The 71,547-nt window shown below is 32.0% G+C and overlaps 8 protein-coding genes and 1 long non-coding RNA gene across 10 annotated transcripts; 5 read left to right on the top strand and 4 right to left on the bottom strand.

Moving 5' to 3' along the window:
• Nucleotides 1-505: 505 nt before the first annotated feature.
• LOC106762227 (zinc transporter 1) lies at nt 506-2,500 on the top strand. The gene is made up of 3 exons (XM_014646004.2): nt 506-1,216; nt 1,353-1,502; nt 2,010-2,500. Exons 1-3 carry the CDS (start codon nt 608-610, stop codon nt 2,313-2,315), a joined length of 1,065 nt encoding a protein of 354 aa, XP_014501490.1. The 5' UTR covers nt 506-607; the 3' UTR covers nt 2,316-2,500.
• Nucleotides 2,501-10,707: 8,207 nt separating this feature from the next.
• Nucleotides 10,708-11,590, bottom strand: LOC106761309. The gene is made up of 2 exons (XR_001375676.2): nt 11,476-11,590; nt 10,708-11,066 (listed from the first exon to the last, which is right to left on the bottom strand). It is a non-coding gene; the product is annotated as an uncharacterized LOC106761309 (long non-coding RNA).
• LOC106761308 (extensin) lies at nt 11,036-12,823 on the top strand. Its single transcript, XM_014644849.2, has 3 exons — nt 11,036-11,169; nt 11,364-12,296; nt 12,546-12,823. Exons 1-3 carry the CDS (start codon nt 11,082-11,084, stop codon nt 12,575-12,577), a joined length of 1,053 nt encoding a protein of 350 aa, XP_014500335.1. The 5' UTR covers nt 11,036-11,081; the 3' UTR covers nt 12,578-12,823.
• Nucleotides 12,824-24,379: 11,556 nt separating this feature from the next.
• LOC106762451 (inosine-5'-monophosphate dehydrogenase) lies at nt 24,380-28,151 on the top strand. Its single transcript, XM_014646374.2, has 5 exons — nt 24,380-24,434; nt 24,540-25,543; nt 26,364-26,543; nt 26,861-27,118; nt 27,722-28,151. The coding sequence occupies exons 2-5, from the start codon at nt 24,545-24,547 to the stop codon at nt 27,791-27,793; spliced, it is 1,509 nt and encodes a 502-aa protein (XP_014501860.1). The 5' UTR covers nt 24,380-24,434; nt 24,540-24,544; the 3' UTR covers nt 27,794-28,151.
• Nucleotides 28,152-34,046: 5,895 nt separating this feature from the next.
• Nucleotides 34,047-39,314, bottom strand: LOC106760976 (ent-kaur-16-ene synthase, chloroplastic). 2 transcript variants are annotated; one of them, XM_014644437.2, is made up of 14 exons: nt 39,176-39,313; nt 38,651-38,703; nt 37,949-38,234; nt 37,697-37,877; nt 37,311-37,528; nt 37,104-37,224; nt 36,790-36,887; nt 36,477-36,700; nt 36,258-36,370; nt 36,065-36,163; nt 35,267-35,482; nt 35,022-35,163; nt 34,548-34,793; nt 34,047-34,427 (listed from the first exon to the last, which is right to left on the bottom strand). In XM_014644437.2, exons 1-14 carry the CDS (start codon nt 39,225-39,227, stop codon nt 34,116-34,118), a joined length of 2,361 nt encoding a protein of 786 aa, XP_014499923.1. In that variant the 5' UTR covers nt 39,228-39,313; the 3' UTR covers nt 34,047-34,115. The 2 variants fall into 2 exon arrangements, with proteins under 2 accessions (XP_014499923.1, XP_022637038.1); XM_022781317.1 differs by lacking the exon at nt 38,651-38,703 and having other exon boundaries at nt 39,176-39,314.
• A 4,623-nt stretch (nt 39,315-43,937) lies between these two features.
• On the top strand, nt 43,938-46,304 carry LOC106761156 (ATP synthase mitochondrial F1 complex assembly factor 2). The gene is made up of 4 exons (XM_014644673.2): nt 43,938-44,449; nt 44,771-44,945; nt 45,471-45,748; nt 45,881-46,304. Exons 1-4 carry the CDS (start codon nt 44,033-44,035, stop codon nt 45,986-45,988), a joined length of 978 nt encoding a protein of 325 aa, XP_014500159.1. The 5' UTR covers nt 43,938-44,032; the 3' UTR covers nt 45,989-46,304.
• Nucleotides 46,305-48,015: 1,711 nt separating this feature from the next.
• Nucleotides 48,016-51,382, bottom strand: LOC106762873 (succinate dehydrogenase [ubiquinone] iron-sulfur subunit 2, mitochondrial-like). The gene is made up of 2 exons (XM_014646978.2): nt 50,604-51,382; nt 48,016-48,437 (listed from the first exon to the last, which is right to left on the bottom strand). The coding sequence occupies exons 1-2, from the start codon at nt 51,269-51,271 to the stop codon at nt 48,266-48,268; spliced, it is 840 nt and encodes a 279-aa protein (XP_014502464.1). The 5' UTR covers nt 51,272-51,382; the 3' UTR covers nt 48,016-48,265.
• A 5,497-nt stretch (nt 51,383-56,879) lies between these two features.
• Nucleotides 56,880-59,647, top strand: LOC106762637 (pentatricopeptide repeat-containing protein At3g46610-like). Its single transcript, XM_014646640.2, has one exon. The coding sequence runs from the start codon at nt 57,132-57,134 to the stop codon at nt 59,403-59,405; it is 2,274 nt and encodes a 757-aa protein (XP_014502126.1). The 5' UTR covers nt 56,880-57,131; the 3' UTR covers nt 59,406-59,647.
• Nucleotides 59,648-61,498: 1,851 nt separating this feature from the next.
• On the bottom strand, nt 61,499-63,857 carry LOC106760928 (60S ribosomal protein L2, mitochondrial-like). The gene is made up of 3 exons (XM_014644376.2): nt 63,607-63,857; nt 62,790-62,884; nt 61,499-62,293 (listed from the first exon to the last, which is right to left on the bottom strand). The coding sequence occupies exons 2-3, from the start codon at nt 62,866-62,868 to the stop codon at nt 61,776-61,778; spliced, it is 597 nt and encodes a 198-aa protein (XP_014499862.1). The 5' UTR covers nt 62,869-62,884; nt 63,607-63,857; the 3' UTR covers nt 61,499-61,775.
• Between the last annotated feature and the right edge of the window lie 7,690 nt (nt 63,858-71,547).

Below are 71,547 nucleotides of genomic sequence, written 5' to 3'. Positions count from 1 at the left end.
TACTATAACTACGTTGATAATAATGATAGTAATAATAATACTCAAAATAATAATAATTATTTACTATTATAAGAATAATAAAAGTAACTTTCAATTTTGTATTAATTTTAATTATAAGAATAATAATAATAGTAAAATTTGTAAAAGTTAATTAATAATTTGGTGGAAGATGGATAAAAAAATGTTTTAAAAAAGAAAATAATTAAATTACTTTTTTTTGGTTAAAATTAATATATATAAAAGCACAAGTATAATCTGTATTGTTTTAAAATCTCTTTATGAATGTTGTGTTTAAATTTATGGAGCTAAATGAGTTTAAATCCCTTAAAAGAAAATAAAAAAGAAAAAGAAAAAAAGAAAGAAAGAAGAAGAAGTAGGGGTTTGACATATTAATTGTATTATTGGGTGTTGAAGATGCTCACGTTTTTTAGCCTCTGAGAGTGGCTTTTATTTTCTCTCCTTTTGTCTTTTATATAAACAAGCTCAATCTTAGATCCCATCATAATATAACTTTTTCTTGTTTTAAATAAGAATCATAAAAACATCTCAAAGACTACTCTTATACCCATTGCTTCTTCTCTCTTACATCAATCTCAATTTCTTTCAAATGATAACTTTTCAAGCAAACTTCTTCTTACTTTCATGTGCTTTTCTCTTGCCAACTTTGGTATTAGGAGATTGCACATGTGAGAGAGATGACGCTAAAAGGAGTGAATCAACTCAAGTTCTTCACTACAAACTTGGCTCAATTGCTTCTGTGCTTGTTGCTGGAGCTCTTGGGGTGAGTCTTCCATTGCTGAGCAAGAGAATCCCTGCTCTTAATCCCAAGAATGATATATTCTTCATGGTTAAGGCCTTTGCTGCAGGGGTCATTCTTGCAACTGGGTTTGTCCACATACTTCCTGATGCATATGAAAGTTTGACTTCACCTTGCTTAAAGGAAAATCCATGGGGAAAGTTTCCCTTCACTGGCTTTGTTGCCATGATATCTTCAATTGGGACCTTAATGCTCGACTCATTTGCCACAGGGTTCTTCCACAGGCAACATTTTAACCCCTCAAAGCAGGTTCCTGCTGCTGATGAAGAAATTGCAGATGAACATGCTGGTCACATACATGTTCACACTCATGCCACACATGGCCATGCTCATGGAGCAGCTCTTTCCTCTCATGATTCAGAAACATCTGAAATAATTAGGCAGCGCATCATATCACAAGTAAGATCAACAACAATTTGGATTCCAAAGTTTTTCATTTTGTATAAGGTTGGAAACAACCGACTGTTTTTGTTTGTACATGTTGGACTTTGAGTGTTGTTTTGTTGAAAATATTGATTATCGGATTGTGTCTCAGGTGTTGGAAATAGGAATTGTGGTCCATTCGGTGATAATTGGATTATCATTGGGAACTGCAGGGAGCATTGATACCATAAAACCTCTTCTGGTGGCCTTGTCTTTCCATCAATTTTTTGAGGGGATGGGTCTCGGTGGTTGCATATCTCAGGTATTCCAATTTGCTTCATCAATCTTACATCCTCCGTTCAAAATGATTAAGACCCTCTTGTCATTTTTTTCTCCCTCTGTTTTGTCTAAAGATTAATCACAAAAATACTGACAAATAAGTATTCTGTAGAATGAATTATTTCATGATGTTTAAGCTGAATTGATGAACTGATATGGGAAAATTTTGAGAAAGGTTCTTTTGAGTTTGGAAGTTGTAAAATGTTGCCATGATGACAACATCCTCATATTTTCATCTAACCTTTTTAGTTAAAAAGAAAAGGAGAAGGACAAAACAGTCACAAGTGAATTAAAGACATGCTTTAAGTTTAACATAACATTAAATTATTCTTCAACTTAGCTTTAAAGTTGGTTCCTAGGTTCATAAAATAAAATACCACTTCAGATTTTCTGTAGCTCTTTTAAATCTCCTAATAATAATAATAATATTATTATTGATAGAGAAAAAAAGAAAAAAAGAAACTGATGGTAATTAAATGAACTGTGACAGGCAAAGTTTGAATCAAAGTCTACAGCAATAATGGCAACTTTTTTTTCCCTAACAACCCCTATTGGTATAGCAATTGGAATGGGAGTGTCAAGTGCTTATAAAGAGAATAGCCCAACTGCTTTAAGTGTTGAAGGAGTCTTCAATTCTGCTTCTGCTGGGATTTTGATTTACATGGCACTGGTTGATCTTTTAGCAGCAGATTTTATGAACCCAAGATTGCAGAAAAATTTGAAGCTTCAATTAGGGGCAAATATATCCCTTCTTTTAGGCTCAGGCTGCATGTCTCTATTGGCCAAATGGGCTTAAGCCTTTTCTTTTCCTTTCCATTAATTACTTTCAATTTCTCTTCTAATTTATAGAGTTATTTTCTTTCTTTCTATTTCTTCTTTTAATCTTTAGCAATGTGGCACATCACTAAACAAGTGAAGTTACAAGTGTTGTTTAATAAACATTAAGGAACTTTTATATTAGAAATATAAAGTAATAATGAATGCTTTTCGTATCCCTTCAATCATTGATGAAGAAGAACCAAAAGCATACATTGTCTACTCTATTATTCAAACGTACAATGATTCTTTAAAAAATATAAAAAAGAAAGTGAAAATGGCCTTTCTGGCTTAGTTATATATATATATATATATATATATATATATATATATATATATATATATATATATATATATATATATATNAAAAAGCAAAAAAAAAAAACATTATATATATATATATATATATATATATATATATATATATATATATATATATATATAACTTTAACTATATATGAGAGGACCGATTAGTTAAATATTAAAGATTTAGAGACTAGATAAAAAAAAAAAAATTGACATTCATACTATACCAATTTATAAACAATAAGACACTATTGTTCTTAAAATATAGTTAATCGTATATACTTCGGTAAGTTTGTTTAAAATAGTAGTTTTGAAACAAAAGTCATTTTTAAAAAATCATGAAAAAAAAATTAAAGAACTTTTCATTTTAAAAATGAACATATTACACAACCAAGAAAACAGATAACTTGTGTTTTTATTAAAGAGGGTTTAGAATTAATATGTGATATTTAAAAATAGATAATACTTTAAATACTATAATTAATCAGAATAATATTCTTTTAACACACTTTATGTGGGTACAATAATTGAATGTGGTGTAAATGATATTGAAGTGGAAGAAAAGCACTTAGAATGGTCAACCAGGCTCATTCAAAATTGTTTGAAAAAAGATGACGATACGGCACAAGTGAAAGATACCTAAGCCAAATTGCCCATAGATTACTGGGGCAGTAACCAAAAATGTGCATTTTACATGCTTGTGAAAATGCTTGATGTCCCTGTTGAGTCACTTTCCTGCAAAATTGATCACAGGCTTAATCCATGATTTGACCATGGAATTTCCCTTGTGCTTATTCTTCCCCATCTTCTTTGGTGTGGAAGACTATTTAATGCAAATTGTTCCATTTCACAGGCTTTGAGGGTCAAAAACTTGTTATGCTTATGTTTTTAGAGCCCTTTATAAAAGTACTTCTTGACTCAAGTTTTGTCCCTGCAATTGGAATATCTTAGGGAAGCATCTTTCTAAGAGAATAGCATTCTGTCTCTCAACTTTGATCTGGCAACCATGCAATCCCATCCATTCAAAACTCCATATGCACCACTTTTGGTACACCTACATTTCTGTTCATGGCAACTCAAATAATTACAGTTATATTTTTTAGAGTTTTATTAACTAATCATACTATGTTTGGTTTAAAAAGTGGATTCTAAATAATTGACTAGGAAGTTTGTTTACTTTTAACTATGATTCTATTTTCTAATTATTTTTAGACAACTATTTATGAAAGTGTATAAATTTATATATTTAAACACATAAGTATGAAACTTATATTTATATGAACAAATTTGTTGAAAATAAATAAGATGCACAATAAATACATTTTATCATATTTTATTTTATGGTGAAATCATTGGTGTGTTGAGATGAGAATAAAAAATTCAGTAACAAATTAAAGAGAAAAAGAAAACTTAAATAAAATAAAAGAATAAAAGGAAAATATATTATCACATTAATTTCATTAAGTGAAAGTAAGTGTGTTAGTGAAAATTCATCAATTTCATTAATTGACATTATTATGTGAATTCTTTATTATTTTTATGATAATATCATAATATATTAATATTTTGCGAGTATTGTTTATTATGTGTTTTAGAAGTGCATTAACTTTTTTAAATCGTGATTATGTTATATGTTTTGTGATGATTTACATTTATTTTGACTAAATTATAGAAAGTTTTTAATGTGATTTGTTATATCTATTCACTATATTTTCATTACTTTTTTATGTTACAAATTAATATATTGAAATATGTTATTTTGAAAAAATTTCACTGCAAAATTACAAATATATATTAATTATATAAAATATATATTAATTATATATATTTCTCTATGTAACAAAGAAAAACAAATAAAATTTAATCTCTTAATACATAGAAACAGTGCAAACTCCCAATTTGATTTATTCTGAAACTCATTGGTCCTATTTAGCTTTAGACCAAAACATTTGTCTACAAGTATCCAAAATAGGTCTTGCTAAGCTTCAAACAAAAACATCATACTATGTCAGAATGCTTATAAAAACATAAAACTAACATAAAAAAGCATAGGTATAACTAAACATAGATTCTCTAACATAATACATATATAAACTAATAAGCCATATGTAAAGCACCTTAATGTAATATACACCCAAGGAACTTCAAGTATTAGCAAACAAACACTACCATATTCTTTCACAATATAAAGGGAGACAAACCATGATATGATTTTTGTAAAATACAATAATAGTAATAATAGTAGTAAGAAAGTTTCCTTGTTATAGAAGAATCCTACCTGTCTTTTATCAAGAGTTATTACATTAAGAGAATTTAGGAACATAAAATTGCTATAATTAACACTAGATTAGTTTTTTTTTTTTTTTTTTTTTTTACGTTATCAAATTCTTTAAAATTGTATCCACAATTTGTTATTTTTTTTTTACATTTGAACTTTCTATTTATATTTTTTATAAAGCTGTTAAAACGGGTCTTCTGGCTCGATCCGACCCAGTCCATCACGGGTTGATCACTTAGTGACCTAACCCAACCTAACTTATTTATTAGTGAGCTAGGAAAATTTGAATCGGCCCAACTCATCACGGGTTGGTAGGCCAACCTAGCCCACCACGAGTTCAACCCGCATGAGCTGGATTTAAATGAGCCGAGTTGAAATCTGACCTGCATAAAAAAAATACAATTTTTTCAAATCCAACCCAGCCTGAACCCATGGTGGGCCAGGTTCGTCATCGGGTTGTGACCCATTTTAACAACTCTAATTTTTTCCTTTTTTATGATAGTTACTTAACAAACAAAATAAAAGGAAAGTACATAAAATGAGTAACTCACATGATACATACCATCTCCTTCAAGGCACGCACATCAAACAAAAGAGACATGCACTCACATAATTTCTCAAACATAGACATTAAAAGTCCGCTCCCATTACTTCTACTCCAAGCAAACCTCTATCCGTACTTAAACTCCAACCATCTCAACTTCTAGACCTTAGCGTGACAAACTTAAAAGCCCTTTCTCTTTCTTTGAAAATTCTCTCGAAGTGGTTAGGTTTTTAGTGCTGTCAAAATGGGTTAGAATTCATGAGTCAACTCGGTCCACCACGAGTTCGAATCAAGTTGGGTTAAAAAAAATTGATATGGGTCAATTTTGAACCCGACTCATTAAGAACCCCGCTCACCCAGGTTTAACCCATGGTGAGCCGAATTGGCTCACCAACCCACCTAATTTTTCTAATAAATATTTTTTGTTTGGGTTAGTCAACATTGAAATGGAAGCTCGCGTGAAATTAATGTTGTATGGAATAATTACGGAACACGAAAAATCCACAAATTTATACTTAATAATATCTTTGTGTGAATGAAATCTTATGTTTGATGGATCATAAATCTAATTTAAGACTCTTTCCCTTTATTTAGATTTGAGTTAGAAAAATTATTATTTTTTATTAATTGAAAAAAAAAAGTTGTAATTAAGTGAGCTAATCAGTCAATCCTTTTAACCCATCAACATGTGGTGGGTTGGGTCAGGTTCAAATTTTTTCGACTCACTAATAAGTGAGTTGGGTTGGGTTGACTCACGAAGTGACCAACCGTGATGGCTCGAGTCGGATCGGACAGGATAGCCTGTTTTGACAACACTAGTTTTAATTATGAGGCTAACCCTCATTAATTTAGTATTTATACATCTAAACTAGGCCTAAATCTGTCACCCTTTGACCCACTGGCCCTTGAGCCTAAAAAAATACACATACTTCAGGGTGTTCACCGTTTTGGACCTTTTAAGAAAATAGAGAACAACAAAATAAATAATAAAAACTTATTTTTATTTTTAATATTCTGAACACATTACCACCCTTTTTAAACGAATTGGGTCAAACCCAACTATCCTAGCCCAAGCCATGGACCAAACTGACCTAGTAGGGCAGAAAATGAGAAATAAATTCTCAAGTGTTGCAGGTAGGGTTCAAATAGAGGGTCTTTAGGCTTGGAGTCCTAGATCAACGCTCCTACCACTAAGCCAGTGTGCCCTAATTGAATGTAGTGCAAAAATTAATACATAATCCATTTTTAATTCTTTTAGTAACTATTCCATATCATAAAAATTAACAATCACTTATATAATTATCACATGTATTCACTTGACCCATTTTAATATTCCTAAATTTTCTCGAATCTTGCAAATAATGTCATTTTGTTAAAGGTTTAATTGCTTCTTTTGTTCCCAGTTTGGTTGAAGTGTGTCAAATTCGTCCCCCTTTTAGAAAAATATCAATTTTGTCCTCATATAGAAAAAATTTGTGTCAATCAAGTCATCTCGGTTAAATACAAACTAATGGTGTTAAAAACTTAAAGTGAGTTTTGAATAATAACCACTTCATGGGTCCGATCTCTGATATTGCAGTGGATAAAGTGAGTTTTGAAAGCAATGATTTTTAACGGATATGACTTGATTGACACAAATTTTTTCTATATGGGGACAAAATTGACATTTTTCTAAAAAGGGAACGAATTTGACACACTTCAACCAAACTGAGGACAAAAGAAGCAATTAAACCTTTGTTAAAAGACTTTCAGTCACAATAAGGCTAACAATAACCAAGAAACCCCTAATGTAGTATAGGGAAACCATGGTATTGAATCCGTGAAAATGATTCTTATTAAGCTTTAATTGTATAGTTAACCTTACTAAAAACAAAATGCAATGGAGAAAATAAAATATAGAATGAATGAAACTGTTTAAATAAACTCAAATGTAGTGAAAAATATAAGAAGATGCAAAGGATGATGCTTCAATGCATATAACATTGTACTCTATGATGTAATGCATGTATGGAATTTAAGTGAGAAAATTTTCACAACACTTGAAAATATAACTCAATGGAATACCTTTAATGGAATGCTAGATGCAGTCAACAAAAGAAAAAAAGAAGATGCAATGGTGTGGACAATATTTAGAATGATGCAAACGTATGAGGAATGCAATCTAACCAAGGAATCGAATGCAGAATTGATGAATTAACATGATTCAGTTAGGATGCTGATGATGCATATAAAATGAACCCTATAACACCTAACTGGTACAAATAATGCAGTATGCAGAGAAATAAAAGTTCCAGAATGGGTGTCAAACAAGATGCATAAAACCTGAAAATTCAAGATGTTATGCATTGCATAACTTAAATTCATGAATGTAAATCAGAAGCGGAACTGATAAATGAACAAACTTGAAATAAAGATGTGTTTGGAGAGGTTTGACACATACATAGATCTTCACATTTGTTAAGTTATTGTCCGCTTTAGACTAAGACCTCATATATTTAGGCCACAGACAAATGAAAGTATTATATTATCTACAAGTATTCACAATTCGTAGAAAGTAAAAATAAAAATTTAATTTATATTTTATTAAATTAAATTTAACTAAAATTAAAATTAATTTATATTTTATTACACTAAATTTAATTAAATTTAAATTTATATCATATTATATTTTTTATTATTTTATTTAAATATTTATAAGTATTCACGTATACTTGTAGATTTTAAAATATTTGTAGTTATTTTTTAAATAAATATTCGCAAATGTAGTAAATAGATAGTGGATGAATTTATTTTGTCCTAAATCACGACAGGTAAACATATATTGGACCTGACCATTGTTATTGAGGTATTTCACCCTCCAATTTCAATGGTTCATCATGCACCTTCAATTTCAAGAAAAATTTGAAAGAGATTGTTTATTAAGAATGTGATGAAGGTGTTGTCGTGTTCGATGTTGCCATTGGAGCTAGGAGTGATTTTTTTTAAGCTTCTCACTTCAAATAAGTGTATAAATCTATTACAAAGTTCTCAAATCTTAATCGAATTTTAAAATTCGATGAAAACTCAATTAAATATTAAAGTTTGATCGAATATCAAAATTCAAAAAATCCTTTATTAAATTTTAAAATTTAACTAATTTCGAAATCTGATAAAAAATCAGATTTCTAAATCTGATGTAAAGCTGAATATTTATATCTTATATGAAAAGTGATTTTTTAACACACTTAAATTTTTTACACTCATTTAATACTATCCTTTTTTATATTTAACTTTCTTTTTTTAAAAAAAATACAAAAATTTATATTTTTATGATTATTTTATTAATATTTTGAGTCTAATAAACGTAAAAGTGTATATAGTTTCATTATTCATCCTATATCCTATGTATGTTTGAACTTGATATCCAATGTTCGCTATATCTTATTGTTTTTCTCTGTTTGATATCCCATATGTATTTCTCTGTTTTACTTCAATTTTCATTATTTTAACTTTTCGAAGTATTTATTATATTATCATTCCAATGTCGTTAATTATTAGTATTGTTATTATTATCAAATAAATATTATTAAAATTTTAAATAAATATTAAATAATTATAAACAGATAATTTTAATTAATTAAAATATTTATATAATTATAAAATCCTAATTTCATTAAAAAAGTAATAAAATATCTTAAAATCATAACAAATTAAAAAACAAATAAAACATTAAATAATTCAAAACAAAAAAAAATTAATCAAATTAATTAATTCATTAATATATTATTACAAATAAAAAACTTTTAATTCTACAATAAAAAAAATTAAATAAATATTAAATAATTATAAACAAAAATATTTAATTCAAAATAATATTAATTAATTCAAATATTTATGTAATTATAAAATTGTAATATTTCATAAAAAAATAACTAAATATCTTAAAATTATAAAAAAATAAAAAAGCTTTAAATAATTAAAAACAATAAAATATAATAAAAATATAATTAATTAATTAATTAATTAAATGAATATATATGTATGTAATAGTTTTATTAACAATAAACATAAAATTTAAATGAGAAAGTGAGATGTGAAAGAGAAAGAGAAATGCTAAAAACGAGTTGGAAGAAGGATAAAGTTGTTAAGAATATGATCAAAGATTCTTTTTTATTATTTTTTTATTATTCAAAAATTAATAACATTTTAATCGAGGATGTAATGAGAATTTTGAAAAAAAAAAAATAAATTGGAGGTACAGAGTGAAGTTGGAGGTGCAGATAAAAGCCCTTGTCATTGCTAATCATGTCTCAATAAGACATCTTGAGATCTTGAGAAGAAAAAGCCCATTAGGATCAATACAGGTTCGATAATTTATTGGAGAATAAAAAAAAAAAAAAAAAGAGTAAACAAGATAAATGAAAACATTCTCCATTCACGTCAAATAGAAAGAACGCAGGTAATGTCAGGCATCTAAATGCTAAGTTATGTCTCTAACCACTATGAACAAGCTTGATTGCTCAAGCAAAGAAAGATGCCAAATTATTTTGTTTAAGAATCATTCTGTATTTTTATTTTCTATTGACAACTGAAGATGAAAGTTTCACAGACCAAAATCCAGAAAATCCAGAATGAAGAAGAATCACAGATGACATTCAGATTCCAAGAAGAAGCTTTTAATTAAACAGAACCTTTTCCTCCAAGTCACTCTTAGAAGAACATAATTCACCTAATGTTAGATTAAGTTTTCAAAGATATCATCATAAAGGTGATCAAATGATATTAGTCATACATAGGTCACATCACCAATCTTTCTTCTTCCTACTAGAGACAATTTCTCTCTTTCCCTTTCCTTGAAAAGATCACCCTCAATTTTAGGCTCTTAACTTGAGACATTGACACTAATGCAATCCCAAATACATGGTAGTCTAAAGCACCCTTTCCCAAAAGCATCTTAACTACCAAAAGAACCATCACTTCCATTTCAGGTTTGACAAATTTGAATGCACTTTACAAAGAAAAGATTACAATTTCTGTCACAACATTAACAGAGTAATTGGTTTAGAACTTTCAAATATGTAAAAAGTAAAAATTATTTAAAGTAATTTTGTGATGTAGCCAATGGCTTATTATTGGTTAATGTTAGTGAGTGGCGAACCTCTTCCTCACGCCACAGCAAGGGAAGAGGTAGAGGTAGTGTTTGCATGAGGGCTTTGAGTAGAAAGCAAGCAAAAGAAAAAGGGTTTATAAAACCAAACATTCATCTTTTCCAATGAGGAAGTAAGCATATATACCAACATGAAATGCAGTTATAAAAACTCCCTGAAAAGGACATTGTTGAGCCGGTGAGCCAATTCCCATAAAATACTCGCATTTGTGACAACTTTTCTGCACTTTTGGCATGCCTTCATGCTCACATCTCCAACCAAAGAATCAATCTTTATCCCAAACAGAACCCTCTTGTCTACTCTTCCTTTACTCTGGCCAAGCCTATGTATTCTTTATATAAAAACCTCACATTGTTCCACCTTTGAGTCTTTCACTGCACTGAAGTTGGAGTGCAACACTGGACCCATAATCAGAAGCCTCTTTCGTCACATCTTGTGGCATTGCAGTAACAAAATCTGCAAGTGGGAGTCATGGCCATGGAAACAACAAGAGTGAGAAAAAGTGTTATGATACTTCTACTCTACCTGACTTTGTCTGCCATTTCTCTCACTCAATGTGGTAAGCCTCATTAACCTCAACAGATTTTTCTGTCATTTCAATTACCATATATATCATTCCAATTATTCCAAATTTTTAAATATAATTAACCAATATGAGATTATGTGAAGCCAATTTGCTTGTTAGAATCCATGTAATGAGTCACAATCATAATATAATACCATTGACATGAAGCAAATATTGAATGACAACAGATGCAGAAAGATCAATGAAGGTATTAAGAGGTCTCAAAGATAAAAGAAATTCAAGCAAGAACAAAAACCCAAAGAAGTTGAAAACAGTTAAAAAATTAGTTGAGAATCCAACCGTTTTCTCATCAAATGTAGAACCATATAGTCTTAGCTCGCCATTCTCTTTGCCCCCTTATGAATCACTGGCTCCAGAAAACAGCCCTCCATTTTGTGTGTTCCCACCACCAGGCACTCCTCCTTCCACCACCATGCCGTCCCCCACAGGCTTTCAACCCACAACGCCGTCACCACCTGACTTTTACACTTCACCAGTTATCCCAACCCAAAACCCCCCTCCAAATCCCCTAATCATAACACCAGGCCCACCCACTATCACGCCGGGCTCGCCTGAGCCCGTGCTCAATCCTCCCATCATTATCCCAAGTCCACCAGACACCTCAATGGGCCCACCTTACTTCGAGCCCAGCCCACCCTACTTTGAGCCCACCCCACCTTTCATAATCCCTTCCCCCACAGGTGGCATTACCCCAGGCCCACCAACGATAATCCCTTCCCCAACAGAAGGCACTCTCCCAAGCCCACCGAGCACTGTGCCATCCCCAACTGAAGGCAGTGTCCCTGGCCCAGGTGTGTTTCAGCCACCTGTGGTGTACCCTCCACCAAGTGTGCCACCACCTCCGAACTATGCCCCAAGGATCACCTTGTGGTGTGTGGCTAAGCCCTCGGTCCCAGACCCAATCATCCAAGAGGCCATGAACTATGCCTGCTGGTCTGGAGCAGATTGCACCTCAATTCAGCCCAATGGGCCCTGCTATGAGCCCAATACTGTGTACGCACATGCTTCATATGCTTTTAATAGTTATTGGCAACGGACTAAAGGTGCTGGAGGCAATTGCGAGTTTGGAGGGACAGCCATGCTAGTTGCTGTTGACCCCAGTGAGTACAAAAATCATAAGACATTTTTATGCAACTTCTTTTTCCTAATTTTAATCTCTATTCTATATTTTTTTTATTTCAAATTATTATATAAATTGTATAATCTCAAATATATTAATTTTTTATGTTTTGTAATATATAATTTAAAATATAAAAGGTTATATTTCAGAATATAAAAATTTATAGAAGTATGAATTGAAGAGGCTTAGTTTAGTCATTTAATGCTACTTTTGTTTTTGTTGTGAACAGGCTTCGATGGGTGTCACTTCATCTACAACTGATAGATGTGTTTTTGCCCTAACAATGTTTGAAGAGTGAAGACTCTCTTTTCATAATCTCCTTTTTTGCTGTGCTAATAAGTTACATATGTATGAATGTTACAGTGAATTAAACGCAGAGATTTTGCATTTTGTAAGTAATGTACATCACATTGTAATTTCTCGTCACCGTTTGATTAAATTAATTCCTTCACTACCACCAAAATGATAACCTTGTACAACAAATACGTATATTATGTTATATTCGGTATTTACTTTTTCTTTTCTACCTATCATTTATCTCAGTAGTTTTATATCAATTTAAGAGTAGTAATATATATATATATATATATATATATATATATATATATATATATATATATATATAATATAATATAATATAATATATCAGGTATCTTCTAATGACGAAACATATTAAACAAAAGTTAGAGTTTTTTAAAAAAGAGGGTTCAAACTCTTATCACTATGAGTCATATGTGAATTTATAAGAAAATAAATTTATTTGGACTTTTTATTATAGAGTTAACAGTATAGGATTTTCTTTTGAATTTTATATAATGAGTTAGTAATTTAGTGTTTATTTTGGATTTTGTATTTTGGTTTGGGATTGTAGTGTAGGGTTTTGCGTTTAGAGGAGATGGGCCTAAGGAGCTCATGGATATAGGATAACAACCTAGTTTTGGGAGAAAACCTTTTAGAAGCTTGTGAGTCCTTGGCTAGAGTGATCTCCAAGTTGTTATCTTTTTGTGAGACATAGAAATGATTTTTCTTTAGTAGTGACAATATGTCATGCTCATAATGTAGAAGATTTCTCTTTAGAAGGGATCATGTGTCATCCTCCTAATGGGGAGGATTTTACCTTAGTCTCCAAGTCACTGTATTAGGATTTTGCTTCTATAATTTGAAGACACCTTTAAAGTTACCAAAAGTTATAAATAAAGTTGTCTCCATGTAAAATCACCTTTGAATTGAGTATTGTTATACTTCCAAATTTGTGTCATACTATTCAACTTAGGTCACCAAGGTTAGAGCACCCCATTTACATTTCCTTTAGCCACCATTCCTTAAGAATTGGTTCAACCTCTCTTGAAAGAACCCAAACACCATCATAGTCTCTTCCCTTGCTTGAGTCATATAGCTTAGAGGAGAAGTCACCATCTTATCATATAAAACCCACCATATATGCACAATATTCCAACAACCATCAAACTTCTGTAATCATTTGGAATTTTCCACCTTGACTTGAGTCATAAAACTTAAAAGAACTTATTCGATCAACACACACACACATTTTTCTTAAAACATGAAAAAATTACTAACTTTTTTAAATATATTATTGGACCTTCAACCTAAACCGATTCATCTCGACCTTTCGTCCGAATTGACTTGTCTTGACTTTTTTCCCATGCCAATAAATATTGACCTTTGGTATGAGCCAGCCAATCTCGATCTTTGGTCTGGATCGACCCATCTCAACTTCAACTTGGACTAGCCTATCTCAACATTCAACCTGGTGTGACCCATCTTGAACTTCAACTTAAGTTGGCTCATCTTAACCTTTATCTTAAACCAATCAATCTCAATCTTTGCCTTGGGGTAAGTTGTCTTGACTCTCAGTTCAAGTTGGCCCATTTCAACCTTCCAATCGGGCAAGACCATCTCAACCTTCAACCTAGGTTAGCCATTCTCGACTTTTGGCATGGACAGGCCTAACTCACTCATCGGCCTAACATGACCTATCTTGACCTTCAGCATAGGTCAATCCATCTCGACCTTCGATATTAGCTACCATTACAAGAATTTCCTTATTTATAAGTAAGATACTAGTAATAACAACAAATCCAATGGCAAACTTAAATTTATTGACAATTTTTTTTTACGGGTTTCACATTTTAATTCATTGATGAATACTTTTTTTTTTTTTACGAAATACATCTATAAAATCTATAGGAAAGATCGGTTTGTAAACTACAATTATTATTCATCAATAACTTACAATTCTCATTACCAATGGATATTTTTGTTAGTACCTTATCATCACAATTATTGACAAAATGATTTTATCAATAAATCCATCAATAATTTGAGCAACGAATTTCTTGCAAAATCTGATAGAATTTTTTGTATAATAAGGGAAGATACACGAGAAGAAGAATAAGAGAATAAGAGAAGAATAAGAGAAGAGGAAGAGGAAGAGGAGAAGGAGAAGGAGGAGGAGCTAGAGGGGGGAGGAAATGAAGTTATAGTGCCTCGGTGGTGAAGTGACAGCGACGTTGATCGTCAATGATGCATGGGTGAAGAACGTCAGTGATGATGGTTGTCAGAGTTAGAAAAAGAGGTGGAGGAGGAGGAAAAAGAAAAGGAAATGATGACAAATAGAAAGGAGGATGATGTGGATGACTTGGAGGTGGCGGGGTGACACAGCGACCCGATAGTAGTGAGGAGGATAAGTGGAAGAAGATGAAGAAACAAAGGAAAAAGAAGTGGAAGCCAATTTATACTCTAATTTATAAACTAATTATAATTTGTTATTCATAATAAAGATTATTTTAGATACTAATAATTTTTAATTTATAAATTGATATTTAAATTAGTCAATATAGTGTCTAATTTCTGTAAAATTGATTGTTACTTAATGATTTTCTTGTAGTGATGTCTTAAGGCACTAGATTATCTCATTGAAAAATTTTGGTGTTAACAAATTTAACTAGGTAAATGAATTAATGTCTATTTAAGTGTTTTTTTTTTCCAGAATGATTCATTAGATAGTTTGATTAGATAATGTTGACTATAGTATAATAGTCGTGTTGTATTGTTTTATATTTAGAAGAAAAATATTTAGTAAGATCTAGGTTGCTCAAATTAAACTTAAACTTAACAATTAGCATCATTATAAAGAAAAAAAAAATGATTCCAATTAGAGAAACCAGGTTTTCAAGCCTTTCTGCATTATGGATTTTTTTTTACCCACACCAAACTCAAGATTTCTTTTTCCTGCATTTGTAGGCTTTCGTGGTCATCCTAAGGTTAGAACCATTTTTCTTTTTATATTTTTGTGCTGAATTGTTCTTTTAATTTCAAGTATGAACCACAATTATTTTTCATGTTTTTGGGTTCTAAAGGAAACAAAATAACTAATTTTTTCTTCTTTAATTTCGATTTTTCTTTCTATAATTACAGATTGTGTTTCTAATTTATGAAATGAAATTAGGAATTGATTTTGATTTGATGTTTAAGTACAAATTGGATTAAATGATAATTTGATTTGGTTTATGTAATTAATTCATCAATTAAATTGATTAATTGTTTAAACTTCATATTTAGATAATTGTGATAAGATTAATTGTTTGATTCTAAATATGTGAACTAATTTGGTTTTATCTTCTTTATTTCAGTTTTAATATTTGCTTCTTCTTTGTAATGTGTTTTATGTTTTTAACTTTCTATGTTAAGAGAATATCGTTTAAAGATTAAACCGTTTAAGCAAATTCAGGTTTTGAAGTTTAACAAAAGCATCAAACAAAATATTGATATGCATAAAAAGATGTAGTAAAGAGATAGTGTCTAAGAGAAAAATATTGTGGAACACTTTTTATAGACAAAATCAAGTTTACAATAATGTTTTTCTAAGATTAGACTATCTCATGAACAAAATTTATAAACGTCTAAGGAAAGAAAGTGTTCTCCAAATGAATCATCTAATATATTATATGAGTAAAAAGGATATTGTTCTATAATACTAAAGCTAAAAGAAATTTTTATTCAATATAGTATTAACTCAAGCAAAATATATTAAGATTACACTGTTTAATGTATGACGATTAAACGCTACACTCAAATGGTCTTTGATAAAGCGTTTAACGAATTACACCATCTGGACCATCTGATGAGTATACCTCTTGTATGCTTTACCAAACGATGCATTTATTGATGAAATGACAAGTAATAAATGTTTTAAACATACAATATAATTTAACACTTATCAACATTCAAAATATTTAATACATGTAAAAAAAAGTACATCAATACTTTTATACTTTTTTCTTGATATTTGTGCATAGTAAAACAAAAGGATATAATTAGAACCACTATACTAAAAAGAAAAAGACATTATAAAAAATAAGAACATTCTGAAAATGTTTTTAATATGTCACACGCCTGCTCTGTTTAAGATGAAAAACCATAATATAACGAAAGGCTTTATAAACTAAGCTTTTTATTATATTATGAAAAGGAAAGGAGAATTTTCCGAACTAAGTTATTTCCTTCGTCTATGTTCATTACATTTTATTATATTATGCTTACAAAAGGAGAGTTTTGTTTTGAAAGACAGTATATTACCCCTACAAAATTTCAAAATGTTAACAGCCATAATTCATTCTTTTTATGTTTTTAACTTATTTTTACTATTTCAAACTTATATAAATGATAATAATAACAACAACTTTATTTTTAAAATATATAAATAATAATAACAAAGATAATAGTAATAATTTTATTTCAAATTTATATAAATAATAATAATGATAATGACAATTTTATTGTTTTCTTCTTTCATTGAATTTTTATACAATCAATTACAATCATAATTTTTATTTTAAATTAAATTAAAAAATTCAAATTGAAATTATAGTCCATATTTTCTATAATTTATTTAGATTTAAATTAGTTTTTACTTTTTCCTTCGCCCATCTCATAATAAAATCAATTTAATTATTTTTAATTATCTGTTTTAATTTTATTTGTTCATTTTACATTTTTTTCTCTTCCCTTTCTTTTTCCCAAATTTAAGAAAAAAAAAGAAAAGAAAAACCTTATCAAAATTTGGGTGATACTAAATTCTAAATAATGTGAAAACCGCTTCATTTTCATTTTGTTTTTTTTTTTGTGAAAATTATATATTGTGGAGAAAAAAAAAACCTTATTTGTTTTGTTCTTTTGATTCATGCAGTGGCCGGTTATTAATATGATATGACAAAACCACCTTGTAGATAGTGATTAACTATATTAAGTAAATTGTCTCTTTATTACATTTATAGTATTTAAGTTTTTGTTTGTGTGTGATTTTAGTTTTTCTAAAATTATTATTTACTTAGTTTTTATAATTTTTTAATTGATTCGTAGATTAATAATGTTAATAATTAACATTAATTAAACTTGATCAAGTAATTATTGAAAATATAGCGTAACTATGATTAATATAAATTGATAAAAGAAACACATGTAAAATATTTAAATAAATAATAATAATAAAAAAAAAACTGAGTTCACTCTCTCCCCATGAAGTCCATTATTTTGGTTTTCATGCTTGATCACACATTTTATGTAGATTTTCTAATTTCTATAAACTAATTCTCTTTGCTATATTTTATCTATTAGTCCTATGATTTTAACAAGATTTGTCGAATGATATATTTATCAGAAAATCTCGTTTAATTCTTGTGATTATAGAAGTATGTTATAATAACCATAATTACAATATTAAAAACAAAGTTAATTTTAAAAACGTAGCGAGACAAAAAAAAATTAATTATTAAATAAAGTTAGAGTAAGTAACTTAATTTAATAACGAATATATAAATTAATTATAAAATAGAAAATTAAGAGACGAGAAAATATAAATTATTAAATAAAGTTACGGTAAGAAACTTAATTTTAATAATGAATATATAAATTAATTATAAAGTACAATATTAAGAGATGAGATTATACAGAAACTCAAATATTAAACAAAGTAGAATTAATTGATAAAAATATTACACCAATATCCCATTTTAGCAAAATGGCTAAAGTAGATTTGTAACTTTATTGTTGGCATGAAAGCAAAAGTATTTTTGGTTGATAACTCCAAACACAAACTACGTGTTAGACTTAAACGAACCCTAACGTTGATAACCTTTTTGTCCGAACAAAGTTTTAATATTACTTTATTGTGTTTGGATTTAAAAATATATAAAGTCGAATCACTTCACTGTTGGATGAGGTGGATAGCATTACTTTACCTCACATCTTAATTCGATTGATTCTTATAACATTGTATGGACAAATTTTTTATTTAAATGTGTAAACTTAAATTAAAGAGAAAATTATGACAAAAGATGATCATGATACGAAATGGACGTTTTGTTACTTTTAAAAACTGCAATTGCTTTTTCTACAATAAAATTTTGTCATTGTTGATAAACTTGATCTTGTTACAAAATAAAATTCCAAAAATGGTAAATAAAAATTTGTGATGATTAATTATAAATATAGATTAGACTCATAAGATGAAAGTATGTGTATATTGAATTAAGTTATTTATTTCAAGGTTAACGATGCGAAAATTTATATTTTGAAATTTCGTTTTTATTTTTAGATATGATGATAATGTTATAGTCTTAAGTTTGTTAGCACGGGAGTGAGTTTGAGAGAATGTGGCAGAGAATTGAGAGAGGGTGAGGCAGAGAACGTAATACAGAAAAGAGAGAAAATAAGCGTATTCTCGTTAATGTGAAAATGGGTATATATGTATACCAGATGGACAATGATACTTTGACAACTATTTTTTAACAACTTTTTGACAACAAGACACGTGTCATTATTTTATTGGTATGTTTGAATTTATCTTTAAAAAAGTATTTGAAACGGACCAATCATAGACTGTCACGTATGCGTTGTCAAAAAAAAGTTGTTAAAGAGACTTTTTCCATACCAGATACAAGTGTGATACACTGTCCTTTGACATTTAAAATCGTTAGGTAGTTTAGTTTTTACATTTAACACTCCCCTTTAAAACTAAATTGCTAAGAGGTTTAACTTTAAGAGAATTTCTCAGCTTCTTAAACCTGTTTTGTCTTAATGCCTTAGTGAAATTTTGTCTCTATATGCTTGCTTCTTTCATGAGAGACTGGATTCTTCGACAAGCTGATAGCTGATCTGTTATATATCATTAAACGAGTTGGCTTACAGTGTTCAATCTTCAATTCATTTAGGATAGCTTCTAAGCAATTTCTGCAAAGGATATGTACTCCGCTTCATAAGACGAAAGTGCAACAACATTTTGCTTCTTTGAGCACCAAGATATTGAAGCTCCCATCCATTTAAACAAATATCCAAAGGTGTTCTTCCTGTCCACCTGATCGTCACTCCAATATGCATCACACCATGCCTCCAAAACTCCATTTGCACTAACAAACTTCTTGGGAAAAAGAAGATCGTAATTTGTTGTTCCCTTCAAGTAGCGTAGGATATGTTTGGCTGCAGCGAGATGAGACTGCCTTGGATCATGCATGAATCTGCTGACTAACCCAACTCCAAAGCTGATGTTCGGTCTGCTGTTACACATATATCGAATAGTTCCTACAATTTGCTTGAACAAGGTTGCATCTACCTTGGTCTCTTCCTCCTAACCCGAGAGCTTCAAGTTCGCCATGACTGGAATTGTCGTGCAATTATAGTCCTTCATATTAAACCTCTTCAGAATCTCGTTGACATACTTTCTCTAAAGAGGGAAGATTCCACCTTTTGTTTGCATAAACTCCAGCCTAAGAATGTCAATTCATCCATCATTGACATTTCAAACTTACCCTGCATAGTCTTAGCAAAATCCTTGCAAAGAGATTGATTATTTGATCCAAATATAATATCATCAACATATACCTGAGTAAGAAGAATATGTTTTCCTACTTCTTTTATGAATAAAGTGGAGTCAACTTTACCTTTGTTGAATATATTTTCTAATAGAAAATTACTAAGCCTTTCATACCAAGATCTAGGTGTTTGTTTTAAACCGTAAAGAGCTTTCTTTAATTTAAAGATGTATTTGGATATTTATAATCTTCAAAACCAGGTGATTGTTCAACAAATACATCTTCTTTTGGATAACCATTTAGGAAAACACATTTAACATCTATTTGACATAATTTAAATTTCATAATAGATGCATAAACAAGAAGTAGGTGTATTGCCTTTAACCTGACAACAAGAGCATATGATTCATCATAATCAATACCTTCTTCTTGACAATATCCTTTAGCAACAAGCCTAACTTTATTCTTGGTGATGTTTCCATCTTTATCTAGTTTGTTTATGAACATCCATTTTGTTCCTATCACTTGATGAGTGCTTTCTCTACGGACCAACTCCAACACTTGATTTCTTTCAAACTGATTGAGTTCTTCTTGCATTGCAACATACCATTGATCATCTTCTAGAGCTTTCTTTATGCTCTTAGGTTTTAACTGTGAAACAAAAGCCACAATCGTACAATAATTTGCTAAGTTTCTACGAGTACTTACCCCTTTTGAGATTTCTCCAATAACATTGTCTAGTGATAATCCTCGGGGTTATTGACATGTCTTAGCTAAATCTTTGGGTTGAGAATTATTTCTCTTATCAATTGTTGTCTCTTGCAAGTCTTCTTCTTCACCCGCATCTGATTCATCTGACTCAAGACGTTTTCCTCAAGATCCATAATTTCCTCAAAGACATGTATAAATTCTTCAATTTCAAAAGTTCTCTGATTAAAAACTTTATAAGCTTTACTCGTTAGAGAATAACCAAGAAAAATATCTTCATGGATTTTGAATCAAATTTACCCAAATTTTGTTTCCCATTGTTTAAAACAAAATATTTGTATCAAAAAAATTTCAAATGAGAAACATTAGGCTTTCTTCCTTTAAATAATTCATAAGGAGTACATTTTAAAATAGGTGGAATAAGCATTATATTTAAAACATAACATGCAGTACATATGTTGGCTTGCTCATCAGAGTCGTCTAAGTTTATTGTAAAATCATTGTCTTCCTCACAAGCAATATATGTCTTCTTTTTCTTGAAGAATTTCTTTTAGCCTCTTTCTTCACCCTTCTTTGGATTCAGACAATTTGCCTTCATGTGTCATTTCTCATTGCAATCATAACAACGATAATTTGGCGAAGATTCCTTGTTTTTCTTCCTTTTGCCTTTAAATCTTTTTCTTCCTTTGAACTTCATGAACTTATTGAATTTCTTAACGAAGAGACCAATTTCTTATCTTCTTTAGAGTCTTCTTCTTCTTTAAGACTTTTATCAAGATTTGTTTTAAACACCAAAATCTTTTTCTTTCCTTTTTCTTCATCCTCGTTCAATCTCCCGAGGTCCAGTTCATGTTCTCTCAACTTACCAAACAATATAGTCATTGACATAGTGTTGAGATTTTGTGACTCATTGATTGTAGTTACTTTTGGTTGTCAAGACCTGACCAAAGATTTTAGAATTTTTATATTTAACTCATCATTTTCAAAGGACTTACCTAATTCAATGAGATTATTCACTATATGCGTGAAGCGATTTTGGACATCTATAATTGTATCTCCTTGCTTCATACGAAACATCTCATACTCTTGGATAAAATTATTTCTTCTAGCTCTTCTAACATCATCGGTTCTTTCATTGGTGACTCTTAGGGTCTCCCACATTTTTTGAGCATTTTTACAGGTTGAGATCCTGTAAAACTCATCAACGGTTAAAGTAGATGAAATAATATTACGAGCTTTAACGTCATGTTGGAATCTTCTTCTATCTTTACCATTCATTTTGTTTTTATATTTGTTATTTTTGTTTAATTTAGTTTTAAGTTTGTTTAAAATGGAATAATTTTGTGTTTTCTTAAATTAAGATCAAATTTAATTTTTATATCAATGTTATATTAATATTTTTATTAACTAATATTTCTGAAATTATTTTTAAGCTAATTCTAATAATTATATTATAATAATAGAGTTAGGTATGCTTTTTTTAGTAAATGTTGTACAATTTGTAGTTTGTTTAATGGTAATCAAAACTAGAAATAATTCTTTTGTTTTGTTAACTACTCTTGATTTGTATGGTACTTAAGTTAATGTGAAATTATTCTTCCTACATTTTTAATATAGTAAGGCTAAAAAAAATTTAGTCCAAGTTTATTAATATTGTATATTATAATCTTGATCCGTTTTTTTTTTACATTTTGTTTTTTAATATATGTTTTTCATTAAAATTTTCATATAAGTGATCAAAGAACAAAATTGATAAAAATGAGGGTTAAATATGTTTTAGTTCCTATATTTTGGGACGATTTTGGTTTTAGTCTCTCTTTCAAACTAAGGTATAATTTAGTCCTTCAACTTTAGAAAACTCTGCTTTTAGCCGTTTTTACCAAATTTTTTTAACTTTATTTATTATATAGGAATTAAAAACATATTTAACCCTAAAAATGATACACATAAATAGTCAACCTTTTAAAGAGAAAAAAGTATATATATGTATTTCTTTTAATATTTTTAAAATTATTTTAATACATCTAACACTTCATATATCGTTTTTAATAATTTTTAAATTATTTTAAAATTAACTCTAATTATATTATTAAAATATAATTATGATAATTGATTTAAAAATAATTCTAAAAATAGTAACTAATAAAAATGTTAATTTTAATAAAAATATCAATATATATATATATATATATATATATATATATATATATATATAAAGTTAAATTTTTTTCTCAAATTAGAAAAAGAAAAAATTATATAACTTTTTTTAAATTTAATTGAAAAAATAAAAAATATTAAAACTGAATTAAAAAATAAAAAGAATTAAAAAAGTAAAAAATAAAAAAGTATTAAAATTTTTAAAAAAATTAAAAAAAAAAACCGTAACATATACTTTACATGCCATTAATTATTGAAATAATATTGTTATAAATAACTTAATTAAACAAAAATTATAGAAAAATTAATTAAAAAATAAAAATAAACTCAGATTAAAAAAATTAAACGAAAACATAGACGAAACTTAAGTTTAATAACTAATATATCATTACATATCTTATAATTGGGAGAAAAGGTGTTTTGGGAAGGCTACATAATAAATAATAACATTGGTACTATGAGGATATATTTGAATTTTATGATAGATCTTCATCCTTCCAAACTTCCATTGAATTTTCATCTATATTGGAATGAAATTCTTCTCACTAAAATCCACAACTAAACTGATAAAGATGAAATGTTCAACTTCAAGAGTAGTTTGGCCAGTGATAATATATAATGTTAAGAATAGTTATAATATTTTAAAATTAAATTTTAACAACTATAATATGTATTTAGTGGTTATAATTATCAAAGATAACATGATTTTATTCTTCTTCAAAGACTATAAATGTGTTTTCTTAAATGTGAACTAACAATATTTAACCTTTTTTAAAATTATAATAGCATTTTAAATAACTTTATTAAAATCTATTTTTAGTAATAATCAATGAAACTTAATTTGAAGTGAAAAGGTGAATAAAATAATTAATATTTTGGGTGCATACGAAAAAGTAAGGGTTAAACATCTTTTTAATACCTGTATTTTGGTGCGATTTTGGTTTTAATTCCTCTTTTAAATTAAGGTACAATTTAGTCCTTCAAATTTAGAAAATTTTAGTTTTAGTTCTTTTTACCAAATTTTTTTAATCTTATTTGCTGTTTCAAACGCGTTTCTTAGTTAAAATTGAAGCAAAAATGTATTAAACAGTGTAAACAATCCAAATGCTATAATGAAACGTGCTTAAAACAACAAATAAAATAAAAAAAATTGATAAAAATAACTAAAACCAAAATTTTTTAAAGTTAGAAAACTAAATTATATTTTAATTTAAAAGAGACACTAAAACCAAAATCGTCCAAAATAAAAAGACTAAAAACATATTTAATAAAAAAATAAGATACGAAAGAAATTTTATAATGAGACGAAAGCATAATTTTTTATGTTATCTCTTTGGGGGTATAAATTTATGGGTTATCGAGTACACGTCCTCTCCAGCTCATAGACAACAGAATCGTGTCTTTTCTACACTTGTGAACTTCAGGTAAACCAATAATCGTTACTATTTATTTCAATATTTATTATTTTATTATTTTCTTTCCTTTTTCTTTAAATACTAACGGTAAACCCTAAACCCTCTTTCCGGCAGCTCCAATGGACTACACTCCACCGCCGATCGAGGACGGTTTCACCGCCGAGAAGCTCTTCTCGCAAGGCTTCTCCTACACTTACGATGACGTCATCTTCCTGCCCCACTACATCGACTTCGCCGCCGACGCCGTCGACCTCTCCACGCGCCTCTCGCGCCGGCTCCCCCTCGCAGTCCCCCTCGTTGCCTCCCCCATGGACACAGTATCCGAGTCCGCCATGGCCAGTGCCATGGCCTCCCTCGGCGGCATCGCCATCGTGCACTCAAACGTTCCGGCAGCCGCCCAGGCCGCACTCCTACGCGCGGCCAAGTCCCGCCGCGTCCCCATCCTATCCGACCCCGCCTTCGCGGCCCCTTCCGATGTCATCGAGCACGAGGACGACTTTGCGGGCTCCCCGTTTCTCCTCGTCACAGACACAGGCGCCGCCGGCGGGAAGCTTCTCGGCTATGTCTCAAAGCGCGACTGGACCAATCAAAACGACAAGAGCTTAAGGGTGGGCGACTACATGGCGCCTCCGCCCCGGCGCGCGCCGTGGAACGCAGACCTGAACAAAATTCATGAGATCATGGAGAATGAGAGGAGTGGTGCAGTGGCTTTGGAGAGGAACGGTGAAGTGGTGGATTTGGTGGTGAGAGAGGAGGTGGAGAGGGTGAAGGGGTACCCCAAATTGGTGGCTTCGGCGACGGTGGGGTCAGATGGGGAGTTTATGGTGGGGGCGGCGATTGGGACGAGAGAGGATGATAAGGAGAGGCTGAAGCATTTGGTAAAGGCTGGGGTGAATGTTGTTGTGTTGGATAGTTCTCAAGGGAACTCAATTTATCAGTTAGAGATGGTGAAGTATGTGAAGAGTGTCTACCCTGAGCTTGATGTGATTGGTGGGAATGTTGTGACCATGTACCAAGCTGAGAATTTGATTCAGGCTGGGGTTGATGGGTTGAGGGTTGGAATGGGGTCTGGGTCCATTTGTACCACCCAGGAGGTTTGTGCTGTGGGACGTGGTCAGGTATATTTGATTCCTTAATTGATCACTGATTGATTGGTTATTGGTTGAGCATTGATTGAATGATTGTTGATTATTGATTGAATCTGTTCACCCTTAGCTTCAAATATATTTTTTGATTCATGGACATGATTCATAATTATTAAGGCTTCTCCTTAAAACAATCCCGAGGTAATTGAAGTCTGAACAAATACTACTGCTTTTTTTTCCCAAGGAACAAACCCGGCAAGTGCTCTAACAGTTTAACTTTGGGTTTAGTATATTAACCACTTGAAACCAACTCATTAGTTCCCTTAACATCAAATTTAAGTGCGTGATTTGTTTTTAGGCTTTAAATCGTTGTGGATGCTGTTTAGCTGCTTAGAGACTCCGAAGTTTTTGATTTTGTAGACAGAATAGTGTCATGGATGAGTTTTTAGAACCTTGGTGTGCTGTGTTTAGCTTTGAGTTGTGATAAGATTTTTGTGTTGGTTGGATTCGAGGATCAATGAATCCTTTTGAGGATTGGGTCAACTTTTGGGATTGATAATGTTTGATAATTGGCGATGGTCTTTTGGCAGGAGTTTAGGGTGTCTATAGTTAGCGACTTGACTCTTGATGGGGCTTGTGCGTCATGCCTGATCCTTGGAGTTCTCTAAAGGGCTTTCTCTGTACTGGTTTTTTAAATGTGTTCCCTACTTTTACTGTTTCTTTAAAAGATGTTTGAAAACAATGGGGTAAAAGTCGGTTGGTGTTATGTTTTACTTTTTGATAACAAATATTAAAAATAAGGTATTCAATTCCTCAATTCTTAATATTGACTATTTTAGTTTATGCATTTCAGGCAACTGCTGTTTACAAGGTCTCATCCATTGCATATAAAAGTGGTGTTCCTGTCATTGCCGATGGTGGCATCTCAAACTCTGGTCATATTGTTAAGGCTTTGTCATTGGGAGCGTCAACTGTTATGATGGGGAGCTTCTTGGCTGGTAGCCATGAGGCTCCGGGAGCTTATGTATATCAGGTATGTATATCCTTAAATATATTCTCAGCATATATGTAAGTTATAGTGTTATAAAGAAAATCTCTTTAGAAAAAGAGAACAGGGGAAGACTGTATTTTTTGTTCTTCTTTTAGGAACTGTATGTTAGATTTTTATATTTCTGAAAATGTGTTTATATCTCTCTCTCACACTGGCTCTCTCTGTGATTTCTTTTCTTTCCTATCTCTTAGTTTCTATAAATTGCCCATTCCTCTTTCTTTTGCTGATGACTTGTTACATACTTAAACAAGAATAAATATGGTATTTATATCAATTACTAACTACCATTTATGCACCAGAATGGCCAACGTGTCAAAAAGTATAGAGGTATGGGTTCCCTAGAAGCTATGACTAAAGGGAGTGATGCAAGGTACTTGGGTGATACAGCAAAGCTAAAAATTGCTCAGGGGGTTGTTGGAGCTGTCAAGGACAAGGGTTCTGTCTTGAACTTCATACCATACACCTTGCAAGCAGTTAGGCAAGGGTTCCAGGATATTGGCGCCTCTTCTCTAGAGTCTGCTCATGACCTTCTAAGGTCCAGGGTGTTAAGACTGGAGGTATGGTTAAGCCACTTTTAATTATTTACTTCTTATTCTGGCTATTAACATTAGATATCAATGAAGTTTCTTTATTTGCACAACAAAAAAGGTGATGCTATTTGTTGACTGACTCCCTTTTTCCTATTGAACCCATTTATTTGGCTTTGTTCAAAAGCTAGGATACTGTAGTTCTAAAAGGAATACCCTTTTGTTTACCATTGTATTCTTAAACTAATAAGGCTAGAAAAGTAGTAAAAGAAATTGCGGCAATTTGTTAGGATGGATTAGAAAGGACTAATCTAATAGAAGTCAGGACTCAAATAGGTCTATTTTCTTGATTCTAAATACACCTTGAGTTTAACAACAAACTATTATTGTTTCCTTAAAATTTTAGGTCACCTGAATGGATTCCATTGATTTAAAAATAAAATGTAAACAATTTATTTGCATCAATGTAAGACTGTGTACAATGAGTCTTTCTCAACCGGGGTATGTTTGTTAATTGTGGTTTGTCTATGGGTAAACTCTTGTAATTGTATTGAGTCTGCAATTTGCTGTGTTTACAAGCCACAATTGTTTTACATCAACAAAACTTTGATGTATATGTTCTGTTCTTCCCAGGTCCGGACTGGAGCAGCACAGGTTGAAGGTGGAGTTCATGGGCTGGTTTCTTATGAAAAGAAATACTATTGATGTGTGAAACAATCCATCCCAAATCATAAGCGGTGCTATAATCCTTTGTTGCAGTAAACCATAAAAGAAGGGAACATGTTGCTGCTGTGTCAAGCGAATTGAAGTCTATACCTCTAATAGAACATCGTGGAAATTTTTTCCTGAGTTTCTGAAGGAATAACACTGATTTCGTGAGAGTTTTTATCAAATGTGTCATGGACTTACCTAATTATATTTTGCATGTTTTCATGTTAAGCAAACATTATGGTTATCCGTAGTGCCGCAATAACTTTTGGTTTGGATTCGAATAATATAATGTGCCTGTGGCCTGTAGTGCCCTAACCCGGTGGAATAATGAGTCTATTTGAATACTTGTTTACATTTATTCCTAACAAAAGTAAGACCCTAAAAGTATTTATTCCTAACAAAAGTAAGACCCTGAAAGTATTTATTTTAATCTCTCATGTTGAGATGATAATAGTAAATTTGGGTAAAATTTAACACATGAACTAATTTAAAAATCTTTGAAAACTGAATTGTTTCCTTTACCTGTTTAAAGAAGTTAAACGTTGAGCTTGGTTCCATCTGTTCATTTGTAGAATATTGATGATTTAAATGTTTCGATCTTTTAAATTGTTTTCTTAATATTAGTATTAAGTTATAAAAGTATTCCGTGTTAATAAAAAGAGTTTGATGTTTAATTGATTCAATGTGATTTATAAAAATTAGTTTTATTTGCTCTATACTATGAACTTGGATGAATTATGTAATTGGAGGAGAGTAGTTAAAAGGATTTGAAAAGATTTGATAATAATTTTTTTATTGTTTATTTGAATAGATTTAGAGATAAATGGGAGTGAATTTTGAAGTAAATTTTTTTAATCTGTCATATAAATTAAATCATACACTAATTATCACAAATTTTACTTTTAAATTTATCCTCACTTATCTCCATATTTATTCAAATAAATAGAAAAAAAAATTGTAATAGATGAGACCGGAGCATTAGAAGTACATAAACAAAAGGCTATTACTTCCTGCATCATGTCCCAAAACTCCATCGTTCCGGACTTCATTTTCCTGGAAGACATTAAAACATATCCTGAAATTTTATTCTCGAGGATTACCCCCATTTCTTTTAAGGAAATAATAGAAATTTATTTATCCTTGATTGTAATTATTTATTCGATAATGATATTTAGAAAAAAAATTTTAACAACATTTGAACATTGACTACGTATCATTCTGTGATTGATTGGTCTTAAATTACTCCACAATCAATAATAATAATCGTAAACACTATTGAATTTAGGACCAATCACAGAATAACACGTAATCAATGTTCAAATATTGTAAAAAAAAAATATTGTCTAAATATTATTATTCTTATTTATTTGACCATCTAATTTCGAGTTGCAGACTGATTAATAGTTGTAACTTGTAGGAATTTTGTTATTGTAGTGAAGAATTGTTACATCATAATACAATTAAAGCAAAGAATTATAGTTAGAGGCATCAATTTTAAACTTCATTACATAATCCTCATCATGGGTTAATTAACATAAACTTTTGGAAATAAAGTTATGCGGAAAATTAGTTAATTCACTGCATGGTCCTCATCATGCCACAGTCCTGTTGAATTGTTCCATTTCATTTTTATTTCACTTTTTTTCTTTTTCTACAAACAAATCGACACTGTGGTTCCATGGGAATATGGGTATTGGTTCCCTATTTTTCAGGTGAAATATTAATAAGGCTCTGCTATTTGCACTCACACTTTTTATAAACATATTCGTTCTGTTTCTCTTATTTAAATTGGCATATTTATCTTCATTTTTTTTCTCTTTTTATCAAAATGCTACTATTCCACTCACACAATCTTATGAATCACAATTATTTTAAGAGTCCCTTTTGATTTTCATGTTTTAAAAAACATTTTCTAAAATATTAAAAAAAGTAAAAGAAAAATGTGTTTTAAAAAAAATCAAGAATGTGAAAAGACAAAAAGTGTTCCAGAAAAAGTTAATTATATCTTTTAGAATTGTACTACTCAATTTTTAGAATAGAATGGCTAAAAAATAACTCATGTACCTATGTACTTTGATTATATATTTTTCTTTTAAGATGAATTGAATATAGAGTCACTACATTTATAATTTATATTTAAAAATAATCAGAAGAAACTAAGTTATTTCTTGTAGATCATCATTCCACTTCAACATAAGAAACCTATGTAACTTGGAAAATTTACAGCATAATGAGTTTTGTTTGTTATTTTTTTTAAACACAATAAAAAGTTAAATTGTGGATGTTTAATTGCCAAAAAAAAAAAAAACAAATACTGTTTTAACTTTTGAGTCCTGATTATTTAAATATCAGAAAAAATTAAATTATATACCGCCAAAATTCAATTCATATATAAGGTTCAAAATCCGTATATAATACTTGGTTATATACAGATTGCACACGGGTAAAAATTTGTATATAATATCATTGTACCTAGGTTATATACAGATATATTCGTATATAATTTATATACGGAAATATCCGTATATAACTTATATATCATCAAAATCCATCTACGTCTTACTAACCAAAAATGGGCCAATTAAAATAAAATTAACACATATTAGGGTTCAATTTTAAAGATTTTTAGGCATTACAGATTATCAAAAAATTGAAGGAAGAGAAGAATGACTTACTAGATTTAGGGCTCGAGAGAAGAATGATTTAGGGCACGATAGGGTTCGACAAAAGAGGGTTGGAGTGTGGGAGTGGAGAAGTCGACCGACAACTGCAAAGAAGAGAGGTTCAAGAGGAGAGGTGACTGAAGGTTCAAGAGGAGAGGTGACAGTGTTTGATGAAGGATTGATGAAGAGGGCTCGAGAGAGATAGAGGTGAGCGACAACTTCGAGAGAGAAGAGGGTTCGACAGAGAAGAGAGTTCGTAGGGTTCGAGAAAGAGAGGAAAATGCTTCAGAATGAGAGTGATACGCAGCTCCAACATCCAATTAATCAAAAAAACATTTTTTTAAAAAAAATAATTTCCCAAATCCGTATATAATATCCTTGGGTAATACTTAGTTCTAACTACATACGGATAATACATATTATATACGGATCCATCCTTGTAGTATAAGTTCTAAATGGTGAATACTTAATCAAAATCTTTAGGAAAATAGATTCAAGCTTAAGAGAAGCTTTGTAAAGAGGACAACTTGAGTGATGAATAAGTCACCTATCATTGAGGTTGCAGGGTCCAATCACTAAGATTGCAGGAGTGGCGATGTGTGGACAGTGCAGAAAATGTTATGGTAGGGAAACGTTCCTGGTAGCGACAAACCCTGCACATGTATATGAAGAGAACTGTGACGAAAATGATAATGAAAAAGAGTATGATGACGAAGAACCACAAACCATAATTGAAGAAGATGAACGAAAGTGAAAATGTCGTAACAGACGAATAACCATAATCAATAACATTGTAGAAGAAGAAGTGCCAAGTTTATCAATGTCGAATGAGAAGAAGACTGTGGAAGAAGAAGAACAACGGCAAACATCATGATCGACCTCAACGAGATTTTCCCTAATTGTTTATTTTAAATAAACAAAACTTCACGTCACTATCCATTTTAGTGAGCCACATCATTTAAAAAAGCTCCATCAGCGTGCCATGTCAAAGTATTTTTCAAATCATTTAGGAAATTTAACAACAGTGATCCAATTGCATCAATTTTTCAAAAGTATGGATTCAATTATGACAAAGATTGAGGGACCGATTTAAGACTTTCTATCATAAATAAAGATCTCGAAAATGATTAAACATTTTAAAAAGTAGCAATTTTGTTTGAAAAGGTGTCTCTACTAACTAAACAATCCCTAAAATCTTTGTATTCTATGACAATGGTCTTATTTGGAAACATATATGTATCAATGAACAACTTATAAGACCTTTCATATTGTATAGTTAGTCAATATAAACATATATCTTACAATTTATAGTATAACTTATGAATGAAATTTTGAAGATTAAAGAGAATGCTCTCTCATTTCTATGAGTATTTCTAGAGATATTTACCTTTTTTAATAAATTTTATCATGTGTTTTCTAAATTCAAGTGAAGATTCTTCTTTCATCTTATGTTTCTCATAAAAAGTGGTATAAAGAAGTGTATGTTGTTATTTTTCTTATCTCTTCTAGCCTTAAATTACAAACATTAGTTTACATAACACACTTTGGTTTGCATGTTACAAATTGACTTGCAAGGCAAACAATTGTATCGATTTTAACTCTTATTGCACCTTTGTTAGATATATTATTTTTATTTTATCTTTATATTTTATCTTTAGTTAGCTTCTTATTATTCTTTATTTGTATTTTGGGCTTAACTCATATATTTTTTATTATAATTAGAGTATCCTATGCATATATTCAACTCAAGGAAAATTAATTCCATACATAGTTTTTCATTATATTCAACAAGTCTTGATATGTGTGTCAGTCTTAACTCGTGTGGCACCCTTGGAATGTGTGTCAAATTTAACATGTGTGCCACCGAATGTGCCCTAATCTAACTTATGTTCCATTATTGTCAGGCATGTCAATATGAACTTGTGTGCTAACCTTGGCTTGCACAACACACTTTTAATGTGACATGATTATATGTTGTCTTAGTTTTCATAAAGGTAATTCTTCAATTCCATACTCTCAACCTTCAAAATTCTAAGAGGTGTTCTTATTCACCAACTACAACCCTCATAATTTCAAACCTCTCCACCATTCTTTTATTTGAACCACTCATATTTAGGAGAGCGAGTATTTTTATACAATCCTACATCTAACTTCTAACTAGTTCATTCACATTAAATTATTATCACTTTTCATCCCTAATTATATCGATTATACCTAAGACAACACATCATCACTATTTTTACTATCATTATAAAAAAATAAAGTTAATAGATATGTATTTACAGAAACTCGTAATAATTTATGTGAATCTTAGAAGATCAAAAGGATCTCAATCAACTCAAAATGGTATCCAAGAAGAAGATTGCGAAAATACATCTCATGATGAATTAAATTTGTATTCACCAAAATTAATGAAAAGCAAAAATATTGTGCAAGAGAAATTATAAAATGAATTAAGATTTATAATTTCAAAGAAAACAACCTTCATAATAGACTCAAACAATAAATACAAAAAGATTATTAAGAAAAATCATAACAAGAATAAAGAACTCTTAAGACAGTGAACTTAGAAGTATAACTTTATTCAATTTAAGTGTTTAGGCCCAAAAGCAAACACAAGACTACTTAAACTAAAGTTAACTCAACTAATACTAAAGTTAACTCAACTAATACTAAAGTTAACTCAACTAATAATGTATTTAACACTTAACTCCTAAGATGATTCCGAAAAATTTGGAAAAAGAAACATAGTAACTCTTAATATTAAAAAAAAAAGGTCATTATTATATTCAATAATCAAGAAATTATAACATAGTTAATTTGATAAGCTCTTTTATCTAGAACTTTGTGTGTAATTAATTTGTTCACGGGAGTGTATAAACTTTTATACTCTGTCTCTCTTATAAAAATAATAAACTACAATTTATTTTAATGTGGGATATATTTGGACAAATAAGTTTGTCAACTTACATAAACTCATCCTGCGTAGCAGACAACTTGCACAAGGCAAATTATGGGTCCAACCACAATTTTTTTAAAATCTTGTATTACTATACAAAATTGTTCATGTATGAATTATAACTGTATATTTTTATTTAATATTTCATTAGTATAACATATTTATAGATATAAACCTAGATTTTATTTCAAGATTTATTTTAATAAATTTTATAATGTTTTATTGTCTATTTGTAGTATATAATAAATTATGAATTATAAATTTAAATTTCATTTTATAGTTTACTTTAATATTTTTTTATAATATGCTTCATTGTCTACATGTCAATAATAAATGATTAATATTTATGTTTTACTCATACTAAATCCTTATTTCTATAAGTTACTCAAATTAGCAATTAGGAATTAAAGAATTATAAAAAAACATCCACAATAACTTCTCTTAATTCTTTTTAAAATTTATACTCTTCCCAAGCTCAACTATAATCATTATGCAGGTCTCAAATCAATAGGGTCAATTCAAAGCAATCATAACATGATGTTACAGGGATTAAACCTAAAGACGAAGAATTGCCCATCATGAGCAAGATTAAAAGAAAAAACAAAGAAAAGCTAATAAGCAACAGTTGAGAAAGATTTGTTAAGCACTAAGAGGAATGGAGCATCACATTAGTAGATTCGACAGAACTAAGGTTCTACCGAACATGTTCTAACAATTCATCAAAGATGACAGGATCTTTAATCACTGCCTTTACACTAGAGTACATCTCATTTGAAGTAAATCCATCATCCTTAATGTAAAATAGATGTAAAACTTTCGTCATTTTCCAAAACAAATCCTTGCAATCTCTGGGAACTACACTTCCTTTTTCCTGCAAAATTAATCTCAACAGTTCTATTCTCTTCTCCTCAGCAATACCCTTCAATTTTTCCATAGCATCTTCGGCAGTATTATCATGAGCAATATGCAAAGACAGTGCATTCAATTTCCCCTCCTCAGATTCTCTCTACAACAGAGAGGAAACATTAGTCACCATAAAGAGAGGAATGTAAATAAGCAGCACAGATGTATTACTTACCTTAAAACTGTGAATGTCATAAGCAGCACAGATATATGTATTACTTACCTTAAAACTGTGAATGTCATTAAGAAGACGACCACATGTACTCATGAGCTTATACAGATGGTTCAACTCATGAGTTTCAGCATCTTCATTTGAAAGCTTAGGTCCTACAAGATAGAGGGCAGGAAGTACAATTGGACCTAAGGCAAATGATATGTATGCATTTTCCATATAATCATCAATTGTTGGCACAGTCTTTGTTCGAGCCCACTCAGCTTCTTTATACATTGACTGAATCAGATCCAACCACTGTAAAAAGTAAACAAATTCAACCTATTGGTTAAGAAACTATTTTTACTTGGAGAACTCCAATGTAAATATTCATGCCATTGAAGTAATTTTTCTTATAAAAGCCAAACTAATATTTAATTAAAATAAAGAACAAGTCACTGTTAAGGTTTTGCAAGGACAATATTTCAAATGACTGCATTGAAAATCAAATTTAAATGAAGGCACAAACAGCAAGAAATGTCTCACAATCTTGATAACAATGTTTTTCACATTATGTCCTTGTCGCTTGACTGATTTCTCTCCAATCTCACAAACTGTGGAGTGAATTGCGGAAAATATAATCTTAACTGTCTCAGAACAACAAGCAGTGTTGACATCTACATCCCACCTTCAGTTTAATTGTAATAATATCACTATTTGTGCAGAAAATTTGTGATAGAATTTAGATAGAAATCAAGAGATGGCTGTTTCAAATAATAATAGGAACATACTTCTCAACTAGTTGAATAAGGTCAACTAGTTCCTTTTCAGAACCCCCAACATCAAAGAAATCATCAACAACTGTTGTGAGCACACCATTTTTTGCCCATGATATGCGAGCATCAGAAAGTTCAGGGGGGAAAAGTGTAGCAGCAACAGAGAAGTAACAGTAGGCCAGTTTCTGCCTTGCAAATTGTAGTTGGTCTAATCTGTTCTCAACAACCCATCTGCATATGGTAATGTAGTACATTTATATAAAACTTGAAAAAATGTGATATGACAGTTATGGGATGTGATATGTAGTATGAAAGTTAGGTGAGTGGGTGTGTGTGTGTTAAGTAGGTATGACAGTTTTCTGATTCAGTGTGATAATATGCTGAATTTTTCTGAAGGAGGAGACTCCTTGCTTGGGATCAGACATCACTTAGTATTTGACCTACAAATTCTGATTCAAATCCTGAATTCTTTCAATAAAATATTATAGTTGGTGTGTTCAAACATTTGAATTTAACAAAATGAATGTTCCGAAGTTGAGATGTGAGTGGATACTATCTTTATGATGCATATGTGAATAAAATTTCTACACAATTAAGCATGAGTAGTAACATGGACAAAAGAATCGAGATTCCTCAATGACATCAAGCCAAAAGAGAAAGCATGAATGAGGGAGGAAGATACACTTAACCCTTTGTGGTTAGCACTAACAAACCTTAAGCTATAATGAATTGATTATGATATTTCTCNATGGATCTCTGACTAAATGTATATCTTTGAAAAATTGAGGAGAGAAAAAGAAAAGAAAGACATGCCTGGAAAGCTGTTTCAACTCTTCAATGTGTATTGATTGGCAGATATTGAAGTCTTCAACTGCTAGCTTTAGAATTTCTTGGTTTGCAAGATTGCATGATCTGGATTATACTAACAATCAATAATTTGATCTCTAAAAAGAGAAAGGAACAAAACACAGTTTGAGACAATTTAAACAAACTAGCAGAGGACCACCTATACGATGATTTTAAAATTCTTGTTTCTTCTACATTGTAGTACTCCATTGATCTCCTGTTTAACAATCGCTCCAAATTTGCATGATAAGGAAAATTAAGAACATCTTTGACCTAAAATACAAAAAAAAAAAAAAACCTCACCACTTTAAGAAAAGATTATAAAGATTGTACAAAACTAGAAAACTAAAGTTTTTGAAAGAACAAAAGAAGAAACTACCTCTTGGTCGACATAACTACGAAGCTTATCAGCATATAATCTGTGAGGGGATGGTTCCTGCTTCAGAAGCTGTTTCGTCCACAAACTCTGTCTCACCAAAATTGATTCATCAGGATGTATAATGGCTTGTGAAGCCCTATAAAGCTCTATAACAGCACCAACATCCTTCAGGTACCCTTTCAAGGAGTCAGCAAATTTATCTTCAGAATATTGATAAAATGGATCTGCGAAGATACACATACAGATTAGCTTACTTGGTCTTGATCTAAAAGGTAAAAACTTTGAACTGCTTGAATGTTACAAATGATCCAACCTGAAGATACATCATAGCCATTGAGACGCAAGATACGAAATGCCATTGCACAGGTCGTGGGATCTAAGAATATATCTTCAACTCCTTGCACCCAAAGGCTGTTTATTTTTTTCAGAGTGATGAAAATGAGAAGTTCATATGCTTCAACGAATGCTTTGAGTTTTTTCAAACTTACTAGCAAAAGAATGCTTAATATTTTGAATAGAATGATATCTTTATATTTTCATCACATCACATGCTTATAATTTTTCCCACCTCTCCAGTAACTGACATAATGTTAATAACAGATGCATGCACATGAAATGGAGTCTTACCTGTATGTATCATCCAATACACTACGAATTTCCTCTTTGAAATGATGTTTAATACCCAACCTTTCAAGACTATCAATCATACAGAGACGAGCATATATATCCAGAGGGTGAATTGTCGGAACTGATTTGAAAAAAAAAAGGAAGTAATTATCCTACGAAAAATAGTAAATAGACTTAAATTAAGAGAAATAAAATTTGGAAACGTACCTGCATTTCCAAATTTTTCTAGTACAGATTGGAGGTAACCAAGACATTCAGCATTCTTAAGGCGCTGAAAAACAGCTGCTGTTGTAGCAGGTGAATTAAACAAAGATCCGTTCTTTCTTTGATATTTCAAGATTGTTTTACAATCTTGTGAATGCTGCATTCCTTCTGAAACATATGCTTGATATGTTCTCCACCCTTCTGAATTGCTTTGTTTACCTCTGTGGATGATTACACCACAAAGATGTCAGATTGAGAAAGTTAAGCAAAACGATAAACAGAATGTCTCTACTAAATTCTTGGAATCAAAAAGTTATTTAAAGGATCTCAAAAATGAGAAATATTTTTTAGACAGGAAAAAAAATCTTTAAAGACATCTAAAATTCTACCTTTGCAGTTCTATTTCTCTCTTTTGGATCATTGTATCCAAGATAGTAGCTCCAATTGGAAGATTAATGCCCAAATTTTGTGCATATTCTATTAAANAAGGAAAATTGATACCAAATCCTATTGGAAGGTGCTGCTTCTCATCCTTGATTGAGGTAATGTTTGACTGAATAAACTGAAGACCTGGAGGAATATCAGGAAACTTCATTTATATAGCAGCAGAGAAAGCAATGGTTAGGAGAAGAGTAAAGTACCCCTGTTAATTTGATCTTCTCCAACACCCCATTGCTTTAGAGCAAGGATGCATGCTAAGGTAGATAAGAGAGCATCATTCATTAGTAGTGGATGGCGATCAGGAAGACCCCAGGAACCATCTGAGTGCTGATTAGCCAACAACCAATTTAAGCACTGAGGGAAAAGTGGGCTATGAGGAGAAGCTGGAGAGGTTATCATTGCCACCCAAGCTGTATCATATGAAGAAATCGATAGTTCAACCTTGTTGAACAATTTCCGGATTCTGTCTTTTGAGTCTACAAGGCACTGCAAGCAGTAAAACATACATTTTATTCCCTCAAATTTTTAAAAAGGGTCTACTACTGCAAGGTTTCAATATCAAGGTTTATGATGTCTTTTCAAGTGTATCATGACCTCTATTGCAACTGCAATTTTCTTTTTTTGGCAATATTAAGCATCCCAATGAAACCTACAATTGCAGAACAAGTTATTCCAAAAAGTAATTCTTCCATAGTCAATCCATGAGTAAGTCCTTTAGACTACACTCGTCATTTTCTTTTATTCTAACAGATAAAGATAAGTTACTCAATATAACTATTTGATTGAAAAAAATCAAAGGTGAGAATAAGGAGTGATTATTTTAAAGTTACTCTCAGATTAACCTTATTTCTCCTCTCTTTCTCTATCTATAAATATATAATATAAGCACATGCATGCCATACCCAGGATGTATTATCCATTTTCTCCTTCACATATGATGCAGTCACCAAAGAATCTGTTGAAAAGGAAATAAATATTAGAGAGAGGAGATGCCCATAGTTTCATATGCACATAAGACAGGAGCCATCCAAAGTTGAAAAAAAAAAAGAGAGAGAGAGAGAAGAAAGGAAACATATATCCTTTAGGTTTTGTTATATCATTTCCCAATTTTCATTTGAGTATGTATACAAAAAACAAAGAAATTAACTTTTCTATTTATGCCTTTTCCTTAATTTAACAAGTCATATAATCATTTTCCTCTTCATACTGAAGAAAACAAACAAACAAAGAATCAAGCAAGCAAGAAATAAACTTCCCAATTCCAGCCAGCAATTCACAAGCCCAAAATCACATTTGAGAAAGTTTGCCACTACGATTCCAAAACTCTTGAAATTAAATTAAACCACGAAGAAAGAAAAAAAAAATGGTTCCATAAAAAAGGAGAGAATTTGCATGGCTGAGCTGTATTGGAACAAAAGAAAGAGAACCTGAAGTTGAAGAAGTGCAGCAGAGAGGATTGATGAGGCGTGAGAGAGACATGGCATCCAGTGATTGTAAGGAATGGTGTCACTGTTGCAAACACCAAACTGGGGGCATATTTATATATGACTCTGGGAACAAAGTGAGCTGCATGTGTTGTGTTGTGTAATATAATTAACTGCATAATTAATTATGGAGGAGAGTGTTAAGATACACTTAGTCAAACTTTTTATAAACCCATTTACTCTTGCGGAATTCATTAATAATAGATTTAAGGAAAATGATATTTTAACACCATTTTTTGACACTATTTTAACATTGCACACGTGTCAAAATGTGATTAGACGATTTCAAATTAAAAAAATTAAGACAGAGATATATTTAAAAGAGAAAAACCAAAGTTTGTTTTTTTAATTTGAAATCGTCCAACCACATTTTGACACGTGTACAGTGTCAAAATATTGTAATAAAATAATGTTAAAATGTTATTTTCCTAGATTTAATTACGTATTTTATCAGTCAATTTGTTTCTACAACTTCCCAACAACACTGATAACCGTGTAAAATAATATTGGGCACATCTTCATAAACAGTGCAGAAAAAGAAGAGACATTGGGAAGAAGACAAATAGTAAAAAACTTTTAAGAAAATCGATGACATGCATTGGTGCAGCAGTAATAAATCACCACGCTTTTCAAGATATTTTCTGGGAACATTGATATCAAACATTTATATTATTTTCTACAATTCCCCTCTACTTAAATAAATTAATATTTCATTGTAATATAATATTTTATTACAAATAGCAGATGTAAGATGTATCTTGTTTATAAAATGTCCAAAAAGAAACTTTTTTCAATTCCTAGAAAGTGAATTTTTGTTCGGAATATAATAGTTGGAAGCAGTTAAAACATTTTAGTTGAGTATAACCCAATTATATCCGAATATAAACTGGTACTTTATTTTTAGATGTGTTTAAAATAATTATTTCTACCTTTGAATATGGACAAGAGATTTCAATAATTTTAAAAGAATTAAAATATATAGTATTTTAAATTATTTTTAATTAAATTTTCTTCATTTTCTAAATAATGAAGTAATTAAAATATTTTTTTATAAAAAAATTTAATTTCTATTTTAAGTTAAGCTAAATTCCATTCTTGAGTTTGGGTTAAGTTATCTTGATTTTTTGTTTGGGATGACTTATTTTGATTTTGATACAAGTCGATTTGGTTCAATATTTGATAAGCTTAACTCGACCTTTTGTCCGACTGATGATAACGTCTATTTTTACATGTTTTTGTGTATTTATTGTCATAAATAAATTAATTATTTTCTAATTTTAATCTTGTTTCATCTTCAAGTTTAATGTATTTTATATTGTTTTATATTTTAGTTGTTTTACCTATAATCTCTTTTAGCAAATACTCACTTTGAGCGGCACTGTTAGAAGTGGACTTTAAGCCTAACTCAACCCCACAAAACCGGCTTGTAGGGTGAGGTTTGCACCCACTTATATACACTTAAATGGCCTCATCTCTAGTCGATGTGGGACTTCCAACACACACCCCTCACGCCGAGGTATATACATCTCGAGCGTGGGATTAGACTTTTTTAATGGGTGGTCCGATAGCGGCCCGATAGCGGGTGGATCAATATGCCCAACGACAACAGAAATCGCTAGGATGGGCTCTAGTCATGGCTTTGATACCATGTTAGAAGTGGACTTTAAGCCTAACTCAACCCCACAAAACTGGCTTGTAGGGTGAGGTTTGCACCCACTTATATACACTTAAATGACCTCATCTCTAGTCGATGTGGGACTTCCAACACATCCCCCTCACGCCGAGGTATATACATCTCGAGCGTGGGATTAGACTTTTTAATGGGTGGTCCGATAGCGGGTGGATCAATATGCCCAACGACAACAGAAATCGCTAGGATGGGCTCTAGTCATGGCTCTGATACCATGTTAGAAGTGGACTTTAAGCCTAACTCAACCCCACAAAACCGACTTGTAGGGTGAGGTTTGCACCCACTTATATACACTTAAATGGCCTCATCTCTAGTCGATGTGGGACTTCCAACAGGCACCACAATCCCGCCCAACATTGCATAGTCAAAGGGCAACCAATGTTGTTGAGGAGCTTGGCATTGAGCGCCACTCGGTCCCGTGGCGTTGGGTCTGAGCAGTGTAAAATTGCGCGGAGTGGTGATTTGATAAAGAGCCTCTTTCGTGTTTTAACTGATATTGCTGAGCAATGTTGATATGGCACCGAGTGACGACGTTGTTGACATGTCAAAATGGGGTATTTAGACATGTTTATTGCAAGCTTTGGCAATTCCTTTTCCTTCCATACTTTACCATCGATCTAAGGCGACTAAAAGAGACCATTGAAGGTTGTTTGGGGTGTTAGGAAGCTCGCTCACTCCTCATTGGGTCTTCAAACTTCATCCATGGTGTTTTTCCCTTCTTAGGGTTGATGAGGGAGAAGAGCAATTGGGAGCATGAAGTAACTACCAATAAACTTAGGAGAGGACTTACATCTTTTCTTTGATTTCTATTTCTTCTTATCTCTTCAATTTGTGAAACCCTAAGTTCTCTAGTATAACATCCTAATTTATGACATTTTGAACAATCATTTTAAACATATAAACAACAATAAATTAAACAACTAGTAAATAATAATTCAAATCCTTTAAACATCCTAAAAAACCTCAAAACAATTGTTTGTATCTATAATAAAACATTAAATCGTTTAACAATCAAATACAAGTCAACCGTGTTAAAAAATAATCCAAATAAATCAAATCTCCAAATCTTTCAGTATCATCACCGTTTTAAATATCCGTTGAACTATTTATAAAATGGTTTGTATCCATAGAAAAAAGAAAAAAAAATCTGATAAAATAATGTTTTACATTATTTTAAATGTAAAAAAATAGAAACTAGGGTCTGCTAACTTTATATATTACTAAGATACTAACATTTCTTGAATTATTTAAAAAAAAATAACTATTATCTATATTACAACTACTAACCCTTTTAATTGATCTTCATTGGAACCTCGTTTCATTTGTTAAATTTTGTTGAAATAATTTCTACCATACCATTAATCATTCAATCAAAAGATGTCCTAATACTTTGCTAAAGTAACTAATAACTTGGACTCTCTTTATCTTTTCAACACCATCATTATTTTAATCATAATAAGTAGTCACCTAAAATAATATTAATATCATTACAATAACTAATCAAGAATTATGTCTTGTTATAAAATTTCTTATTTTTCTTATAGTTTTTCTTCTACATCAAACGTTGGAAAAGTACTGCAAACAATATTTTAAAAACTAGTTATTTCTCTTTATTTTAATATTCAAGTTCTTCTTGTCTAACATCACTAAAGGGGTAACACATTTTGATTTTAATATCAATTTGTGAGGAAGAAAATCATGCACACAAATAAGAAAAATGTAAATTACAAAAATATAATGATCTCTATTAGTTTTAAATGCATATTACACACAAATAGAAAATGTTTTCTATACAACTGAGTATAAAACTTAAAGGGTTAAATATGTTTTTCATCCCCCAATTATTGGCCGTTTTTGTGTTTAGTCCCTCTTTCAAACTATAGTACAATTTAGTCCTTCAACTTTAGAAAATTATGGTTTTAGTCTTTTTTACCAAATTTTTTAAACTTTATTTGCTGTTTCAAGCACGTTACATTATAGCATTTGGATTGTTTACACTGTTCAACACATTTTTGCTTCAATGTTAACTGAGAAACGCGTTTGAAACAGCAAATAAAGTTAAAAAAATTTGATAAAAATGACTAAAACCAGAGTTTTCTAAAGTTGAAGGACTAAATTATACTATAGTTTGAAAGAGGGACTAAACACAAAAACGACCAATAGTTGAGGGACGAAAAACATATTTAACGTAAACTTAAATCCTTTCAATTCTTTTAACAAACTCATTTCTGTAAGTTGAATTATAACTACTTTAGATAGATTACTACTTATAAGTGAACTAACATAAGGTTTCAAGTAAATATAAATATCTTAGATAAATTTTCAATTAACAAATGAAAGTAAATAATATTTGCAAAACATAAAATTTCAGTTTGGCAATTTACATCAAAGAGAACATATATATGTTTATTTTTATAAAAGTACATGATTTTAAAACTAAACATTTAAAAGTAAAAAATATACATTTTTATTATTTGTAGATTTAACATTTTAATTAAACAATTAATTTTATAACTTAGATAATAATTACATGCTTAAGAGAATGAAGCATCCACTAAAGTTTAATTTTTCAAATAAAAAAAAAATTGAAACACATTAAACTTGGAACTTCAACTGAGAAACATAAAAAGAAAAATATGTGGTGAAGAATTAATTGAAAGATATAATAAATATGCAACTATAATGAAAGAAATATAAATAATTAATAAAACAAGAGAGAAATAATAAACTTAAACTTGAAAATAATTTTTTTTTAATTATTTTTTTTTTCATTTAGCTTTACATAGTTACTAATATTATATCTATGTTGCCTCTTTGAAATCTTCATTCATATTTTTACACTTTTTCTCACAGGTTGCTGCTTCTTTGTAATAAAAATCTCCATATATATATATATATATTTTATTAAAACGTAATTTGGAAGTAATAGAAATTATGAGGGTGTAGGAAGAAAAAAAGGAAGGTAAAGCCCGTAGAAGAATCTGATTCGATGGACCTTAAGGCCCACCGTCCGGGTCTCTCTTGTTTCTCTCCCTTCTCGCTGAAATCTGAGGTAACCCTTCGAGCTCCAACAAGCTAAGGTCGAAGTACTCAGAATTTTGTTTTTTCAAATGGCTCATTCGATAATAAGAAAATGCATAAAACCAGCGAGTCCCAATTTCATGGCGGCACTCTCCGTTCCCTTGATTCATCGGCGGCTGACGACGGTGGCAGCGGCGGGTGAGGAGCCTACGCAGTCGTCATCACAGTCGTCGTTCACGTTCTCTTCAGATGGGGACAAGGTGTACGTGAAGGGGCCATCCGGGAAGTGGAAGTCAACGTCGTCGGTTACGATGCCGATGTCGTTCATGACGGGGTCGATCGTCGGGAAGCGGTTTTACAATGTCGTGAAGACTCGACAAGCCGATGACGGGAACGGATGGACGGTGATGCTCGATTACAGAACCCTAAAGACACCTTCCAAGAGACCACTCAAGCTTCCAACCCTTCCTCTTGCCAAAGCCATTGCTGCTGAATGGGAATATCAGGTGTGCTCCTCTAGGTGTTCGACTTTTTAGCCATTTTTGTCCTTTTTGAACCTATCACTGCCTTTCTCATCACCAAACAGGATATACCTTTTTCCCTTGAGCTTCCATGAAAGCAATGAATTTTATTTCATATTTATTTGTAGTTCTCCTCCAAAATGGTGTATAATTATTTAAAGTCAATTGGCGGGGTGATATAGCTCATGCCAGCCTTCCCTTCAAAATACTTAGATGTCCATTTGAAGCTGCATATTTTGTTTAAGTTGTTAATGCTGATGATGAGTGTCACTTAAACTGGACTGCTACTGAAGTGACTTATTGCAGCTAATAGATGGCATAAGACCCTTCACAATGCCTCTCATGAGACTTGCTTGCACTGCCCTGGAAAGAGTTCCCCTCACAAGGAGCAAAATTATTGAGAATTTGATGAAGAAATTTAATCAAGATTTAGTATTTTGTCGAGCACCTGATGACGATGAGCTGACAACCTATGTGCATGGTATGGTACTAGTTAATAATTTGATATGTCTTCATATGTGTGATCCCCAATTAATAAATTGTGATTGTTTGATGTAATTATGCTTAGATGAATCAGAAATTTGTGTGTTGAAGTTGTTATCTTAAAAATTATGTTGTAAAAATCATTTTGGTCGTGCTTCTTTAATTGATGGTTTTTGGGGTGGAGATTTGTTTGTAGGAATTATTTCGATTTTATAACTTAAGCTGATGCAGTTATAGATAACAATGGTATTTTACAACTAAAACATGAATTTCAAGTCCAAATGAAGATTTCTTTTTCATTTTCTCGTTAGCTTGGTATTATTTTTATGATATACTGGTGGTCAGTTGAATTCACGTTTCCATCACCTGTGGAAGCTGTTCAGTGACATTAAGATTGTATTTTATCCTTAACCTTTTTTCTTACATGCAACAGTCTTATGAATCAAAGTTATTTAGATCAAGAAGTGTCTCGTTGTTTTTTGCGTTACTTGTATGTTTTTGAATTTGAATTCAACCTTTGCAGATCGTCAGGTGGAGAAAATTGATCCGTTGCTTTACTGGGTGGAGACCGAATTTGGCTTTAAGCCTGTTGTTTACTCCAGCTTTTTTGGTGGAAAGCAAGAAGATGGTCTTGTAACAGCTATTGAGAACCTTCTAAAGAAAACAGATGATTGCGAATTGGCAACAATTGATGCTATAGCAGCATCAGCACATTCATTAATTATTGCCATTGGAATGGTGCACGGGAAATTGCAAATCGAGGAAGCTATTGAACTTATTAGACTTGAAGAAGATTCTCAGGTAAGTACTTATGTGACCATCTCTATAATATATAATCCGAATCATAAACTTCTCTCTCTTTATAATTTGCTGCTTAAATGCTGAAGTGCCTGACATAACCTGTGAAATAAAATTCTCTTGATTATGTTTCAGGTGGACAGGTGGGGCCTTGTAGAAGGTGGCCATGATGTGGATATTGCTGATCTAAGAGTGCAGATTTCATCAGCAATTGTATTTCTTGGTTTGTCAAGAAGCATATAGGTTTTAAACTTTCTCTCATTTTATGTTACCATCCTAAGAACTAGCTATCAGGCTATTTATAGAATAGAAAACCCTGGGGTTGTTGTAATGTCCAGATCTTTCCAGAGGCAACATTATTAGGAAAGGATAAATTGTTTTTGTAGATGAGTTTTATTATCGTTAAAGTTTTGTCATGAGTTGAAAACATGGTTTACAGGGGCCTGATTTGTTTTGGAATAATAGGCAAATGTATTTGTACAATTGGAATAGATACGTGCAACCTTTTATGATTCTATATTTGTATTGATTTTCATTATTCACTCAGCCTATTTAACTCTGCGTTGTTCTCTTTATTACAAAAATTGAGGTTGAATGAAAATAGAACCTCTTACCTCTTTCCGTATTGGTTGAAGAGTCGGTATTTTTCTAAAAGAATCAAACTGACTGGAAGTCCTCAGAATACCTTGGAAGGAAATTAGTGGGTTGAAGGATCAGTCCTTTTGATTCTGTGAATAGATTGTGCCACTAAGAGTTGAGGATTTATTAAAACTGAAGAAATAACCCTGAACTTATGAATACAAGATATCTCAAAAGGTATGACTGGACAATCTTTTTTATAAATTGTTTTTAGAAAAAAAAAAATTAAATGAGTTTTTCATCGAAAGTATCTTCAGATTAACTTTAACTCTTGTGCATACCTTAATGTATAGACGTTTCTTATTATATTTTTAAATCTATATAACCGAGTGTTAGTTTATACAAAAAATATATTTCCTATTCTAGAAATACATTTGAAAATTGTCCGAGTAAGTCTTGATTTTGTCTTCTTTGGTTATAAATAAATGCATTTTCAATGATTTAAGTAACAATCTTTCTCACCGTCTTGCATAAAGGTTGAGTCCTTTGAATGCGTTCATCAAATCATGGGCAGTAGATTTTTGGCTTTGTGGAAGCATATCTATTTGTCATTGAATTTAAATGCAGACGGTTCTAATGGCTAACAATTGAAACAAATTTGGATTTTTCCTGTGGTTATAAAAGCTGAAAAATGCCCTGAACTAAATTTTGTCTACAAGAGTGAGTTTCACTCACTAATAGTGTCAAGTATATACTTGGGCATTCTAAGGATCTTCCTGACAACATAGAACACAAAGAGGAGGCTGTTTGGTGATGTCACAGTTACAACATGCGGTGTCGCATTCATTGTTGCATCCTGTAGAAAACATCAATTGTCAATTTGTAATTAGGAAATGTGCAAATTCTGTAGTTATAACCCTCAGAATTTGGGCCAAACTATTACTTATCATTACTAAATTAGCATGGAACAAAGCGGAGGCTTTACCTGTTATAGTCTCATACTGAGATGATTGGATACCCTGAGAAATCCCAAGGATTGCAAGGCGAGTGCAACTCTTAAAATTAATGCCATGCACAAAAGAAATCATGGAAACCATAAACCAAGCTACTGCCAACGATTTCATGTCTGATGGTGATATCTTGGTATGAGATTGCCTCAATGCTTAATGTGAAGTTTTTCTCAATATGGTATTATATATGTTATCAGATTAGCTCTTTTATCACTTAAATCATTAAATCTCTTTCACATGTTCATTTTTTTTATAAGCCGTGATTAGATGTAATCATCATTCTAAAGTTGTGTTAATTATGAGTAAACATTTTCTGATTTTGATTATGTTTCTACCATATTTAAACTGAAGACTCTTCATGACAATTCAATGAATCGATCGTTTTAAATTTTCAGTGCATTTTTTAGTTTGGTAGTCTCTTATGAAATTTTGGTTTCAATAGGGCAGCCATGACCACCCAAATATGCACTCAACTACCATACTCCTAACATTTAAGAACAAAAATCATATACTCCAAGCGCCATATTGATCATCACCTTGACCAAGAATTTAACAAGATTGGAGAGAAGCAAAGGGTTAAAGTTCCCCATACATTTAACAAGCACAAAGTCACCTCAAGAGACAGGCATCTCAAAAGGAAACCTATGGAATTTTTATTTAGACAAAAGAAACAAGCGTGTCTCCCAATTCAAAGTGTAAAGTATCTTTTAGTTGAAAATCCCTTCCAGAATAATCCAATATGAGACGGGGTTCTGTTTGCTATTAACATTTATTTCAGAAACACAAGTCAATAAAAACTAAAAGCCCAAGTTTCACAAAAGGGGCTCAAGTTTTATTAAGAATGTAGCTAAATCATCCCCAACTTTAAAGAAAATACAAAATGACAACATAAAGGATCAAATGCAAACACCATCATGCTTCTAATAGAGTTTTAGGCTTTAGGCTGAAGTGACTTGATATGTGAGATTTGCTTTCCTGGGTTCAACCCCTTTGGGCAGGCACGAGCACAGTTCAATATGGTGTGGCAACGATAGAGCTTGAATTCGTCATTAATGGCATCCAATCTCTCTTTAGTGTACTCATCACGACTGTCGCTTATCCACCTGCAAATATCATCACGAACAATATCTCAGCTTTGAATAACCCAACTGCCAAGGTAATCTATATCTATAACAGCCGATCAATAAAATCTCTACCTATATCAGAGACACGGTGCACTCGATGATATGCAATGAGTTTAATAAAATGAATGCGTAGATGAACTCGTTCTTTCCTAATCCCGACCAAGTACGAACTAAGGATCAACATAGACTCCTCTAATTAACTCACATTATTTACAACCGTACCACCGACAAATATAACTTACGGACAAGAAAAGAAGTTGAAAGTTAATAATGTCTAATATAAAAGAAAGTTAATATGAAGCAAGAAGAACAGTGAGTGTATGCATAGTCATAACAAAAAATAAGTCCAAAAAGGTAGTCTTTATGGACGAAAAAGATTCGAAGTATGACTTCCTTCTATAGTTCGGTAAATATCAGCTCCGTTGGTTAAAAGAGCCACCCTAAGAATGCAGATGTACTGCAGTTTCAAAAATAATACAGATATCGTTCATTTGTCACTTTTTAGTAGAAGAACCACGAATCAACCAACATAAGTCACATACACAACAATGGACAGATTCTAATACTTCTAAGAGATCCCCAAGCATTCAAAATAAAACCTAAAAATAACCAAACAAATAAAAATAAATAAATCAGTGAAACAGAAACAGGCAAATTATGTCCCACGTCTTGAAGATTCCGTTTAGCATAAGTACACCGTGGACAGAAGCATATTATCCTAATATTAACGTAAGGAAATCAATAAAGCATCATGCATATTTCATGGCAGGTGTATTATAATCCTTTCTCAACTCAAGATTAAAATGAATACAACAAAAACATAGAACCCAGCCAATAGTATAAGCATAAACCAACTGACAAAAACATAGAACCCACCCAATAGTATAAGCATAAACCAACTGACAAAAACAAGAAAACAAAACCCACATGCTCACATACTCCTGATCAATCTCATCTCGTACCCTCAATTTCAACCAATAAATCAATATAAACTCATTCATACTTGGTTGGACTCAAATGCTCAAGAGAAGGTTAGAAAAAACGAGAAATTTTATAAAGTTAGTATATGGTAGTTAAGAGTCAGCTGGAATAGACTACACTTCAAGTAAGTGTAAGAGGGGAGGAAAATTATATTAGAGGCTCAACAAAAGCACCTCAAATATTACAAAAACCCTTATAATAGAAGTCTAGAATACTCTAGCTTCCTTTGTATTCAATTTTAGCATTAGCATTTGAGTTTAATTTTAGGATAGAGTACAAGAGAAGCTATCTATGTCTTCTCTTATAACTTGAAATCACTTTGAATCACAAATGCAAATTGCAAGAGTCCTTCGTGATGTAGTTTCTCCTTCTTCAATTCTTAGTCATGGACCTTGTTATAGGTTCAATGTGAACCTTTATGGAAGGTCCTCCATCCTCTTATCATTAACTTAAAGAAGAGATATCCTTACATACCTCAACATTCTTGCCTTAGCGAGGTTTCAACAGTAAGATTTTACAATTGAAAACCTCTAAAAGCTAAAAGTCAAACCAAACAGCGACTGAGAAAGATGCCCCACCGGACAAACAAAATGGTTTTTACAGTATCACAATAAAAAAAAAAAAAAAAAAAAAAAAAAAAAAAAAAAAAAAAAAAAAGATCAACAATTGATTTGCATAGTTTCACAAGAACTCAACAATCGGTCTTCAAGTTTTCAAGACATCTTCCGTTTTTTGGTAACCGACTTCACACACGTAGAAAAAAATAGCTTCCACTGTTGTCATTGAATCAAACCACGCTCCCAAACCACAAAACCAGCTCCATAAATAATTCCCAAACTCGAATACAATTAACAAAAACGCACAGAACCCAACAGAAAAATATATACAAGTCACAACAACAATAAAACTCAGTTACAGTTCTTCGCATGCCTCGACCACTATCCTCTAATCAAAATTATAAATTCACTTCGAAAACCTAAATTGATTGATTCTTTGTCTTTATGTAGGTACAAAACATAGTATAATACTTGTTTACCCTCGATATCACACAATAGTACCTAACGAAATCTGTTTAATTTCGGAGACTACCGAGGTGTAGCACAAATTGCGATAAGAAAACACCCAAAACTAAGGTGAGAAGAAAGAGAGTAGTTTGAGCGTTACCTGTTAGCGTGGAGCAAGGCAGCGGGTCCGAGATATGACTCGGGGTTCCACCAGTAGCTAGGGCAGGATGTGCTACAGCAGGCGCACAGAATGCACTCGTACATCCCGTCGAGCTTTTCGCGGTCCCTCTTGCTCTGCAGGATCTCCTTCCCTGGCACCGGCGGCGGGTTCTTCCGCTTGAGCCAGGGCTCGATGCTCTTGTACTGGTTGTAGAAGTTGGTCATGTCCACGACCAGGTCCTTGATCACGAACATGTGCGGCAACGGCGTTATGGTGGAGGCCGTCGATGCGGACGGAATCTTGGTGAGACAAGCGAGGCCGTTGCAGCCGTCAATGTTCATGGCGCAGGAGCCGCAGATTCCCTCGCGGCAGGAGCGGCGGAAGGTGAGGGTGGGATCGATCTCGTTTTTTATCTTGATGAGCGCGTCCAGGACCATGGGCCCGCACTCCTTCAGGTTGATCTGGTAGTCCTTCAGCTCCGGTTTCGACGGGTTCTCAGGGTTCCACCGGTAGATTTGGAAGGTCTTCAGGGAGGTCGTGTCGCGTGCCTTCGGCTCCACCTGCTGGGCCTGGGCCTCCGACGCGTGGGCCCGGATGAATGCCAGCTTGAACGCCGGCGAAGACGGCACCCGCTGCGCCGCTCTCTTCAGCAACCCCGTCGCCGCCATTGAAACGAGAAGGTTGGAAGTGAAGGGAATGTAATGCGTGAAGCGTTGTTCCTATGTTATGACCCAATTGTGTTATCTCTGCTAATGGGCTGTTCTGTTGGAAATTCATAGGGATGGATTTCTTGCCCTTATATATCTGTTGTTAATTTATTACTTATATTTAAATTAATTAATATCAACTTATTACGGAGTTTTATTTGACAACACCCCTCTCTTATTACTCTTTCTCTAACACCTTCTATTTACTCCAAAAATTATTAAAGTTCTTTTCTTTATTTAATATTTGTTTTAAATTTATGTAATTTTATTCTTTTCACTATGAGATTTTTATAATTTTAAATTACTATTATTATTATTCTGATTTTATTTTTTTTTGTAAAAATTATGTAACCAATACGTGAACAAGTAAAATACAAACATATAATTGAAATGAAATATATATTTTATATATATTAAATATAGAATGCAAATTAAATTTACATTTCATGCTCATCCATTATCGTATAAATGCTTAATTTTTTAGCTGAGAAATAATAAAAAGTATAGTAAAACTGTTATTAAGATAATAAAAGACACAGTTGATTTTTTTTTTCTTAATGCTTTATTTTTCTTTTTTTTTTTTCACATTCAGCCATTTTAAAATTTTTTTATTTTTATTTTTGTATATTTGGAGACGTGGCAATAGGGGAAGCATTTACGTGGGGAATTTGGAGCTGCATTAACTCAATTCCTTCTTGTAAATGAGATGCGCGTGTTCACCATGCGCCTGTTGCCGTGTTGCCTTACGAAACATTAAAGTTAAGGCTATGCTTAGAGCAACGTTTGTCCAAATTAAACCACGGGTATCTCTAAGTATATTTAAATTTATATTCATATAAACTTTTTTATAACTAAATCTTAAAAAATAAGAATAAAAAATTTATATTAAGACTAAAATTAATTTATAAATTATCGGATTTATAGAAATTCTCTCATATAAATTTTTAACTTTTCTTTAAATTTATACCTGAATTAATTTTTAATTTTTAAAATATTTAGAAAAGGCATTTGCCCTGATATAGTCCTATAGGTTGTTTAAATTTATTACACAAGTTGCACGTTATCTTGATGATATACTCTCTTAATTCGTATTATGCGTGTAAACGAATATCAAAGTATTTTGTTGTCTTGTATTTGGCAAAAGTTATTTAATTAAAATATTTATATAGATATATGAAGATTTTTTTTTTTTTATTTCTTCCTTTATGTTCTTATAAAATTATTTGATCATATAGTTATTTATATTTTTTTATTGTAAGAGATTTTAATATTTTGTTTTTGTTTTTTTTATTTACTTTATTAATTTTTATCTTACCTAGATGACCATGTTTAAGGTGTATTTTATTTAGGATGGGATAAGTTTGTGCATCTTATTTTAGTCTTGAAGTAAAATTAAACTTATTATTATCTTCATATTTAATGGATATAAATTTTTTTGTCAAATACTCAATTTTATTAGTAACAAATATAACATATTCGTTTATTATTCCAAATATTAAATAAAAAATTGAAAACAGATAAAATAATCACACAAAAAAAATACAAATAATCAAATATGTGTCTTAAAAAGAAGTTACAAAACTAATATTAGAAAAAATTAATAGAAATTTCTTATATCACTTAATAAATTAAAAGTTTATTATTAATTTAAAATGAGATCGATATTGAATCGAGGTTAAGGAAAATATGTATATATTTATTTCATGGTGATTTGTCTTTAGTCTTTTTTTTATATAGAAATTAGATTGAATAATTTTCCTTTTTTTAGTTATTGTAATAATATTCTTTTATTAAAGCCACTTTGATAACTATACACGTAATGGTTAACGCGTTTAATAAATTAAGAGCAAGTAGATTGGTTTTTTCTCGCAAATCGTTCTTTTAATAATTTTTCTCGTAAAATAAAATTCTCTTAAACAATTTAAAAAGTAAGGAAGAGAGAAAATTGCACAGGTAATTTTTATATTGGACGTCCAATTGTTAGTATGAAGCGTGAATTAATATTCCAATAGCACAAACCAACTAATTGTTACAATCACAAAGAAAATATAACTATTTAGGGTTAGAACACATCTCTTGTTATCCTAATAGATGAAAAACACTTTTCCTATATTCCACAAAGGATGAACGCCTCTTCTGAATCTTCACAAAGGATGAACACCTTCTTCGAATGCTTCACAAAGGATGATAGACTTTTAACTCGGCAACAACAACAACACCCAATCACACTCCCTGTGAAAGTTCTCGTTCTATGCCAAAAACAACAACACTCAATCACACTCCCTGTGAAAGTTCTTGCTTTATGCTAACACGCCAAGTTCTCAAAGCCAATGCACAAGGGTTCAACAAACCCTACAACACTTATCACCGACCCTACAACACTTATCACCGCACACTACACATAAGAATTTCGAAAATACACTTTTAATGAATGTGCAATGGTAGAAAACTTGCTTAAAAATTCTCATAATTGCTCGTGATAATCAATTATGACAAGTTATAATTGATTATTGATAATCGATTATTATAAGTTGATAATCAATTATCTTGAGTATAAAATGAGGTTTTCTAATTCAAAATAAATTTTAACGCAACGTAGGCAAACAATACATAGAATCAAAGATAAACCACATCCTATACATAAATATACTAAATTACAAAAACTTTAATATATAAAAAAGTCTTAAGGAAGATCTTCCTACAATAAGAGCACTTGAGACTACAATAAGAGCACTTGAGACTTGACTTTGAGACATCATCAAAATTTATGCTCTTCAGCTTTATGCTAACAATCTCCCTCTTTTTTTTATGATGATAAAAACTATTTTAATTTAAAGCTTTTTGTAATACTGATCTTTAATTCATACATAAATTAAAGAACATGGATTACTAGACAAGAGATAAATATAATTAAGCCTTTAAACATATTTTTTCCCTTTTTTTATCATTATTAAAAAGCGCCATGTATGACTAAAAAAAATTCTCTCTCTTAATATAAAATTCTCCTTTAATATAAGTCATAAAAAATAAGGCAAAACAAATAAATAATAGTTATCATAATTTTTATTAAAGAGAAACAAGATGCATATTTCAAAACATAGGAAATGCAATAAATTTAGAAATCATACCAAATAAATAAAAACAGTATAAAGAAATAATCCTCCTTATTGAGTAACTTAAATAAAATTAATCTGCAACTAAAATTGACACCTTAAGAAAGAAAGAGAAGTAGTAAAAAAATATTATCAAATTTTTCTTTTCATTAAAAACTCCTTCTTAATTTGACAAACAATACTTTACCAAGTTTTAGTGCACAGTCAAAAACTTCTTCCTTAATTTTGAAATAACCTGCAAAATAAAAAATAATAATTTGGTCCCCAAAAATACTTATTTTGGTCCTCTAAAGTTAGAGACAAGTTATTTTATAATAGGAATTCAAGCATATATTTTATTTGGAACACCATAATATTTTATTTTACATTTATTTAATGTATGACTATTTATGGGTCCCTATAATTAGTTCCTTGCTCTATCTAGCTTTTACGAATTCTTTTATATTTATATTTATTTTAATTTTATAATCATAATAATAATTTTGATTATAATTAGAAACATACTTGATTTTATTTGTATAATTACAATAATGAATATTATAATTATATTTAGGAAAATTTTTAATTTTATTATCATAAGTATAATCATAGTAATTATAATGATGTGTAGGAACATGTTTAACAACCTTTTTTATTTTTAAATTATTACTATTTTTAGTGTTGGTTGTTTCTATTAAGAGACTTCTTTTTATTTGAATATAAAGTATATTCTTCACTTTTAATATATTTACCTTTCTCATAATATAAAATTTTATTTTTCAAATCTTTATTTTCTTTAAGAATATTTTCATAATTTGATTTTAATTCTTTAAATTCTTACTTTAATTTCTTATGAGTATTATCTAATTTCTATGACTTAATTAATAATTCTTTATATGTGTCAAGTAATTCACTCTCATTATAATTTGAATCTTTAGAATCGTTAGAGAAACTTACTTGATTTTTAGAGATGTCATCAACCATCAAACATATATTGGCTTGTTCATCAGAGTCACTTGAGCTTGTTGTAGAATCATTATCTTCCTCCCAAGCAATATATGTCTTTTTTTTCTTGATGAACTTCTTTTGACCTCTTTCTTCATCCTTATTTAGGTTTGGACAATCTGCATTCATGTGTACTTTTTGTCTGTAACCATAACAACGATAGTTTGATGATGATTCCTTGTTTTCCTTCTTCCCATTTTTAAATCTTTTTTTGCCCTTACACTTTGTGAACTTATTAAATTTCTTAATGAAGATATCCATATTTTCTTCATCTTCTTCAAAGTCTTCTTCTTCGTTAAGATGTTTGCTTTTATCAATCTCAGATTTGAATGCAAAAGTATTTTTCTTTCCTTTTTCTTCATCCTCATTCAATCTTCCGAGATCCAGTTCATGTTCTCTCAACTTACCCAACAATGCAATCATTGACTGATGGCAATCACCTTGGGTTTGCAAGTCTTGTCCAAAAATTTAAGAATTTTTATATTTAATTCATTATTATGAAAGGACTTACCTAACCCAATGAGATGATTCACTATATGTGTGAAGTGTTTCTGAATATCTACAATAGTTTCTCCCTGCTTCATGCGGAACATCTCATACTCTTGGATTAGAGTATTTCTTCTAACTCTCCTAACATCATTAGTTCCTTCATGGATGACTCTCAACATCTCCCACATCTCTTGAGTAGTCTTACAAGTTGAGATCCTGTAAAATTCATCAACAGTTAAAGCAAACTATATTATGTTACGAGCCTTTACGTCTTGTTGGGATTTTCTTCTATCATCAGCATTCCATTGTTCTCACGGTTTGGATTCTTACAAATTGTTAATAAACACATAAGGAACAAAAGAACCATTTGTGACAGTTTTTCAAATCTCACTATCAATAGATTTCATGAAAATTTGTATTCTCAGTTCCTAAAAAGCATAGTTTTCTTTAGTAAACAATGAATGACTATTCATAAAGGCACCCTGAATAAATGTCTGATGTTGTCCCGTCATTTAAATTACTATCCTCGGATACCAATTATCAGAGTGGGCGGATTGATTAACACCTTCAACAAACCAAAAAGAGTGAATTGGTTTCTTAAATAATTATAAACTAATAATATTAATTAAAAAAATTATATTAAAACATTATTAAAACTTGGAAAGTTAAAAAAAAAAAAACAAATTTTAATTTTACATAAAAATGTAAAGATTAAAAACATGTCTAATTCTTCTTTCAAGATACAAATTTTCAAAGTTTTAGTAAAAAATAATATAAATTATTGACTAAAATCCTATTTTGATCCTTTAACTTTTATAAAAAGTTTAATTACATCTTTAATTTTGATTTAGTTTAATTTAATTCTTTTTGTTTTTTAAAATGATTCAATTAGTTCTAATATATTATTATGTTGGAAAGTTAATGTTATTCTTTTTTAAAATGATATAATAACGCCCCTCTGTCTCCTGTTTAGAGTGGATCTGCTCTATTTACAAAATTTATTCATTTTTATTTTTATTTTTATACTCCGTTTTATCTCTTTGATTCGCTGCAAACGAATGGCTGTGACAACGCAAGCTTGCTCTTAGTCATCATTCTTCGACTGATTCGAATCAATGGTAGAAGGTAAGAGCTAGAAACCCATCTTATGCTGCTTCCTCTCTTATTCCTGCAACTTCTTATAGCTTCAATTATTTGAAAGAGGGTTTCCTCTTTGGGTTCTAAATTTCCGAGAAATGATTAGCATTTGGCCCTTTAAAGTTAACAACTTGGTGGTCCCTCGCTTTGAAATAAGCCATTCCGGTATTTCTGATCCGAACAGGAGAAGAAGGGTGAAACTGGGTTTTGTTTTTAAGGTTTCTTATTGTGAAAAAGTTAATGCTTTTCAATGTACAAGAGGGTATGGGACTGTGGTGTTTACTGGACACTCAAAATTGGATTTGGGATGTGGGTTTTTGTTGGGATGCTCTGAACCCAAATTTGGTGTTATTTTAAAGCAAAACAAGAGTCATATTGGGGACTTGGCTCCACCCTTGGGGTGGGCATTGGAGGATGAAGGTGTTGTGAGTGAATTGGTTGTGGAGAAGATTGATTCTAATGGTGGACCTTTTAACGGTGAGTCGGAGAGTATAAAGTGTTTGCATTTGGCTCAAGTCCAGGAGAGTGACTGTGAACCAAAAATGGGCGTTGGGGACAATAGAAAGGAAGGTGGCAAAGAAGAGAGTGATGGTAAGGTTGATGTTAGAGCACTAGCCTTGAGACTGCAGACTGCGAAGACAGTGGATGATGTGGAGGAGATTCTTGTAGACAAGAGGGACTTGCCACTCCAGGTGTTTTCGACGATAATCAGCAGTTTTGGTAAAGAAAAGAAAATGGATTCTGCTTTGATTCTTTTTGAATGGATGAAGAAGAGAAAGATAGAAACTAATGATTCTTTTGGGCCTAACCTTTTTATATATAACGGTCTATTAGGTGTCGTCAAACAATCTGGACAATTTGCAGAAATGGAAGCCATTTTGAATGATATGGCTAAAGATGGAATCTCCTATAATGTTGTGACATATAACACCTTGATGGCAATTTACATTGAGAAAGGAAACTATGAGAGAGCTCTCAACGTGCTTGAGGAGATCCGTAGAAATGGCTTTACCCTGTCTCCGGTATCCTATTCTCAAGCCTTGTTGGCATACCGGAGGATGGAAGATTGCGATGGAGCTCTAAGTTTTTTTGTTGAGTTAAGAGAAAATTACCATCGAGGTGAAATAGGAGAAGATGGCGATGGAGAAGATTGGGAGAAAGAATTTGTGAAGCTTGAGAATTTCACAATCCGTGTTTGCTATCAAGTAATGCGCTGTTGGCTTGTGAGTTCTGATAACTTGAGCAACAAGGTGTTGAAGTTTCTTGTTGATATGGACAATGCTGGGATTCCACTGACGCGGGCTGATCTTGAGCGGCTTGTGTGGGCTTGTACTCGTGAAGATCACTACATTGTTGTTAAAGAGCTGTACACCCGGATTAGAGAAAGGCATGATAAAATCAGCTTGTCTGTCTGCAACCATGCAATTTGGTTGATGGGGAAAGCAAAGAAATGGTGGGCTGCTTTGGAGATATATGAAGATTTATTGGACAAAGGGCCAAAACCAAATAACTTGTCATACGAACTCGTAGTCTCTCACTTCAATTTTCTTCTCAATGCTGCCAAGAGAAAAGGAATTTGGAGATGGGGTGTTAGGTTGTTGAACAAGATGGAGGAGAAAGGCCTAAAACCTGGAAGTAAGGAATGGAATGCAGTTCTTGTGGCCTGTTCTAAGGCTTCGGAAACTACTGCAGCAGTGCAAATATTCAAGAGAATGGTGGAAAATGGTGAAAAGCCCACTATGATATCATATGGGGCTTTATTGAGTGCTCTTGAAAAGGGAAAACTCTATGATGATGCCCTCCGTGTGTGGAACCATATGGTCAAGGTTGGGGTTGAACCAAATGCATATACCTACACAATTATGGCTTCTATTTATACTGCACAGGCAAATTTTAACAGAGTTGATGCCATCATTCAGGAGATGGTAACCAGAGGAATTGAGGTAACAGTGGTGACATACAATGCCATAATCACTGGCTGTGCTCGTAATGGTATGAGCAGTGCAGCATATGAATGGTTTCATAGAATGAAAGTTCAAAACATCAACCCCAATGAGATAACTTATGAAATGCTGATTGAGGCCCTTGCAAATGATGGAAAACCAAGGCTGGCATATCAGTTATATACGAGAGCCAAGAGTGAAGGCCTTACCCTCTCTTCTAAAGCTTATGATGCAGTTGTGCATTCCTCTCAGGTTAATGGTGCAACCACCGAATTAGGTCTTTTAGGACCTCGGCCTGCTGATAAAAAGAAGAAAGTGCAAATTAGAAAAACATTGACTGAATTCTACAATCTGGCCGGTGTTCCCAGGAGAAGTAAACCGTTTGATGCAAGTGAAATTTATAGCTCACAGACACAAGAAACTCCATAAATAATCTAATACATCGAAATTAGCATAGTTAAATATTATGTAATCTCTGTACATTCTGCTCTGTCATAGCTTAAGATTTTTGTATCTGTAGGCCAAGAAGGTAAAAGAATTACAGCCATGTTTTCTTCCACTATTTCTAGCCAAATAGAGATGTAACTTTTGTTTGCAGAATTATAGCTGGAATTTTGGCTCAAATTCTGCTCAAATATTTGGAAGTACAAAACTTTATTTCTTTTAAGAAATTTGTGTTTTCGTGTTTCTTCTCTGTCGGGCATTTGAGTCAAAACATTTGTTTAAAAGTGAGCATAGCATCTTTTAACTTTTGCAATAAGAAGATAATAATTGAATTCTCTACAGCAAACTTATTTAATTTTAGCAAGTTAACTAAGAACAAAAACTTTTGAAATACACGATGGGAGAGTTAAATTATATATCAAAGTTTTCGTAGTTTTTGCACATTCTGCTTAAAAAAGTAACATGTACCTTTAAGTAGATAGACTTACTCTTAAGATATTTTCACAAATATAGTTTAAAATGAACTCCTTTAAAGTTAGATAACAATTTAATAACATGCAAGCTAATAGTATTGAAAATGAATAAAGATTTATGTTTATTATTCTTGGTTGTCCTTTTACCAAGAGTGTGTCTAATTAAAAATATCAGTAACTCAAATATTTTATGAAAATTTATCGGATGACATAACATAAAGAAGTAAAATTCATTAGGTGCTTAGGTTCTTGAAATTCCATCCTTTCATAGTTTTTCTACAATAATTACAAACTGTATTGTTTAGATTTGGTTCATTCAAATGATAATAAATTTTCAATTCGGTTCATTTGTATTAGATGATCATGTTCTTGAATTGGTTTATTCAATTGTTACAATTAGGTGTTGTTGAACTTAAAAGAAAAAAAATACTTGATTACTATATTAAAAAGATAGAAAGAGGAAAAAAAGGAAGAGTAAAGAAAATCACAAAAAATAATTACATAGAAGAAACAACATAAAGTAAAGAAAAATAGAAAAAAAAAACAGAAAAGAGTGAATAAAAATAGAAATGAGTAAAGAAAAATAGAAATGAAAAACAGAAAAAGGAAAAAAAAAAATAAAAATTAACATCCCACTTAGGTGTCACATTACCTCTATTACTCCCGTAACCAAATGCCTAATACATAAAACATAACTAATCATTTACGATAGCTTCATATCAATTTTCTGTTCCTACCCAAAAGAGCAAAAAGAAACAAAAAAACTGTCGTCAAATCATCACACACTATCCAACTGCATGAAACTCCTCCATTAAGTCACAAACACCGATTCACATTAGAAGCCTCTTGGAACACAAACACCGACACCCGAAAATCAAATCAAATAAAAAAAAATGGACATTAGCTTCCACAAAGTATCGTATCTTCGTGAAATAGAACTCCATCAAAGGCTATATCAATCTAGGAACAATCAGGCACTAAATACTATCACGGGAACTATCACAAGCGACACACCTTTCACAAGCACCTAAATAAAACCCAAAACCCTTTTTCCCCCTAACACATACTCAATTTAACTCAAACAAAAATAAATACGAAAGTTCCACCACAAACCAAAAATAGAGAAAAGGGTCACTGAAAATGGAGCTAAAAAGGCGAAAAACGATGAGAGATCAGAGTGCATTACACTTGGGTCGCTTGGTGTTTCTTCTTGCAGCTGTGGGGTCGGTGGATCCAGCACCGGCTGCACTTGAAGAAGGCATTTTTCGAATCAGAATCGATCAGGGATCTTTCAATTCCAATAAAACCCTCAAGATTCGTAGTGAAAATGGGAAATTTTTAATTAGGTACGTTACATGCGTATTCGGTTGCTTGCCCTTTCGCTCTCTAACTTTGCTGTGAATTGAAGAAAAGAAAGACCAGTGGTCAATACAAAACAGAAGGATAAAAGAAGTTACATGCGTATTCGGTTGCTTTCCCTTTCCCTTTCCCTTTCATTTTCCCTCCCTCTTTCCCACTTAAAATTAATTTATTTCCCTATCTCGAGAACATTATCAAAGGAAGAACATCAACATATTTTCCTCTCATCAATACAAAACAGAAGGATAAAAGAAACAAAAATCGCGGTCTCATTTAAGCAAGTCAACAAACTTAGTCCAAACCAATGGAAGTGTAATAAGCTGACTTCAAGACCAGTTCAGAGAAAATGCAAAAGCATTTTACTTTAGCAACAGTAAAATTTGAACCCATAAAATTGACACTTTGACTTAATCTAATCAATTCCACGAATTTTCTAAGCAAGAATGACAGCTTCTACAATTATTACAAGCATCTTGTGAGGACGCATCAGAAGCAGCTATACTGAATGCTATATATACTACTACTAACTTCTGCGCTTCAGGGGTCCAGTCTTATAGCCACCCTTGGTTGGCTTGCCCCAAGGAGTGAGAGATCCTCTTCCCCATTTTCCACCACTCTTGCTTTTACCCTCTCCTCCCCCATGAGGATGATCTACGGGATTCATAGCCACTCCTCGAACAACAGGTCTACGACCAAGCCATCGTCTCTGTCCGGCCTTCCTAAGCTTGCGATCCCCATGGCTTGGATTAGACACAATACCAATGGTGGCCCTACACCGAGAATCAATTAACTTTTTAACACCAGAGGGCATCTGGATTAAACAATATGCTGATGTGGGCTCTTTCAAGATCTTTGCACTAGTTCCTGCAGCTCGGACAAGCTTGCCACCTTGCCCTGGGTTCAATTCAATGTTGTGAATGATTGTTCCAATTCGCATTGCAGACACTGGCATGCAACTCCCAATTCGTGAGTTTATGTCAGAATACATCATTTGATTCACTATACTCTCTGGCGTTCTTTGAGCACTGGTGTTTGTCACCCCTGTGAAAAAGGCAGAAATGCATGTAACTAAACTCCANCGAAAGAAACAAGGGCAGCATAGAAGCCATAATTTCCATTTTGGATAGCATTTAGCCCATAGACAAAGTAAAATGTTCAGATTTCTCACCCCATGTTCCGTTTTCTTTAATTTTAAATCGTAACCCATATGAATTTTCTTTGGTTCCTCTTCTAACAAGTGTACCTAATGCTACCTAAAACAACATTATTTTGCAGTAGAGCATGAACAAAGCTATTACTTTACTTGACAGTGTTTATATATGATGATTTCTTAAGCCACCACTAAACAGCATTGAAAACAATACGGCTTTATTAGTATAAGGCTAGGGTGTAAAGCAATCTAAGCAGTCACAAAAAGAAACCCAAAGCAGGGGAGACTTTTTCCAATATTTTCTCCATCTTGCACCATTTGTACAAATACTACGAAGCTAATGTTCTTGTTGCTGAGAATTAAAGGAGAAAGGAGAAACGAATGTACCAGTAGAGAATCGGCGAAGAGTATTGGCAAACAAATTGAGTGATGAAGCAGTGCGACTTCTGCATAGTGACACAGCCATTTCAAAAATGCAATGCCTACAAATTCAGTGCCCATTTGTTTAAGTTTACAAATATTGATTGTCAATCATGTAAAGCAAAATTGACATTTATAAAGGTTTTATGCTTAGGGGTGGACAAACTGAACTATTTGCACTGTATTATAACCAATTATAATTACCTACATAATAATTAAAAAAACTGAATTGAACTAAAAAAGTAGTTCATAAGAACTGAACTGAACTTAATTTTAGTTCAGTTACTAATACAGTTCAGTAAACTGATTTAGTTCAAACCCAAACTGTTCATCTCTCGCAACGCCTTCGTCCTCCGCTGGATCCCCTTCCTACTCCCCTATGACGTCGTCCCCTAGCGTCTCCCCTTCTCCGACCTCCTCCTCCTTCTCCGCTGCGCCCGTCTCCCTACCCTCCTTGCCGCCAAAACCATCTCCGTCACCGACAACTCCTCCGCCAACTTCTCCCTCGACCACACACCCCCTCAGCCACCCCGACCTCTTCTCCACCCCCTCTCTCGCCGTCCACGGCGTCCTTCCTCGACTACTCTCTCTTCGGAGACGACCTCCCGCCCTCGCCCTGTCCCCCGCCGGCAACTCCATCGACTCCTTCGGGAACTCAGCTGCGTCCTCCTCCGGCTCCCGCCTCAACGGCGTCGTTTTGCTCCCCCCTCTTCTCCTTCGTTCTTCCACTGCTACTATACCAAGGTTTTTCAGTCTCTTTTGAAAGGGTAAGGGAAAAACGTACCTTTGGGTTGCAGATTTGCTTCTCTTTCCAGCGACGGCAGAGTGCGGCGACGGCAAAGGGCGGCAACGGCGAAGTGCGGCGGCGGCAGAATGCGGCAAAGCCTTCGAGTGGTGAGCCTTCCGCGAGTCTTTCGACAAGAGTGGCGGCAACCTTTAAAGGAGATAGGAAATGCGAAAATAGGATCTTGTGATGGAGAAATGAAATAGAAACCCTTATTGTGATTCAGAGAAAAAAAAGAGGAAAACTGAAACCACGATTAACTGTAGTCAAAATAAAATAGTTCATACTATTAATCAGTATAAATAATTTTTGGTTAAATGTCTTTTTTTTTCCAGTTGGTTCGGAAAATTGAAAATGGTCCCTATATTTTTTTTTATTCAATTTGGTCCTAAAGAATATAATTGAAGTTTAATTTAGTTCTTTTTACTAATTCTGTTTAAATAGTTAATGGTAAGATGTCAATTAGAGAGTAAACTGTCATTTATGCTCTGACGTGGATTAGATCAGTCATCATCATAGGGACCACATTTGGAAATAATTAACAAAAATGAGGACTAGATTGAACAACTTTTGTTCATTACAAAACAAAGAGCCACATCACCATCTTCTTCAACTTTCAGCCCAACCAAAAATCGAAACCTTACTTTCTTTCTAGCTACCTAACCCTAGTGACGTCACACCTAAACCCTCAGGCCGCCACCGCAATTATAGCCCCAGAGACTCCAAAAACTTTCATACAAAGTGACCAAAATCACATTCACACATCCTTTTTATCAAAACCCTGTCAACGGTTTCAATAACATCATCAACAACTCTAACTTTACAATTGAAGAGAATCAACAAGGAAAAAGAATAAACTTGGACATTGTTCACGGACTTGGGTTAGTAAAAACTTTAACTTGTTGGGAGAAACAAAGAAGAACCCATTTATTGCAACCAGAAGAAGATGATTGAGAAGCAGACATAGCTCATTAACCACCAAGATTGGGAAGAAGATTGGTTAACTTCCAACGTCACCGTGGCTTTCATAGAACAAAATAAAAACCCTAATTTGAGAATCCACCCCTTTTTCACCTCAATCTCGCAAATCTGATTTCGCAAATTTGATTTCCCTAAGATGATTGCTTTCGATTGGAACAACACGTCACTGGTGTTCCCTCCCAAAGATGTTCTTCTCAATCTTGCAAATTTCGCAAGTTTCCCTCCCAAACCACGATAAAAATTTCACAAATACCTAACTTTAATTTATTCCCAAAATAATAACCCTAATCACAAATTCTATTTAAAAAATCCTAATTCCAACTTACAATGCCACAAAGGACTCCAAGTCAGCCAATAACCTCACAATGCAGTTGTACATTTGGACAGCAAATCGTTATCAATTTAAACGGTGTTAGTGAAAAGGACTAAATTAAACTCCAATTACGTTCTTTATGACCAAATTGAACACAAAAAAAATATGGGGACCATTTCGAATTTTTTCAACCAAAACTGGAACAAAAAAAGCATTTAACCATAATTTTTAGTAAAATTAGTTTAAATTTTTTAAAAGTTTAAAAAATACAAATAAACTATAGTTTAAATTTTTCAACTTAACAATACCCAGTCCTAAATAAAAATAGAAATGAGTAAAGAAAAATAGAAATGAAAAAGAAAAAGGAAAAAGAAAAAAAAAATTTAACATCCCACTTAGGTGTCACATTACCTCTGTTAGTCTCGTAACCAAATGCCTAATACATAAAACATAACTAATCATCTACCACAGCTTCATATCAAGTTTCCTTTTTTGTGATTTTTATTTTTTTAAATAGTTATTTAATTAATAATTAAAATAGTAAGAAGGTGGATATATCTATTATCCAACAAGGATGGAGATAGACAAAAAAAAAAATCACATTTGTTTGGAAATCAAACAATACATGGTCTAAATCAAATGATACAATACCAAGTTTAACGAGTTTAAATAATTTCGATGATAACAAAAACTATAAAAAAATTATATATGTATAATATTTACGTTTTATAAAACTTTATTGGAATCATTTATCAAATGATAAGAAAATCATTAAAGATTAAACCCGATTCAAGTTAATTAAAACCCATAAGAGGATACAGGTTGAAATCATCCAATAATATTTTATTAATCCATTAAACATTACCGCTATACTCTCATTATACTATATGAGTTAAACATATTCTATTGATCATAGGATTAATTAATCATAAGATTAATGAAAGTGATTAAACAATTGATTCAAATAAAACCATTAGACGATGTATGAAACTCATTTATAATTCTTTTTAGTATTAAAACGTTGATCGATTATCATTATGATTAATATTTGATTCAATCAAATCTAATAAAAACTAAAATAGTCAAACTATTTTCTAATATTAGAAACATTTAGATCAAAGATTTTCAGATAATCAAATATCTATATTGAAAAATGGTTTAAATGATAAAGGGTCAATTTTATTTATTCTCAACAAATATGTTAAGATCATTGATATAAGAAGATTCATATTTGAATTGAATGTTAACACATATAGCTTGCAAACTTTCCTTTTTAGTGAGAAATTTGAATGTTGAAAATTCTTATGAATAAGCTTACCACGCAGATAGTCCTCAAAGCTCTGACAAAGAAAAAGAAGATAAATGAAGAACACAAGATCAGTAAATCACTAAACAATCAAATTCACAAGAACTACTATATATTCAAATTACTCTGAAGAAACAATAAGAAGAAGAAAAATGAGAAAGAAAGTGAAATATTGAACATACATGGTCAAGTCTAGAACACACCAAATTGAGAGTTTAGCCATTGTAATATCTTCACAACTATGAAAGTTATCTTATAAGCTTTGATTCCACTATTTTGTATAGAGTGATATTTAAATTAAGAGTTCTTAATCTAAAAGTATTTAGAGAGATTAATATTCGTTGTTAACCCGTGAGTAATATTAAGAAGTTATATTTAAAGAATTCTTAATCTTAGAAAACGATTAAATATTTTTGTTAATTTAACACCCGAATTTGGGATGTCGCGATTACGAGTAAAAATTGTAAATTTTAAAATCATAATACCATTTTGGAAATCCAAACTCAATAAGTCTTTATAATTAACCAAAAATAACTATAATTCCAATTAATTACAAAATAAAAGTTCCAAATAGAATAGTTTATTCAAAACAAAAACCATAAATTCCATCAACACTCTTAGTTAACTCGTCGCACTATACAACATCTAAATTATTTGCGTGATCATATGCTCTCGTATAAAACGATCATTACGGGTGGAAACCACAACCACAAACATAGGGATGAACTAACTGAGAATCAATCAAAAGCAAAATAACAGAACTTAAAAGTTCTAAATATGCATCGTAATAATAAACAAAACAATAACACACCAATGAATTAAACACAGTTACACATCATCATCATAAACTAGTGGTTTATCTCTCGTACCCTACCATACCACCTATTCATCAAAACCAACCAATTTGAGTCGTCCTACCTTCCAACATTTGGACCTGGTCCTGCCATCATCCTTTTTTCCTACATCCACAGTTGAAGAGGGTGCAACACTCGAACCCATCATCTTCCCTTTATCCACGGGAAAAGAGAACCTTTGATACACTCCCTCCATGGATGAATGGTGATGAAAACAAGGAGCACAAACCAGAACTGTTGTGATGGTGTAATGTAGTAGCAGAAACAAAGGAAATAAGGAAGCTAGATGTGGAAGACGCTCCCAAATCTAGAAGATAATTGGAGGAGATTACATTAACATAAAGAAGATTACAACAACAAAAAAGCCCAAAACAAAGCCTAATCCAATTTCTATATAAAGAGACTTAGAGAAACACATTAAGGGAGTTTAAGAACCCTTTGAGGGTTCAAATTTCGTCCTTACTCTCTTATCTCATGTTTTCCACCCTCTCTTCTTTAATTTTAATGTTTTTTCAACATTCCTTAGAGTGTTAAACCTCTGGGGTTTATTCTGCTGTAATTTTATAATTGGATTTTGAGGTTAGATGAATAAATTTGTTTGTTCTTTTTTATTCTTGTTGTGATTTATTTTTATCTGTCTTTTGCTTCTTAATCAGGTAAAGTAATGATTTTTACATTATAGCAAATTAGTGTGGTGTTAAATCTACATAATATATCAATCATACGAGTCAAAGTGTTTTTAATTTTAAATGAGAATTTACTTTGATTAAAGTTAGAAACTTTCATGTGATTGAATGAGTTTTTGCCAATAATTGAGAATGTACTTTGATTAATGGTAAAAACTTTAACAAGAATTAATCAAGAATGTACTTTGGTTAATTAGCTTTTTACTTGATATAAGAGGTAAACGATCAGACATGATTAAGCACAATAATGTTTAATTGATAATGTACTTTGGTTAAATTTACTATGATTAATCTACAAAATTCTTGCTTTTAATTGAGAATGTACTTTTGTTAATAGTGAAAATGCCAATAAATTAATTAAGAATTTATATTGATTAATTTGAAAATCTAAGACAATAATTAATTGAACAATAATTTTTAAATAACCAATGATGAATCCTATTTTGAAAAAAAATAGTGAAATCAACCTATTTTCTTCAGCATTATTTTTATCTTTTTAAATCTCTTTACAAATTTCTTTCTTTATATCTTTTGTTACTTCATTCTTTAATCTTTTCTTCATCTTTATCTTTATTATTTTACTAATCCTTTTGTATAGTTTTTATAGGAACTAATTTGTTAAAAATCAATTTCGTGTTCGTTGGGAGACGACTTTGGGTTGAATTTACCCTTTCTATTTCGTTGACTCCTATCTTAGCAATGTTAAAGTTGTTATAATTTAGTAGTATTAATTTGATCGCGTCAATGATAGTGTTATCAAAGATCAAGCACAAATGAGAAAGAAAATAGAGCAAGAAAGGGAAAAAGAAGAAGGTAAAAAGAAAATAAAAGACAATTTTTGTTCTAAGTGTCAAAGCATGATGCACAAGTCTCAAGAATGTTCCAACAAGAAAATTATGATATTAAAGGCCAAAAGCTTGTGTGAAAATGTAAATGTCTCCTTACTATCTTTCTCTAAAAGAATGACAAGAAAATATCCAAAGAATCATTGTGTTGGAAATAAAATCTTCAAGAAAAATGCTTTTACTTTTCAAAACCTTAATCATTCATTTTATTTAAGGTGTATCCTTCTTGGGAGCTATATCCTTCACATACTCACTATTATAACACTTCTCCTACTTGTTATAAAATGGGTATTTCACCTTGGTGAAAAAATAAGGAAAAATTGAAGATAATGAAGAAAAGGAAGTTTCCTTTAGCCCATGTTAAATATTTGAGGACAAATCATTTTCAAGAGGGAGGGGATGATGGCATACCCCTAGCCATGGCCAAGCACATTCATGAAGAGTCAGAGTCATTTATTGAAGATGAGCCTAGCCTTTTCCTCTTGGACAATCTTCAAGAAAAACAAAGACTGACAAAGAAAATAGAATTCTCCCCCAATAGACCACACTTAAACTACACAGTGTCCTCAATGTGNCACAATCATCAGATCACAATCATAACAGTCAACAAACCAAGGACAAGGGCAATAAAAGTAAGGAAANGGGGAGAAGAGAAAAGAAGAAACTCCCCTGATCAAGGTGGCAGTTGCCAATTTTGGACTTTCAGGGAGATATTCTCCACCATTGGAATCAACAAAGAAGTCTTGAGGAGGAACTGCTTCANTCTCCAGATTTGATCAAGCAGGGAGATGTCCTCNACANCTGGATCTAAGAAGCAGTGATTGTTGATGAGCAGGTTCAGCTGGTGCCTATTAATCTTCAAACTGTCGGCACCTTTGTCTTCCACCATGGGTGTGTGTTGATCAAATGCATGTGTACCTCCTGCAACATGGTTAGTGCAATGTGGTTCCAAAGAAATAATATGCAGAGGTATAACACCCAATCCCAGTGTAAGAGGCTGAACCTCAGATATACCCTCAGAACATGAATCAATCTCAGAAATAGAAACAATATCAATCACAGGTTCAGATTCATGTTCAGTGCATGGAGAACAAACATTTAGATGTGATAGCAAAAGGTGGTTCTCATCATGCAAGGAGTGAGAATTAAAAGCATGCTCATCAACAATGTAATCATCAACATACCTATCATCATCATAATCATCAACAACAGAATCAATAATAGGTATGTTTACCTCCACTTCCCTGAAAGTTGGTAGATTGGTGGAAGGTGAAACTGGTCTACCTATCTCAAAAGTGGTACTCATGTCAGTCTGGTCCTCAAATTCTTCACCAGTCTCCTCAAGTGCAAGAGTGAGGACATAGGAGTGTGGGAAAGTAGGTGGCACAACACTAAGCTCATGACTCTGCTCCTCATCTCTTATGTGGATGGCATCAACATCATCTGGAAGCTGAACAGTCTGGAATGATGATTCCTCTGAAATTTGAGACTGTTCCTCGATGAGTTGAGTAGCCATCTGCCCCATCTGATAAGTCAAACTCTGAAGGGAAGTTAATTCCTGCTGAAACTCCATGTTCAGTTGCTGGAACTGAATGTTCTGAACAGTCATCTGCTCCAATAACTCCTTCAATGTAGGCTCAGAAGTAGTGAAAGGATGAGGAGTTGCTTGGACAGGCTCATGAAACTGCGGCTGCTGTGGCTCCTGGACAGGTGGAGAAGGCATACAAGAATTCTGGAATGGTGGTTCTTGATCTTGAAGCTGTGAAGTACCATACCATCCCAGGTCAGGATCATTCCACCCAGGATCGTTGCTATATGAATCAAAATGATGCTGAGTAGGGGAGAATCTATCCAAAAACAAATGCTTAAGATCTTCCCAATTGGCCCTGAATTTTGGTGGAAGATGAATAAGCCACTCCCATGGTTCGTCTTCTAATGAATGCGGAAATGCCCTTAAAAACATGTGATCATCAGGGACATGAAGAGGTTTCTTTGAAGAGCAAATGGTGTAGAACTCCTCCAAATGTCTATGTGGGCATTCACCTGCAAACCCATGAAACCTAGGCAGCAAATCTGTAAGTCCAGAGGTGAGAACGCAATGAACATCAACCTCATCAAGTGGAACCGGCTCCCAAAGAGCGCTCTCAAGAACGGGAGGATGAGTCATATTGTTCTTAAGATAGAAATCAGCAGAATATTTATGAGAAGCAATATCAGAGTCAGATGCAGAAGGAGAATCATAATCAAAGACACAGGCAGAAGAAACAGTATTCACAAAATCAAAGTAGGTAGACATGTAGAAGGAAAGGGGAAAAGAAGAATGCAATGAAAATATGCAACTAAAGCTACCTAAATGCAACACACAAGACACGACATACAAAACGGAACAACACACTCACAACACAAGACAAGACACAACACACACTAACACAACAAAAGACCTAAAACCGAACCGTTGGTCCCCGGCAACGGCGCCAAAATTCTGATGGGTGTCGCCGCCCAATCAAATTTGATTGCATATTAGAAATGCAGTATAATGCTAGGAAGTGACTCCTAGGTCGTCTCTCAAGGACCAAATGTGGTTCGAGTCTTAGGTCTGATACAAAGTGGGGGGGTTTGTGAAAGGTTTTGTGAATGCAATTGAATTAAATTAAAACCTGAATGAAAATAGAATTGTAAAAACAAAATCAAATTCAGAATAAAAATGGTTGGTCACTAATGACCAACCCGCCTAACCTAAGCTAACATCGAAATTGAATTAACATAACCTAGACAACATTAAAATAAAATAAAACACTAGATAAAACATTTAAAGCCAAAGTGTGTAAACTAATTGAATTGCAACAAGTAATTAAAGAAACACTTCCAATGCTATGCATTTGCATCGTTTAACTAAAACAAGAAATATTGCAGCAAGAAAAAGAAATAAAAGCTAAATTGCTTGACCAATTGAAAT

The sequence above is a fragment of the Vigna radiata genome, chromosome 5 (genome assembly GCF_000741045.1).
Source record: "Vigna radiata var. radiata cultivar VC1973A chromosome 5, Vradiata_ver6, whole genome shotgun sequence".
Taxonomy (NCBI): domain Eukaryota; kingdom Viridiplantae; phylum Streptophyta; class Magnoliopsida; order Fabales; family Fabaceae; genus Vigna; species Vigna radiata.
This window is presented reverse-complemented; position numbering and strand designations above follow the sequence as displayed.

Coding starts and splice junctions, on each gene's coding strand:
- LOC106762637 (XM_014646640.2), top strand. CDS start 57,132: ATGATTAGCATTTGGCCCTTTAAAGTTAACAACTTGGTGGTCCCTCGC.
- LOC106760928 (XM_014644376.2), bottom strand. CDS start 62,868: ATGGCTGTGTCACTATGCAGAAGTCGCACTGCTTCATCACTCAATTTG. Junction 62,294..62,789: donor TCTTCGCCGATTCTCTACTG/GTACATTCGTTT, acceptor CCTTTTTCACAG/GGGTGACAAACACCAGTGCT.
- LOC106762451 (XM_014646374.2), top strand. CDS start 24,545: ATGGACTACACTCCACCGCCGATCGAGGACGGTTTCACCGCCGAGAAG. Junction 25,544..26,363: donor GTGCTGTGGGACGTGGTCAG/GTATATTTGATT, acceptor TATGCATTTCAG/GCAACTGCTGTTTACAAGGT. Junction 26,544..26,860: donor CGGGAGCTTATGTATATCAG/GTATGTATATCC, acceptor TTTATGCACCAG/AATGGCCAACGTGTCAAAAA.
- LOC106762227 (XM_014646004.2), top strand. CDS start 608: ATGATAACTTTTCAAGCAAACTTCTTCTTACTTTCATGTGCTTTTCTC. Junction 1,217..1,352: donor GGCAGCGCATCATATCACAA/GTAAGATCAACA, acceptor ATTGTGTCTCAG/GTGTTGGAAATAGGAATTGT. Junction 1,503..2,009: donor TCGGTGGTTGCATATCTCAG/GTATTCCAATTT, acceptor GAACTGTGACAG/GCAAAGTTTGAATCAAAGTC.
- LOC106761308 (XM_014644849.2), top strand. CDS start 11,082: ATGGCCATGGAAACAACAAGAGTGAGAAAAAGTGTTATGATACTTCTA. Junction 11,170..11,363: donor CATTTCTCTCACTCAATGTG/GTAAGCCTCATT, acceptor GAATGACAACAG/ATGCAGAAAGATCAATGAAG. Junction 12,297..12,545: donor GCTAGTTGCTGTTGACCCCA/GTGAGTACAAAA, acceptor TGTTGTGAACAG/GCTTCGATGGGTGTCACTTC.
- LOC106762873 (XM_014646978.2), bottom strand. CDS start 51,271: ATGGCGGCGACGGGGTTGCTGAAGAGAGCGGCGCAGCGGGTGCCGTCT. Junction 48,438..50,603: donor GCCTTGCTCCACGCTAACAG/GTAACGCTCAAA, acceptor TGATATTTGCAG/GTGGATAAGCGACAGTCGTG.
- LOC106761156 (XM_014644673.2), top strand. CDS start 44,033: ATGGCTCATTCGATAATAAGAAAATGCATAAAACCAGCGAGTCCCAAT. Junction 44,450..44,770: donor CTGCTGAATGGGAATATCAG/GTGTGCTCCTCT, acceptor GACTTATTGCAG/CTAATAGATGGCATAAGACC. Junction 44,946..45,470: donor GCTGACAACCTATGTGCATG/GTATGGTACTAG, acceptor CAACCTTTGCAG/ATCGTCAGGTGGAGAAAATT.